The sequence below is a fragment of the Peromyscus californicus genome, unplaced genomic scaffold, assembly GCF_007827085.1.
Source record: "Peromyscus californicus insignis strain IS unplaced genomic scaffold, ASM782708v3 Scaffold_19__1_contigs__length_69161282, whole genome shotgun sequence".
Taxonomy (NCBI): domain Eukaryota; kingdom Metazoa; phylum Chordata; class Mammalia; order Rodentia; family Cricetidae; genus Peromyscus; species Peromyscus californicus.
This window is the reverse complement of record NW_026294491.1, coordinates 10477-82565: the sequence shown is the minus strand read 5'-3', so window position 1 is coordinate 82565 and position 72089 is coordinate 10477. Positions and strand designations below refer to the sequence as shown.

General features: G+C 39.4%; 3 protein-coding genes and 1 pseudogene across 3 annotated transcripts; all 4 read right to left on the bottom strand.

Moving 5' to 3' along the window:
- Positions 1-1854: 1854 nt before the first annotated feature.
- Positions 1855-7576, bottom strand: LOC128114212 (olfactory receptor 2J3-like). The gene has a single exon (XM_052744038.1). It carries the CDS (start codon positions 3496-3498, stop codon positions 2560-2562), a length of 939 nt encoding a protein of 312 aa, XP_052599998.1. The 5' UTR covers positions 3499-7576; the 3' UTR covers positions 1855-2559.
- A 3086-nt stretch (positions 7577-10662) lies between these two features.
- LOC128115093 (uncharacterized) lies at positions 10663-10757 on the bottom strand (annotated as a pseudogene).
- A 12526-nt stretch (positions 10758-23283) lies between these two features.
- Positions 23284-52676, bottom strand: LOC128114211 (zinc finger protein 431-like). Its single transcript, XM_052744037.1, has 5 exons — positions 52595-52676; positions 47825-47888; positions 27638-27764; positions 27379-27439; positions 23284-26298 (listed from the first exon to the last, which is right to left on the bottom strand). The coding sequence occupies exons 3-5, from the start codon at positions 27669-27671 to the stop codon at positions 25002-25004; spliced, it is 1392 nt and encodes a 463-aa protein (XP_052599997.1). The 5' UTR covers positions 27672-27764; positions 47825-47888; positions 52595-52676; the 3' UTR covers positions 23284-25001.
- A 14771-nt stretch (positions 52677-67447) lies between these two features.
- On the bottom strand, positions 67448-67844 carry LOC128113965 (non-histone chromosomal protein HMG-17-like). Its single transcript, XM_052743807.1, has one exon. It carries the CDS (start codon positions 67842-67844, stop codon positions 67572-67574), a length of 273 nt encoding a protein of 90 aa, XP_052599767.1. The 3' UTR covers positions 67448-67571.
- Positions 67845-72089: the final 4245 nt, after the last annotated feature.

Genomic DNA, 72089 nt, shown 5'->3' with positions numbered 1-72089 from the left:
GCCAAAACCTTGTGTCTGATGCTGCCAAGTTCTGCGGCTTGCTAGGGCTGGCACATGGCCCCCTCATTCAATTATGTCGTCAGCAACTTTCTATTTTCTATGGTTTTATTCACTACCTAAGCTTGGCTATCCTGAAACTTGCTCTGTAGTCCAGGCTGTCCTCAAACTTAGAGAGCTGCCAACTTTGCCTTCTGAATACTGAGATTAAAGGAGGGCACCACCATGCCTAGACCTAAGCTGTTCTTTAATTCCTTTTCACAAGTTGGAAGATTGGCTTGATGGGATCTTGTCCAGAGGTCTTCACTCCTTTTATTTCATTTTTTTAACCTGTGTTTCTCCTTGAACAGAGGACTTAGCTCCATTCCACTTCCTGGTTCTCCTTTTCTCCTCAAATTGTAGATTTTGTATTTTCCTTGCTCAGTTTGCTCATTTTCATCATAAATGTTCATAAGAGTCAACACTAGTAAGTACATGATAGAGTCTATACTAGATTGTTTTGAGAGTTCCTTTGGCAATACAATTAATCAAAACTCTTCATTTTAGCCTCAGGCAGACTTTTCAGACAAGGGCAAAGAACAGTCACATTCTTTACCAAAATATTAGAAGAATATCTAGACAACATACTTAAATTCTTCTCCTCTGAAACCTCTTGATCCATGCCCCCACAGTTCAAATCACCCTCAGCACCACTATCTTCCATGCTCCTACTAGTATGATCCATTGAGCAGTATTTAAATCATTCCACTGTTCTCCTAACCCAAAGTCCCAAAAACATGGTCAGGCCTATCACAACAATCCTCCAGTCCCTGGTACCAACTTCTGTCTTAGTTAGGATTTCTATTGCTATGAAGAGACACAAAGACCACAGCAACTCTCATAAAGGAAAACATTTAATTGCAATCGGCTTACAGTTCAGAGGTTTAGTCTATTATGTTCATGGTGGCATGCCAGAAAACATGGTGCTGGAAAAGGAACTGAGAGTTCTTCACCTTGATTTACAGGCAGCATAAGCAACTGAATCCCACACTGTGCATATCTTGAGCATATAAGATCTCAAAGCCCACCCCCACAGTGATCCACTTTCTCCAACAAAGCCACACCTACTCTAAAAAGGCCACAATTCCTAATAATGCCACTTCTTGTAGGCTAAGCATTCAAGTACACGAGTCTATGAGGCCATACCTATTAAAACCGCTACAGATGGTTTCCCAATGAGGCAGTTGCACATTGTGTGGTGGGGTGTTTCCCCTGATACTGCCACACTTTTAGGAGGGAGGCAAAAAATGTCTCTTATCTTTGATGTCTTTATGCTGAAGTATTTATAAAATTCCCAAGCTAAGGTCAAAGTATAAGCAACTGAAAATGCAGAATTAGAAATTTGAGACTATGTGTCGGGAGACAAAGGTCAAACAATAAAGCAAAGTATTTAAAAGACAAAGACAACCAAAATGCCTTCAAAGTTCCAAAAGCAAACAAAACTCAAATGTCTTTAGAAATTCAAAGGAAATCAATAAAACAAGCAGAACAAAATGCCTAGACCAAAATGTTTTCAAAGCAAACAAACTAGATATCTTAAATCAAATACTTTGAAAGCAGACCAAAAGTGGTACCTATAAAAATAGGATACTTAATTACACAGCCAAGAATAAACAAATGGCCGGGCGGTGGTGGCGCACGCCTTTAATCCCAGCACTCGGGAGGCAGAGCCAGGTGGATCTCTGTGAGTTCGAGGCCAGCCTGGACTACCGAGTGAGTTCCAGGAAAGGCGCAAAGCTACACAGAGAAACCCTGTCTCGAAAAACCAAAAAAAAAAAAAAAAAAAAAAAAAAAAAAAAAAAAAAAAAGAATAAACAAATGAACAGTTGACCAAATCAAAAAAGTCTAGAGTCTTGGAAATGAATCTCTAACAAGCTACCTGAGGAAATAATACCAGATGAATTCAATGGGCCCATGCACATATCATAATTTTACTATGTCACTAAGCTCATTAAAGCAAATTATGTGATTTATTTCTTTTGCTTATTTTAATTACTAACATCATTTTGCATTCAAATTAGCAATGGACATTTATATTCAAGATTTGTTGTCACATTTCCTGGAAGTATTTTAGAAGCGACCCTAATTTCTTAGTGTGTGCCCCATGACAAACCAAATATTATACAGGGATTTCCTCTTTTATCTTAGCTTGCAATTTCATCCATAGGAGAGCTATGTCACATCCATCTAAATTACTAAGAATCCCAAAATTTCAAGACAGTAAACACATATTAATAAAGACAGTAGGGAATATGTTCCTGAGTGAAATAGACAAATGAACAAATGAACTGTTTGGAACAGATTTTTTACTGTATTGTTCAAAGTGGAAAGGTATAAGATTCACTGGCTAAGTTCCTGACATAATTTCATATTTTGAAAAAAATGTGTTCTTACTCAAATAATTTAATATCTACATTTTTATGTTTTATGATTTGGTGACCAGAAGAGTTGTAAAAGACCACAAAGTGTCCTTTATGAAGGATCAGACATTCTTATCAAAGACTACACAGTGGAGGGCTTCTCTCATTGCTCCCTCTCATATCCAGTCAGCCTCCTTACTGCCCCTCTGACATCTTTGTTTCTTAGGGTATAGATGAGAGGATTCAGGCTAGGGGTGACAACAGTATAGAAGAGGGCAATGAACTTGGCTTGATCTTGAGAATTTTCTGTTGGAGGCTGAAGGTAAATGCACATGATTGGAATGAAAAAGAGAGACACAACAGTAAGATGGGCTCCACAGGTCCCAAAAACTTTCTGAAGTCGAGTGGTTGACTGCATTCTTAGAACAGTGCATGCGATGGCACCATAGGAGCTCAAAATGAGAATAAGTGGTATAACAACAAAAATGGCACTCATGACCATGAGGGTCAGCTCATTTGCACGGATATCAACACAGGATAACTGCAACAGTGCTGGGACTTCACAGAAGAAGTGGTCCACTTGGCGATGTCCACACAGGGGTACCCAGAAGGTAAAGGAAGAATGAAGTGCTGAGGTGGTAAAGCCACTTACCCAGGATGCTGCAGCCAGCAGGTAGCAGAAACGAGGATTCATGAGGACAGAGTAATGTAAGGGTTTGCACACAGCTACATAGCGGTCATAGGACATCACCACCAACAGAACACACTCTGTGGTACCCAGTGCGAGGACAAAATAGAGTTGTAGCATACACCCAGCATAAGATATCATCTTCTCTGGACCCCAGAGGTTGAACAGCAGCTGAGGGACAGAGCTAGTGGTGTAGCAGAGATCCAGAGCAGAGAGATTTGAAAGGAAGAAGTACATAGGGGTATGCAGGTGGGAATCTAAGTATGACAGGATGATGATGAAGAGATTGCCTGTGAGTGTCATCAAGTAGAATATCAAGATCATCACAAAGAGAGCAACTTCCAGATGAGGCCATTTAGAAAAACCCAGAAGAATGAAGTACCCTTCCCAACTTGCATTGAAATTGTCCACCATTGCTCATTTTCTTGTGTAAAGGTAATTTACACAAGACAAGTCGTTAACTAAATGACTTCAAATTTGTTTCCAGTATACCCAGGTTATTTCCATTTATGTGATGATGAAAAATATAACAATTGCTTTCTCAGTAACTGTACAAATAAAAATTATGGAAGGAACATATCACTTTTAGCAGTAAATTCTAATTATTTATATAAGGTAAAATGTAGTAACCCTAGGTAAATGTAGGACAGAAATAAGCTTATTTAATGATCTGTTTATTTGCACTAAAACCTCTTCACAGCCAAGAAATAAAGTTTAAACAGAAATATGAATAAAGAGGCCCTTAAATACATCAATTCATGAATATTAATGAAATGACAAAACTGGAACACTGAAGAAGTGTTTTGTTTTATCTTCAGTTCTAGGAAAATTTGAGCATGAAGAGTAACAGTTACAGTAAATGATTGATAAAACAAATTATTATCAAACATATATATGTTCATATATATACATATATGTGTGTATTCATATTCTCATGACTATGTCTCATCTATTCATATATGCATTGACTTTTCAAGTACATGAAATATATAATATTAGTATTATTAATTAGCAATTAAACTATTAATGAGTAAATATATTATATTCATATACACAGTGTAAATATATATGAAAAGTACATTCCCAAATACTAGAAGCCAAACTATTTTTTTTTTTTTTTGGTTTTTCGAGACAGGGTTTCTCTGTGTAGTTTTGCGCCTTTCCTGGAACTCGCTTTGGAGACCAGGCTGGCCTCGAACTCACAGAGATCCGCCTGCCTCTGCCTCCCGAGTGCTGGGATTAAAGGCGTGCGCCACCACCGCCCGGCTTAGAAGCCAAACTATTAATAAATTAAATGACATTACTGACATGAAAGTATGCAAAACTAGCTAGTAAGTTTTCAATGGACAATACAATTACATAGTCTGTATCAATCTTTTATAAATTAGTTATTAATTACAAATTGAAAATTAGGAAATTTTATGATACAGAGATCTGTTTGATTTCTCCATAGTCATATGATTCAAGAGAATGTCACCAGCATTTTGAGAAATCAATACTATATGGCTGGAATCGAGATATTTTGAACAGGACATCATGTCACTGAAATGACAACATTCCTTCCCAGAACATGCAATTGAGTTTTAACAATGAAAACATAAGAAACAAGCAATCATGGATAATGTGATAATGATCAAGGTGATGCATGACAGATGATAGATAGATGATAGATAATAAATGATGATAAAAGACAAATGCTTGATAGTTGTTGAGTGGACAGATGGACACATGATAGATGATAGAAAGTTAATAGAGAAAGCAAAGCTTTTTATTAAAAAGTTTGTGCTAAGGTACATTACAGATAAAGGTAAATGATTATTTTCAGTATTTTTATAACTATTCTGTAAGTTTGGAATTGTTCTTCAATAAAAGGCTACTAAAAAGGAGTACAAAATCATTTTATATTCTTTCTGGATGTTTATATTTTTACAGAAAAATAACTTTAGCAAGTATAAATGTCTCATTCATCTTAGTGTAACAACTGAGTAAATGATAATTGAATAAATGCCTAACTTGGAGATGAAAGGTAATTTACACAAGACAAGTCATTAACTAAATGACTTCAAATTTGTTTCCAGTATACCCAGGTTATTTCCATTTATGTGATGATGAAAAATATAACAATTGCTTTCTCAGTAACTGTACAAATAAAAATTATGGAAGGAACATATCACTTTTAGCAGTAAATTCTAATTATTTATGTAAGGTAAAATGTAGTAACCCTAGGTAAATGTAGGACAGAAATAAGCTTATTTAATGATCTGTTTATTTGCACTAAAACCTCTTCACAGCCAAGAAATAAAGTTTAAACAGAAATATGAATAAAGAGGCCCTTAAATACATCAATTCATGAATATTAATGAAATGACAAAACTGGAACACTGAAGAAGTGTGCTCAAATGTTTCCTAGGGACCACAGAAAAATTGTGAACATTAAATTTGGACCTAATAATAAAATGTGGTTTAATATCATAATTCTTAAGAGTATCCATAATGTAAACAGTAACTTCCTACAACTTAGTAACTATTCAGGACAATCACACAATATACCATAAGAGGAATTTTCTTAAAAGTCATAGATACACTCCAAATAATACTAGTAATATACTGAGCCAAGGAGATCTCTTTAGGGAAAGCTCGCTGGCATTTGAATGCTGTTGAAAATTTTCTAAGAGGTCTTTGCAAATTTTTTTAGAATAGGGCATTATTCATCATGAGAAACTGCAGTTATTTGCTCTTAGGCAAATATAATCTTTTTCCTTATACAATTGCCTCTGCAACTTTGTAAACTAACTAATCAAGTAGAAGTTATGAAGTCTCTATATTTCATAGACCATCTTTAGCATTTTCATCAATAGATCCTCTATAGAAGCTATGTGATAAGGGACAAAATTTATTGGACATAAAAAGAAAATATAAGAACTGTGGTTTTATTTTCTTATTATTGGAGTATGGATTTTATCAAAAATAGAGATTTTTGTCAAAAAAATTGATTTCATTACCTGAGGATAAATAATCTTCTCTTGTTGGAACTCAGAATTATTGAAGAAACATGGATGGCTATTCCTCACCCCCAGCACTGGCCAGCATCTTCTCATCCTAAGCCTATGACTCTCATCTCTAATATTAACTAGTTAGTATTCAAGCAGTGCTTAAACCTCACTCACTTTTACTCTGAGTCTGCCCACACTCTACGTGCTATCTTTCCTCCATCCCTCATCTATATGGATGACTGACTGGCTGGCTGGTATTGGTCTCTTTGAAGGCACCAGCATAACCAGTCCTGCCTCTGATTTTACTACATCATGCTAAGAGAGAAGAGCCTCTGTGATTATTGTTTAATAGCTCCATGACTCATAAAATATTTATTTGTAGCCAAAGGAGGAGATCAGAGCATTCAATGTATCAAGGAATTGACCTTATCTAAGATCAAATGAGGTTTGTGGAAATAATGAAGAATCTGATTTGATTTCTTTGAGTGGGCTAGTAGAAGCATGAATGCCAAGGAGTCAACTGATGCTCCATAAGGAATTGTATTGGTTAGTCCTATTCCCAGGAATAGATTTCCCATGACAAAACATCACTGTGGCAAGGAATCTCTAGATGAATCACTGAGAAAATAGACTCTAAGAGGTGTTTATAGAGAAGAAGATGGGTTGTCCCAAGTTATTTGAATTATTTTTCCTCAATTAGAATTTGAAAGATAATTAGTAAAATAATCTTGTTTCAGGGTGGGAGAAGACATTCAATATTTTATTAAAAACAAAGTTATTTTTGCTTCATTCAAATTGAGTTCTTATTTGGGTCTACCTAATGTGTTTAAAATCCAATCTGTAAATCAACAGGTTCACTACATGTTACCTGTTGTTATTATTATTATAGCATATTTTAGCTACAACATACATTTTATAAATCAATTCTGCCTTTTCTTTTTGTGCTTAAAATGTTAACTAAAATGTGTGTTACATCTATTTCCATCCTTTTTAGTGCACTAATATCATAGATAAACTTTTATCACCCTCAGCTATCACTGTATGTGCCAACACCTCACATACACACATAAAAACCACCACCAAGAGCAGCTAGTCATCATTTCCCCTCACCATAATGTATGCACAATTTAACAGCAAATTATTATTTTTATTAAAGATTAAATATTAATAAATATTTTATTGAAAAAGAAATACCATTATATGGATACTTAATAATTTTAAATGTCTCTGATTTACTATGGAGGAATTTAAAAGTGATACTAACTCTGTGACTATCAGAAGAATCCATCCAGTTATCAGAATCTAGGAAAAGTCTGATATCCTGGACCAGAGTGGATTGTACTTGTACCCCACATCTTATAACAGACATACTGCTCACCAAACTTGATAAACAAATTTTAGCTTAGATCAATCTATAGGGCACCAGAACATGTTGTAGAGTTTTTAATATCACCTTTTTGAGAGACATGAACATATAACATGTTTAGTTTCAAGAAGATATTTTTTTTTTTTTTTTTTTTTTTTTTTTTTTTTTTTTTTTTTTTTGGTTTTTCGAGACAGGGTTTCTCTGTGTAGCTTTGCGCCTCTCCTGGAACTCACTTGGTAGCCCAGGCTGGCCTCGAACTCACAGAGATCCGCCTGGCTCTGCCTCCCGAGTGCTGGGATTAAAGGCATGCGCCACCACTGCCCGGCCGAAGAAGATATTTTTAAAGCAACCTTTTATTATTTTCTCTCCAAGACACTTAAGAGGTAAGATACTCTGAAATATGTGACAAACTGTGAGACTATTGTAGATGGATTACTGGGAATTGTGTTCTAGAAAGTGGTATTTAGTTCTTGCTTAATATATTATTTTTATCCATTTTCATTTGCATTGACTTTCAGAAAACTCTACATTCCACAAGTGAGAACTCATAGCATTATATGATACAGTGGTACCACTGAGGATACCAATAATGACATGGTGGTAGGAACTGTTTATTCTTATTTTTGCAAAGATAAATGCTAGTCATGATGCTGAAAATAATAGATTGGATTAAGTAGATCTATTAAAATAATCCCCAAAGTAAAAGAAATGAAAAAATCCAATGCCTTCTACGACATTGTGTCTTGAAACACACGCTTACTATGTCCACATATGGATTTGGTACCATAAGGTCCAATTTACTAGTATTATTTATTTAATTGATCATTTAAGTGTTTTTTGTTTTCTTACCAGGATATAAAAGTTGTAATACCACTGGTCTACAGAGAAACACCTTTTGGATTATGCATGATTCATTAAACGAAAAAAAAATTGGATCTATTCTTATTACAAAAGGAAAATATGGGAAGCAGAAAACTTTCAACCTCCCCCAAGACCCAGTTATACCACTCTTGGGCATATACCCAAGGAATATTCAATCATACCACAAGGACACATGCTCAGCTATGTTTATAACAGCATTATTTGTAATAGCCAGAACCTGGAAACAACCTAGATGCCCTTCAACTGAAGAATGGATAAATAAAATGTACTACATATGTAGTGCACAATGGAGTACTACTCAGCAGAAAAAAACAATGGCATCATGCGGTTTGCAGGCAAATGGATGGAACTAGAAAAAAATTATTCTGAGTGAGGTAACCCAGACTCAGAAAGACAAACATAGTATGTACTCACTCATAAGTGGATACTAGATGCAAAGCAAAGGATAACCAGACTGCAACTCACAACTCCAGGGAGGCTACCTAGTAAAGAGGACCCTAAGAAAGACACAGCGATAACTGAATGACAGAAATGGATGAGATCTACATGAGCAAACTGGGGATGGGGGGCGGGTAATGGAAGGCAAGGGTTGGGGGAAAGACAGCTTAGGGAAGTGGGAGGTCCCAGCTGTATCAGGAACAGAATGAGAGAACAAGGAAAGAGATACGATGATAAATGAAGACCCCATGGGAATAGGAAGAAGCAGAGTGCTAGAGAAGTCCCCAGAAATCCACAAAGATGACTCCACTATAGACTACTGGCAATGATCGAGAGAAGGTGCCTGAGCTGACCTGCTTTGGTGATTGGATGGCTGAACACCCTAACTGTCATGATAGAAACCTCATCCAGTAACTGATGGAAGCAGATACAGAGATCCTTGGCCAAACCCAAGGTGGAGCTCCAGAAGCCCAATCGGTGAGAAAGAGGAGGGATTGTATGAGTGAGAGATATTGAGACCATGATTGGAAAAAGCACAGGGACGAATAGCCAAACTAGTGGAAACACATAAACTGTGAACCAATAGCTGAGGAGCTCCCATGGAACTTGACCAGGCCCTCTAGATAAGTGAGACAGTTGATTGGCTTGAACTGTTTGGGAGGCCCCCAGGCAGTGGGACCAGGACCTGTCCTTGGTGTGTGAGCTGGCTGTTTGGAGCCTGGGGCCTATGCTGAGACACTTTGCTCAGCCTTGGTGTAGGGAGGAGGGGACTGGACCTGCCTCAACTGAATGTACCAGGCTGGGCTGACTCCCCAGGAGAGACCTTGCCTTGGAGGAGGTAAAAATGGAGGGTGGATTTGGGGTGAGGGTTGGAGGGTGGGAGGAGGGAGGATGGGAGAATTTGTGGCTGATATGTGAACTTAAATTAATTATAAAATAAAAATATTTATTTAAAAAAAGAAAACATTTTATGTCTGGCAAAGGAAAGGAAGACACAAAATGCTAGAAACTGTTCACAGCCAAAATTAACAAATTAACAAAATTAACAACTCAGGCCAAAATTGTGCAGCTCAGATATTATTTAGTGCTTCCTTTGATGAAACTTCCAGTTACCTGCTTATTTCTGCTGTGGTCTGTGGTGGTATTGTGTTCCCCGAAATATTGTGTACCCTAATAAACTTATCTGGGGTCAGAGACAGAACAGCCACAATATTAAACATAGAGGATAGGCAGTGGTAGCACACACCTTTAATCCCAGCACTTGGGAGGCAGAGCTAGGCAGAATTCCATGTGTTCAAAGATACAGCCAAGCATGGTGACTCATGCCTTTAATCCCAGAAAGCGAGCCTTTAATCCCAGGGAGTGATGGTAGAAGGCAGAAAGGTATATAAGGCACGAGAACCAGAAACTAGAAGCATTTGGCTGGGTAAGCATTTGGCTGATTAAGCTTTTAGGTTTTGAGCAGCACAGTTCAGTTGAGAGCCATTCAGATATGAGGACACAGAGGCTTCCAGTCTGAGGAAACAACATCAGTTGAGAAGTTGGTCAGGTGAGATTAGCTGTGGCTTGTTCTACTTCTCTGATCTTTCAGTGCTCACCCCAATACCTGGCTTGGGTTACCCTGTTTTTCAGTGTCACACTATGTGCTATGTGGTAATACAGTTTTTATTGTTTTTTTTCTATTCAGTCCATTATTTGTGTTGTTGCAGTTGCAGTGAATATGTCTTAAGTTAATATGTCTTTTACAGCTTCTTTAAGCTAGCATTTGCAAATATGAAGAGTAAGTTATTGTGTGGATATAAAGGGCAATTCTTATAAAGTTCTTTTTGCACAAAAAAATTAATTTATTCTCTTTTATCATATTTTTGATGGTACAGAAAAAGAATTACCTATAATTTTTCCTATAAGGAATGCTTCCTGAATTTGTGTGTCATCCTTGTGCAGAGGCCATGCTAACCTTCCAATTTTAGTATATGTGCTGCTGAAGCTATCACAACAGCAATCAACAATTTTTCATAAATGAAAATTCCTCATGTGATGACATTAATTTGGTAATAGCTTTCAAATGTTAAAATTAGGAGAACTTTAACTTGAATTGAATACACACATAAAAATTATATATATAATCTTTTAATCATCAATCATGGATGGGAGAGGGTATCACAGAGCCACACTACTTCCTGCTGAACTATTGACTCTAGAGATTCCGAAGATGAGAGTCAGTGTCTTCAGTTGCATACCCACTGGTGAATCCAGCACGCTTCAGTGAGTAGTTCCAAACTCACAGTTCCACAGAGGGCTCTGGTTAAACTCAGATTTTAAAACAAAACAAAAGCATGTCAATGTGGCAAAGAGATTTGTAAGGAGAAGAAAGGATTGAAAAATGTGAGAAGGAGATAAGAGTATATGAGATAAGAATTATCAGAATACATTTTATATATGTATGAAATTGTCAAAGAACAATTTTAATTAATAAAATATATTCATTCTAGATGCTTATTCTCAGACAAAAAAATACCATGATAATGGATGTATAAATGGATACTTAAGAGCAAAAACACATGGAAATTAATAAGTATTTACAATATTAAAAAATTATGTGCACTTAAAAATGGGGAGAAATGCTGATAACAAAAGAGGGATAGACTGGAAAAATAAGTCATGGAATAGTTCTAGTGTTATGTGGAAATAATATTAATCTCTGAAGAGTAAAGTTAAATACTCCACTTAAGAAAATTTAACAAGTAGGCAAAAGATAAAGAGAGGTTTGGAAAATATAAGAAAGGCTAGAGAAGCACTGAGTGTGGAGCCCAAAATTAAGTCATGATTAGCTTGGGCAGTGAGATATAGATTTAAAGGTAACATCTACAAACTTCACAATGCTTCAGAAAATAACTGAGATAGCATTTAAATTATGATCTATAATTTATAATTTGTGTCTTTTAGGTTTTTCATAATTTTCACTGGACCTTCTAACTAGTCATTATCTAATGTTAATCTCCAATTAAGTGCATGTGAACATTTTACTCACCTATCTCATAGCCGTCCTGCTGTGAAAAACAATGGAATTCTAATATCCATTGGTACTTTGAATAATTAGTGTCTCATTTTGTGCATTATCAGTCTCTCATATAAAAGATAAATACCCTTTCCTTAGTTTTTTCCACACAATACAGTGACCCACCTTTTAAATATTTCTGAAGAGATTTGCTATGCTGTGTTTTCTGTCAGAGTGGTTTCTTCTTCTCATACTCTGAAAGAATACAGTGAGAAGCAAATACAAGCACAACAGGCCTGCATTCAGTTTATTGAGGAAAATGTCAAAGCTTAATTATTTTAATGTTTACTCTTTAAAAAATGATGTCAGGAGCACTGAAATTCTAAGTGGGTGGATTTAAATGTGATGTTCTCTAGTGCAGCATAATTTTTTAAGCTGCCTCTCTTAGAAACTTACAACATTAATTAAAGAAAAGTGATATTCTTCATCTAAAATATACAATGATTTTGGAGTTCTACATATTTATAAATAGAGTATGAAATTGGGGATCCAAAAGATTGGCAATTCAAATAGAGAAAGGTTCAAAGACTTGATTTTCTTTTTGAGAGAAAAGAGAAAATGAAGACTCTATTAAATGTAGGTTTTAAAAGCTCTTGGAATATGATATATTATTAAATCAAATATTATAGATCAAATGGATATCTCTTGTAGCATGCTCTTGTAGCCCCCAAAGCACTAACAGACATTTTGCTAATTCTTACACAATTTATTCATATTAGGTTTATTTTTGAAATTTTAATCTTAACTGAATACTTGTATTTATTTATGGGGTGCAATGTAAAGTCTTGATACAGGTGTACCCTGTGTAGTGCTTATTTCCAGATAACTAACAAATCCATTATCTCATGCCTTACATTTATCTCTTCTTTAAAGAGTCTTTTAAAAGTTATGCTTTCAGCAGTTTGAAATATAGGTCTGTCTGCCTGGGTCTTTGGCAATGCTCTATCAACTGTCTTCTCTGTACTAACCTTCATGTTGGTCCACCTTTCCTGTAGCCTACAGCCTAAGCCCATGCAAAGGAATATGGAAGCTCACTGGCTGTCTTGCAGCCTCAAGTCAACCATATTTTTTCTCACAATCCAGTCTTATAAAATCCATTTAACTATGGAGACAGGACTGTGACAATTGTCACAGACAAGAGAGCCTGAGTTTGTCCAGATTTGCTTTTAGCAGAAACTCAGAACACATTAGGGCATTACAGCCATCAGGGAATGTACCATGACAATGAATAATAGAGCTCTTTTCCTTGACTAGGACCTTTGGGAGGTACATCCCAATGTAGCAATTAATGTTATTAAGAAAAATTAATATTTCTCTATTTCTAGCTTGTTTTGTCTTTTTCTTTAATTTCTTGAGACTATAATATAGTCACACAATTTCCCCCTTCTGTTTTCTCCCTCCAAACACTTTATAGAATTGTCCTCGTTAGACCAGTGTGGGGTTCATATAGTAAACCTTCCAAAGAGATACTTTCTGTTTGATGTCTTACTGTCAAAATCACAATGGATTTATTACTAAACAGGGTGTAAAATGGGTGTGTTTGTTATGTAATGAAAGAGGCTATTAGATTCTTTTATATTTTTATATTATGATATATACCCATTTATGGGGTATGTTGTAATGTTTTGACATATGTATCTCATATGAAATGAATAAACCAAAGAGATGTATTTGTTGCAATAACTTTTCCTGGGAAAATATAAATAAACATCTATTCATCCTAAATATTTTACCCAAGCCTAGCTTGGTGGTTCAATAAGTTTAATTGGTACTGCTTACCAGAACATGATTTGAGGGGCTTTGCTTTTTGTTTTTGTTTTTTCTTTTTCTTCTTCTAACATACAATACATCCTTACCACAGTCTCCCCTCCCTCCCTTATTCCCAGTTCCCACACACACCTCCCCTCTCCCCCAGATACACTGCTCCTCCATTTCCCTTCAGAAAAGAACAGGCCTCCCAGTGATATCAACTAAACATGGAATAAGAAGATGCAATAAAACTAAGTATAAACTCTCATACCAAGGCTACATGAGGCAACCCAGTAGGAGAAAAAGGGTCTTATAAGCAGGCAAAAGAGTCAGAGTTAGCCCAAATCCTACTGTTAGGGCAAAATCCCAAGCTAAACAACCACAGCATGTATACAGGAGGCCTAATGCAGATCTATGTAAGCTCCCTGATTGCCACTTCAGTCTCTGTGAACACCTATGAGCCTTGCTTAGTTGATTCTGTGGGCCTGTTCTCTTGGTGCTCCCAATTCTACAGTCCTTCCTCTTCCTCTTCTGTGTGGTTCCCTGAGTTATGCTTAATGTTTGACTGTGGGTCAATTGAGGGGCTTTGTACGGGAACATGGATGATCCATACTGCCCACCCAAGCTATTGCCAACTTCTTATATATCAATGGGGAAGGAACAAAGCCTTGTATATCTAAAGAATTGGCTTTGGGGATACACACACACACACACACACACACACACACACAGAGAGAGAGAGAGAGAGAGAGAGAGAGAGAGAGAGAGAGAGAGAGAGAGAGAGATGTGATGGCATGTTAATGGAACCAATTCTGAACATAGCTCCTGCAGGTAATCACAGCTATTAAAATTTCAAGTGTCAACAGGATAATTGCCATGTCATTTTTGAAGGATGGTTTTCCGCAATATTCTGTCCCATCCTCTATCTTTAGATTCTTTCTGTATCCCCTATTCTGTGATGTTCCCTGGGTTTTGAAGGGCATAATGCACATAATCCATTTAGGTCTTACTCTGCACTTTTACCAGCCTCTACAATACAAGTCACTCATTACCAAAAGTAGCTTCCCTGACCAAAATGATAGCAACAATAACCTATAGGCATAAACATAAAAGCTTTAGAAGGTAACTTGACAGAAGATCATGCCAGTTTAGCAAAACAATAGTAGTAGCTTCCCCACATGACCTTTGACCTCCCTAGTAATGGAAACATGAGTTCCGTCTCATAGAATAGTCCTTACATGCAACTGGAAAGCAATTGTTTGAATCCATCCTACTTTTCTCGCCATCGTTATCAGTAGTACATTTTATCTGACATGTTGATCATGAAGGTCTACAGCCAATTCTTGCCCAGAAGCCTGTATAGTACCTTCTGAAACTACAAAAGTTAGACAGTAGGGAGAAAGCTTCCATATCAGCCCCAGCTTGTTTTCTCCATGTATTGCAACCAAAGTATGGTTTGTAGCAATAGAAACCTACCATATAGTTCTTTATTAGACAACCAACAGTAATGACAGTAGCCTACTTTGTTTTCAGGAACTTGGGGGCCTCATTGATTAATTTAAAGGGTGATAGTGATAACTAGGATTTTCATTTATTAACCTTATGACTTGTTTTCCCACCATGAAGGCACCCTCATTCAAACTCTTTATCTTAATGTTCATAGAGGCATGTTTTATTCATATATGTGTTATCTGTACCTTACCCAATCATAAATTTCCTAATAATTTCATTGCAGTTTTTGACTATTGTACCCTATGTGAACTGATTTCCAATCCTGACTCTTAGATATATTCACACATCTTTCAGATGATTTTCTAAACCTGTAAAACACTTAAAAGTTACTACAATGTCACCCTTTTAGTGAAACCTTTTTGCAAAGGGAGATCAGGATCTCTAAAAGCCCACAACCTACCATTCCTAGCAAGTACTAACTGATCTCAAGAGTCAGTAGCCAAAGGGATGATATTAAAGAAAAACATTGCCAAAATACAACATGAAAAGTTCCTATCATTTCTTTTCTCAAAAAATCAGTACTGGGGGACTGGAGTTTAATTCCCAGCAACTACATGGTGGCTTACAACCATCTATGATGAGACCTGGTGCCATCTTCTGGCATGCAGGCAGAACACTGTATACATAATAGATAAAAAATATCTTTAAAAAAAAAATCAGTAGTGGAGATATAGTGTAGATGGGAGACACTACCATAGTTAGCTCTCATAGTTCATGGATATTCTTCACATGCCATCAACATCTTCTCCTCATGGGATATTGCCACAAGCCAACATGCATTTGCTCACCTACAACAGGCTTTGTGGTGTCATCTCAAGCTACCCAGCTTAACCCAAGGCCAAGGGAGGTCATGGATATGTTTGTGTCTGAAGTGATGGCTTCCATGTCTGACAGGCTTTAGACTGCTACTTTGAATGAAGCATCTACCTCTCCAACAGCCATACTTGGCTGCTGAGGGGGGCACAGGCTGGATTAACAATTTCCACATTTGGTATACTTCCTTGCTAGAGACAAATATATATGGATTATTCTGTGGCAAACAGTATTTTCCCTTCTCTGCTCTATAATTTAGACATTCATTGAACTTTTACTCAGGTTTTAAAGCCCTACACTTCAACATGTCATATACAATCAATAAATACATGTTAAACACAAACAAACAAACAAGCAAACAACTGAATAACAAAACAAACAAATAAACAAATGAACAAACAAACAAAGCCATAAGTCTGAGCTACATACTGGAATAAGTGTCTGTGTGGACCCAGACCTACCTTACCTCTCAAACACTGGTGAGAATCAAGCGTTCACATCCTAGGACTGGGCATACTTTAGGCCACCCTCATCCTAGATTTTCTCTGTGGAGCTGAGCAGAGTGAATAAAATTATAACTGTTTTAAAAATGTGTTGGGAATAAAGATTTCAGTGTAAGAATTCAAACAAACTACTTTAATGAGAGCTCTGATTTAAAGTCTGGTCTCCACCACATACTCAGGAAGACACCAATATCCTCATGACTCCTTTCTCTTTCCTCTAAATTAAAGGTACAGTAATCATTCAATATGTTTGGCTCCATCCAAGTAACTATTGGGTATGAAAGAATAATGGAAATTATGGGCATCATTTTGCCTATGTCAAGAATCTTCTGAGAAAAGATAAGTGTAGAACTTTCATACCTCCTGATGGGAAACTGACTGCTGTGGAGTTGCCAGCTGAGCAATTCAGAAACAGAATGTTCCCAATTTTCTAAGAAAGCGCCATATTGATTTCCAAAGTGGTTGTACAAGCTTGCATTCCCACCAGCAGTGGAGGAGAGTTCCCCTAGCTCCACATCCTCTCCAGCATAAGGTGTCTTCAGTGTTTTTGATCTTAGCCATTCTGACAGGCGTAAGGTGGTATCTCAGAGTTGTTTTGATTTGCATTTCCCTGATGATTAGGGATGATGAGCAATTCCTTAAATGTCTTTCAGCCATTTGAGTTTCCTCTGTTGAGAATTCTCTGTTTAGTTCTATAGCCCATTTCTTAATTGGACTGTTGGGCATTTTGATGTCTAATTTCTTGAGTTCCTTATATATTCTGGATATCAGTCCTCTGTCAGATGTGGGGTTGGTGAAGATCTTTTCCCATTCTGTAGGCTGTCGCTTTGCCTTGTTGACCGTATCCTTTGCTCTACAAAAGCTTCTCAGTTTCAAAAGGTCCCATTGATTGATTGTTTCTCTCAGAGTCTGTGCTACTGGTGTTCTATTTAGGAAGTAGTCTCCAATGCCAATGCGTTCAAGACTACTTCCTACTTTCTCTTCTAGCAGGTTCAGAGTAGCTGGATTTATGTTGAGGTCCTTGATCCACTTGGACTTAAGTTTTGTGCACGGTGATAGATATGGATCTATTTGCAGCCTTCTACATGTTGATATCCAGTTTTGCCAGCACCATTTGTTGAAGATGCTTTCTTTTTTCCATTGTGCACTTTTGGCTTCTTTGTCAAAAATTATATGTTCATAGGTGTGCGGATTAATGTCAGGGTCTTCAATTCGATTCCATTGGTCCACATGTCGGTTTCTATGCCAGTACCAAGCTGTTTTTATTACTGTAGCTCTATAGTAGAGCTTGAAGTCAGGGATCGTGATGCCTCCAGAAGTTGTGTTATTGTACAGGATTCCTTTGGCTATCCTGGGTTTTTTGTTTTTCCATATGAATTTGAGTATTATTCTTTCCAGGTCTGTGAAGAATTGTGTTGGTATTTTGATGGGGATTGCATTGAATCTGTAGATTGCTTTTGGTAAGATTGCCATTTTTACTATGTTAGTCCTGCCTATCCATGAGCATGGGAGATCTTTCCATTTTCTGACATCTTCTTCAATTTCTTTTTTCAGGGACTTAAAGTTCTTGTCATATAGGTCCTTCACTTGCTTGGTTAGTGTTACCCCAAGGTATTTTATGTCATTTGTGGCTATAGTAAAGGGTGATGTATCTCTGATTTCCTTCTCCACTTCTTTGTCCATTGTATATAGGAGGGCTACTGATTTTTTTGAGTTGATCTTGTATCCTGCTATGTTGCTGAAGGTGTTTATAAGCTGTATCAGTTCCTTGGTGGAATCTTTGGGGTCGCTCAAGTATACTATCATGTCATCTGCAAATAGGGAAAGCTTGACTTCTTCCTTTCCAATTTGTATTCCCTTAATCTCCTTATGTTGTCTTATTGCTCTGGCTAGAACTTCAAGTACTATATTGAATAAGTATGGGGAGAGTGGACAGCCTTGCCTCGTTCCTGATTTTAGTGGAATCGCTTTGAGTTTCTCTCCATTTAATTTGATGTTGGCTGTTGGCTTGCTGTAAATTGCCTTTATTATGTTTAGGTATGTTCCCTGTATTCCTGATCGCTCTAATACCTTTATCATGAAGGGGTGTTGGATTTTGTCAAATGCCTTTTCTGCATCCAGTGAGATGATCATATGGTTTTTTTCTTTGAGTTTGTTTATATGGTGTATTATATTGACGGACTTTCGTATGTTGAACCACCCTTGCATCCCTGGAATGAATCCTACTTGATCATGGTGGATAATTGTTTTGATGTGTTCTTGGAGTCTGTTTGCCAGTATTTTATTGAGTATTTTTGCATCAATGTTCATGAGGGAGATCGGTCTGTAGTTCTCTTTCTTTGTTGTATCCTTGTTTGGTTTAGGAATTAGGGTAATTGTAGCCTCGTAGAAGGAGTTTGGCAATGTTCCTTCTGTTTCTATTGTGTGGAACAATTTAGAGAGTATTGGTATTAACTCTTCTTTGAAGATCTGGTAGAATTCTGCGCTGAAACCATCTGGTCCTGGGCTTTTTTTGGTTGGGAGACTTTTAATGACTGTTTCTATTTCGTTAGGGGTTATTGGACTAGTTTTCTCCTCATTCTCCTTTCTTCCTTTTTGAGTTTGCTGCAAACTGAGATAGCTCTTAATAGAGATTTTGTAAAAGATCTGGAATACATAAAGTACTGTTTAGCAATAGCACTCACTAAATTGCAAGGCTGAGGGACAGCCATTGACAAAATAGGCTCTTGTTTTCAACTGTCAGAACTTTCAGAATATCAAAGCTGACTATAAATTCTGAACTTTACTATAAAGTCTGACCTATAGAAATGATTTGCATACTTCTTGTCTTGTGAATAGTTTAGCTAAAAAAATCTCTACTAAATGTTAAGAAATCTCTTCTGGATATTTGCTAAGGTAGCCCTATAGAGTTTTCTTATGAACATAAGTTTGTAAGAAGTATAAATAAGTGTATGTTGAATGTGAGTGTAAATGTTGAATGTCTTAATGTTTAATGTAAGTTTGAAAAATGTAAATGTCTATAGTGATTTAAGTTGTAAGAAGTGTAAATACATATAGCAAATAGTCATGCTAGTTGTAAATCTGTTTAGTAAGGTTTATACTAGAATTATGTTGATGTTAATGAACCATAATTTGGAAAAAGCTAAGAAAATCTTTAAGTTTAATGTAATTTATTTGATGCAGTTTCCGTCAAGAGTTTATTGATTTAAAAGGGGCTTGGCAGAGCTAAGGCTTTTACAGACATCTTAAGACCCAGTCCAAAAAAGATATGTCATCTTTATCATCCTCTACTCCTGTAGTGGGAAGTGTGACAGCTATGGAGATTGCTGTGGATGGTTGTAAGCTCAATAGGAACCTGGAACAGAGCTGAGTAATGCTCAGTACTCCTTCCTGCCAGAGGCTCAGAGTCAGGGATGGGCAACTTTCTCTTGATATCTTCCAGCCTAAGACAGAGTGCACTTCATGGGAAGCATATCTCAATGGTGGGTAATGGAAGAAATAATCATGGAGAATGACCCAAGACAGAACTGAATCTATCTGATAGGGCCTGAGGGGCTCTTTAAAAAATTAAGAGGGACCTGTGGGAACCCACAAAAGCTTCCTAGTGAGACCTGAACTTGCTGTACACAAAAGGGCTGCATTAGGGGATGGCTTGAATACATTCATGGTTACTAGGTGTTTGGGATGGTCTGCACTTGGCTGTGCTTGGGGGGAAATCTTTTGCTCCACCCCTTAGCATTCCTTTAAAAGCCATTTAGAAGAGACAGAAGGTCTGGTGGGTTTTGACCCAGCCCCCCCAAGCTATCCTATGTTTCTATTGTCTCTTTCCTCTTTATTTCTATCGACATATTTGTCACTTCTCCCTCTTCAAGAGTACCCTGGGGGAAACAGTGGGAGCTGCTCTCCCTCAGATTTGGAATCAGAAAATTCTATTTCTTCTGGGTCATCAGGGCTGAGGTAAAGATGAACTTAGAGCAGCCATTCACAACTTACTGCTATTAATAATATGTTCATGGGGCAGAATAGAAGGCTCACAAATTAGAAAACTGGCTGCTCATACACAGGGCCTGACTTTGATTACTAGCACCCAAGCACCCACAAGACAGCTCACCACTGTCTGTACCTACAGTTATGGGGATCAGACATTATCTTCTGGTACCTGGTATGCACTTGGTATACTCACTGGCAAAACTTATATACTTAAATTAAATTTAGTTCTTTTTTAAGATAACAGGCACATGAAGAAAACCTTTTTACAATATAGAATCACATACATATCTGTCTCTCATCATTTCTGTATCTGATTCCCTAAGAGGCTAAAAGGATACACCAGATCTCCAGGATCTAGAAACATAAGTAGTTCTGACCAATATGATGTGGATGCTAGGAATAAAACTTGGGTACCCAAGTGGATCAGTACTACTGAGCCAATTCTCCAGGTCCCAAATATGTCATTAGAATGCTAAAGATGAAGATGTCTCACTGCTCCTTCAGTCTCCAATCACTTAAAGGTAAGGAAAGCCCTTTCTAGATATTGGGAAAAGTTCCCTAATTTGAAATAAGTTTTTTTTTGGAATTTCTTGAGACAGATATGTCCACATAGCCATGGTTGCCCTGGAATTCATTATGAGGACCAAGCTGGTCTCAAACTCACAGAGATTGGCTCCAAACAGTCTTTCAATTGCTGGGATTACAGCCAGGCTGGATTCAAGTCCAGCTGAGCTTGTGTTTTTAAATGACCTATCATTGAATCAGAAAATAAATGGATAAAATAAGATTTAAAAAGGGACCATCACTGTTTTGATGAACAGTAATATTTCCTGAAATTCTATGATTTAAATGGACAAATCATTTCATATGTTCTCAATAATTGGGTTATTTTATACATTTTAAATTTCATCCATTTAAAATGTTTGAACTGTGTCTGTGTATACACACATGTGCTATGATGTGTATGTAGCAGGGAAAGGACAACTTACAATTGTCTATTTTCTACTTCCCCTATGTGAGTTCTAGTGATGAAACCTAGGGAGTCATTTGGATGCAAGTGACCTTAATGGCACTTATTCAGGTTTAAAAATTATTTATGTATGTGCTGATGTAGGAGTTTGCATATGCCACTGCCCAAGTGTAGAAATAATAGAAAAACTTGTAGGAGTAATATGGGTTACTCAGAAATAGAACTCAGGTCATCAATTAGTAGCTACAAACTTTAATGAATCAGGGAATTCTCTGGCATTCAATTGTGATTCTGAGAAAGTGTTATAAACAAATGTTTATTCCTCAGAATAAACAAATTAGAAAATGTATGGTCATATAAATATTTTATATGCAAAAAGGATTTATTATTCAAATTGTCCTGATTTTTCTTTAATCTTGCATGAAAATAAGTTTACAATCTGAAAAGAAGACAATAGTTTACTGTTGTAATAGTTCTACTAATCTTATCTGAGCAACAGTGAGATGGCTCAGTGAAAATGGTCTGTGGCTGGAAACCTGATCTTGATTACCATATTATGAGGACAAAAAGTAGAAACCATAAAGCTGTGTTCTATCTCCTCATATCTGCCATGGGTCTACTAACCCATAATTACATTATACATACACCATAAATGTTTGTTACAAAATAAATCTTAGTGCCATTATATTACATCTCTGGATAATTCCCTTAGAAGGTAGTACTTGAAGATGAAATGCCAAGTGGTTAACTAATGGGGACATAGAAAAGCAAGGAAGACCAAATTATGTGTATGTATGTGTATACATGTATGTATGTGTGTGTGTGTGTATATATATATGTGTGTGTGTGTGTGTGTGTGTGTATGTGTGTGTACATATATATGTGTGTATATCTATAAAATATCGAGCTATAATATGAGATAAAGTTGATTGCTGATTATCCTACTTTATTATATATTTTTTTACCAGATAAATGAAAATACTGCTTTGAAGACACACATGAGGCATATAATGTTTCTTATATTCTCTTCTATTAAGCATTTTAATATTAGCATTGTTAAATTGTGTTGACAAAACAGCACATGTTGAGAGTACATCATCTACTCTTGTACTGGTACTCAGGAGGTAGACACATGAAGAGCGTGAGTTCAGATATATCCCTGAATCATTACTGACATCCAAGCCAAGCTGAATAACAAACAACAAAATCTCAAAGGAATTTGTAAAAACATGAAAAACAAAACCAGGAACAACAACCTACTACTATTTCACAGGCATCATTACTTGAAAAGTATGATGAAACAATACCTGATATTTCAATAAACAATGGAACACTTAGATGATGATACCATTCAATACATTGCAGCAGAAAAATACCTATCACTAAGTAAAAGCACAATAGAAGATGAACAAAAACCATAAAAGGAATATAAAGACCACAAAATAAACTAATAATAAACTAAATGGATTTGTGGCACATATAGCACACTTTAGTATCTATCTCAAATGTTTCAAAATAGAAACCACAATGCAATGATATCCAAAATCAGTCTTGTGTGAACATGATAACTTACTTCCTTCAAGGCTACAATGAAAAATAAATGAAACATGATTTATTATCTTGAAGCTAAAAACAACTGTGATGTCCAAATCATTTACATGAATAGGGTTTTTCTATTATATAAGTTTCTACCTATTTTCTGACTTCAAAATGACATAAGTAGACTTTGAAATATTTACATTAGTAGAGACATGGCTGGGCAGTTAAGATATGTTCATTCTTAGGACCAAGGTCCGATTTTTGACAACTCCCAGGATTTCCTGCTACAAGATGACCCAAAGGTTTAAGTTCTCAGGAACAAGCATGCAAACTCCCATACCCACACAACACACACTGACATCACATAATTACAATTAAAACAACTCTTAAACAAACCATTTTTTATTCATGAATGATTTTTTTTTGGAAGCATTCATTCCTGTACACAAGTGGTTGAGGCATCTAATGGCTTACTTACAAAGTTTTTCTTCACCATGAATTGGTTCATGTAACAAAGAGCAACATTTAGGCATGAAGTCTGAGAAATCAATCCTTCTAAGTTGGTGGTTTCATTTGGGAGTATTCAGCAGATGCTGCACTGCTAAAGGAAATATGTCACTGGGGAAAGGCTTTGTGAGTTTATATCCACACACTATTTCCAGTTCCCATTCTGCTTCATGCTGCAGGTTAAGGATGTGAGTTCTTAGCTTCCTGCTTTAGCTGCCATGTCTGACACTTATTGCCATGCCACTTTCATGGTATTCCTGTACCCTTCTGGAACCAAGGGCCAAATTAAACTCATTTATAAGTTATATCACAATGAAAAAGGAGCTAATACAAATTCATAAAAGTTTACACCTGAATCAGTTATTTCATGTAATTGAAGAGAAGTATAGAATCTGAAAGGGTTATGTTATTGTTTAAATTCATAGTGCAAGTGTTAAAGCTCTAGAGGAAAAGGTACTCTGACTATCAGAATCATGCTATATCTACAGCTATGAAAGGAAGGTCTCCTGGATACCTTTAGCTCTGAACAGAAAGATACCCTGACTGTTGGAAGTCAGACTATACCTACAGCTGTGAAGGAAAGATATCCTGGATACCTACTGCTGTGAGGAGAAAGGTATTATTTCATCTAAGTTCCAGGCCAAAATATTACTTCTCTGCTTCATTCAAGTAAAGGAGAAACTGCTGCAGAAATGCAGCAGTCTCTGGTGAAAAGCTGTTACTTCTGCTTTGCTCCTTTAAGGGAATTTTCTAACCGAGGTGTCCATTGTTTCTCTGCTCCAATGTAATACTGAGTTTCTGATCTGCTCCAGTGAAAGGTCTTCACCCAAAACTTATTTAACAGATTTATTTGAGAGGAAGGAATTTAGGAGAGTGACTGCCTCTGCCAGGGTAGTAAAAGGTAGCTGCCAACTGAACAGGCACAGGGCTTGAACAAGCTCAAAGATTGGCTGGATTTCATGCTCAGGGATTGGTTGGTATCAAGCTCAGGGAATGGTTGGTTTTGTGCTTAGTTGGTCAAAGGTAGAGTATGTTTCTTTGGCTCTGGTATCAGGTCCAAAGTGTACTTCTTTCACTGGCCACTTTTAACATTTTGGGTTTGGTTTCAGGGTCAGGGTGTTTCTATCACTGGCTCTTGATTCAGGGACAAAGTGTGTTTCTTTGACTCTAGTTTCAGGGTCAGAGTATGGTTTTGGAACTGATTTCAGGGCCAAAGAGTGTCTTTCACTGGCTCTGTTTTCATGGTCAGTGTGTTTGTGTGGCTGGCTCTTTTACCCTATACATAGCCTTCATAAAAAAACATAAATTTATTTTTTTCCATGAGTTTGCTGGTGCAAACAATATAAAAAAGGACACCATAATTATTGCACAGATTGTTAACACTGTCAAATATTTTTCTACAAAATATGCACTCCTGTGTAACTAATTATAAGTGTGTTGGATAAAGATCTTACCAAATACTTTATAATAAGATGCCCTCAGTATCTTTTTCAGATAGCTGAAGACTACTGTAATATGGAAAGGCTTTAACAGATTGATTGCACATAGAAAGATTTACTCCTATATAAAGTGCAAAACTTTACCACTATAACTATATTTATAGGATTTTTTTGCAGCATGATTTTTTCTCATGATTTTGAAGATTACTCATACATGCAAAGGCTTTACCACACTGTTTACATTCATATGGTTTCTCTCCAGTATGTGTTCGTTTATGCCTTTGAAGATGACTGTGTTGTGCAAAGGCTTTATCACACTGATTACATTCATAGGGTTTCTCTCCAGTATGTGTTCTTTCATGTGTTTGATGAGTACTGAATTGTGCAAAGGCCTTACCACACTGATTACATTTATAGGGTTTCTCTCCAGTATGTGTTCTTTCATGCATTTTAAGAGCACTCATATAGGCAAAGGCTTTAGCACACTGATTACATTCATAGGGTTTCTCTCCAGTATGTGTTCTTTGATGCATTTGAAGACCTTTGTGACATGCAAAGGCTTTATCACATTGATTACATTCATAGGGTTTTTCTCCAGTATGTGTTCTTTGATGCATTTGAAGACTTTTGTGACATGCAAAGGTTTTATCACATTGATTACATTCATAAGGTTTCTCTCCAGTATGTATTCTTTTATGAATCTGAAGAGCACTGACATATGCATAGGCTTTACCACACTGATTACATTCATAGGGTTTCTCTCCAGTATGGACTCTTTTATGTGTCTGAAGATGACCACGAGATGCAAAGGCTTTACCACACTCATTACATTCATAGGGTTTCTCTCCAGTATGTATTCTTTGATGTATTTGAAGATGACTGGGGCATACAAAGGTTTTACCACATGCATTACATTCATAGCTTATCTCTCCAGTATGTGTTCTTTTATGCATTTGAAGATGACTGTGACATTCAAAGGCTTCACCACACTGCTTACATCCATAGGGTTTCACACCAGGATGTTTTTTTTGATGCCTTTGAAGATGACTGTGTCGTGCAAAGGCTTTATCACAGTGATTACATTTATAGGGTTTCTCTCCGGTATGTGTTCTTTTATGCACATTAAGATTACTGACATATGCAAAGGCTTTACCACACTGATTACATTCAAAGGGTTTCTCTCCGGTGTGTGTTCTTTGATGTATTTGAAGAAGATTGAATTGTGCAAAGGCTTTATCACACTGATTACATTCATAGGGTTTCTTTCCAGTATGTGTTCTTTGATGCATTTGAAGACTTTTGTAACATGGAAAGGTTTTATCATATTGATTACATTCATAGGGATTCTCTCTAGTATGTGCTTTTTCATGCATTTGAAGAGTACTGAGATGTTCAAAAGCCTTAATACATTGAGTATATATTGAAAGTTTCTCTCCAGTTTGACTTCTTTCATGCCTGCAAGGATAATGGCACATGTAAAAGCATTTTCACATTCAAAACAGTTTAATCTTTATATCTGTATGGATTAATTTTATAATTTGGTTCAATTGTAAAGAGGAATTAGATCTTAAGGTTTTATCACTGTGTTCACACTCATGTTGTTCCCCTGCATCTTTGAAGATACCTGTGATGGTAAGATCCTTTATTTCATGGCTCACATTTACAGTATCTTTTTTCTATATGAGATATTCACATATTTGAAGAGAACTGGAAAAAATCAGAGCTTTAACACCTTTATTGCATTAATAAATTTTCCTATACTGTGAGTCATACTACATTTGCTAAATGAACTAGGACAAACAGAAGTTTTTACACAGTCCTAGTACTCATAGGAATTATCTGCAGTATGAGTATGATGATGCATTAACAATGAACCTGGAAAACCAATTACTTGTATATTTGAATCAAATTCAACAATTATACACAATGTGGGGATTGCTGCATATCTTCTAATTGTTCTGAGGGAGAGGTATGTCATGTCTTTCCATAGCCCTATGCTCATTTGACTTGTATTCAGAGTGACATATGATATATATAGTAAAGGAAGAATAACCAATAAAAGTTATCCACATTCAATTCACACAGTTTTTTCATAACAACTGCCTTTTGATTCTTGACTCTAACTGCCCCCTCACTAAACAGCACAATCACAACAAGTATATGAGTTACACTAGCTTTACTATGGACTATTTTATTATTAGAAAGCTTTGAAGATACACTAATCATCTATTCACTGTGTATGCCTTTTGTAATATGAATTGTATGAAATAAATGTATCGACAGTTTTATAGCATAGCTTTCATAGTGCTATGATTCATATAGTGATATCAGTTAAGGCATTGTTTTCTTGACTTCTTTCTTAAAAGAATGCCTTGCAAATGAAATTCACCTACCTGAAATTGAGGTATAAGGTTTTGTGAGAATTTAATAATTATCAATGCACTTTAAGCTATGCTTATTTATACAGTTGCTTTTGTATAAAACATTATAATTTCTTCAGAGGCACATTTGTATCAGCTTGGACATGAAAATTACCTTTCATATCTTCTAGAACTTTGACAATGTTCTTCAATATTATGGTCTTCCCAACTGAATCCTAAAATACAGTACCAGAAAAATGTATATTATATCATTGAAAACTGCAAAAATATCAGTTAATATCTTCAGTGAACCTTAAATATGCCTGATTTATTCAGCTCATTCTTGTTCTTTCTCAATAAAATTACAGAAGGGCATCAATAACCAAGGAACAGTTGTCACCTTATTTTAAATCATAGAGAATATTCAGTGTTACCTATAGTAAGAAGGTTCCAATAGGTCTCCAGCATCACATCTTTGTAGAGATTCTTCTGGGAAAGATCCAGCAAAGTCCACTCTTCCCAAGTGAAGTTGATATGCACATCATTATAGGTCACTCCATTCTAAAATATCCCATACATATGTACAAAGTATGATACTGAAATTGTTAATGTATACTTCATTAATAATATAATCATATAATTCTTGTGATCCCCACACTTATTTCCTATAATAGCCATTATAATGTAATCAGCAAATCAATTTAGAAGGAAACTGAATAGGAAGTTCACCTCTGTCATTTCTGTACCCTTTGAATGGGATATCATCTTGCAAGAGAAATACCTAATAGCAAACATAGAGAGACAAGTAAACAGATCAACAGTACAGAGTATACATGAGAGAAGTTTATGAACAATTATTACAAAAAAAGAAAAATAAGATGGTCAAACTAGGTGTATTAGCTCACACATTTAATGCCAGCACTCGGAAGGCAGAGGCAGGTGCCTCTGAGTTGAAAGAAGTAGGGTAGGCAAGGGAGAAGGGAAAGAGATAAATAAAACAAAAGATCTTTTGAAAAAGACACAGACATTTACTACACTTTAATATCACAAAAATACACTCACACAGAGAGACACAAACACACACATAGAAAGGGGAAGAGAGAGAGAGAGAGAGAGAGAGAGAGAGAGAGAGAGAGAGAGAGACTTAAAATGGAATTATTCTGAAACAGAACAAAAATGCTCCTACTAGACACCAGAGGTAAACAAATAAAACTTCTGTGCCCTTTATAAGTTACTTCTTTGGAGTTATTGCTAATTAGGTCCCCCAAATTCCCCAAACATTACATTGTATTGCTATTGCTCTTGGTTATCCCCAAAGACACCATATGTTTGAGTCACAGTGCATGCATGGCAAAGTCGAAGTGGTAAAGAAGCAGAAGCTTTATCCATACTGACTTGTTTTCATAGTGATGGAAGGTGCTATGCAAGCTACTGGGGGAGACAAATAATCAGTCATGTCCAACTACAAACACTTCAAGCTACAATAGTAACTAGCCTGGCAAGAACTGTTTACTGGTGCAATAGTAGTACAAATATCATAGGAGTAAGCAACCACTCCCTGACTATATCCAAGTCCCTCTCCACAAGATGAAAAAAATGCCTGGCACCATTATCAGACTAAGAACTTAAGAATAGAAAGTTCATGGGCCTTAGAGATGAATGCATTACTATTATGCTGCTAAGTGGACACGGAATTAAACCTCCCATTATATCCATAGGTCAATGGGCCTCCCATCCCTCAACTTACATGCTTCTAATTGAAGTAGATTGTAATTGACATGGTGATATATATCTGGCCAAGGTGCAAAGGATAAGTGACTAGGAATGCTCAGTGTTAAAGCAACATATATAGCTCAATCCCCTCCTAAGTCTCAGGGATCATTGTGAACGATGTGGCAGGAAGAGCATAAAAGGCAGAGGTGTGATCTGTTCTCCCAGACCAAATCTCTTAAGGCTTGTCCCTATTGTTTCAACAGATCACCAGCTGAAGCCTCACTTTCTCCTGCCCTCCTGTGGATCTTACAGACCATCCTCTCCAACCCTCCTTCCCCCAAACCTTTGCTACAGCCCAGCCACCAACACCAGCAGGCATTCCCTATGAACACAAGCAGAGCAGACCAATAAATCAGGCAACATGCAGCCATCACACTATGGAAAAACCCCAAGAGGGAACAAAAACCAAAGAATATAACACCCATGCAACTTAACAAACCCAGAAATCAAGACCTGGATGCCTAGACGATAGGATAAAAACATACTCAATAACAGCCAGGGAAATAAGTCTCCACCAGAATCCAGCTATCCTAGCACAGCAGGCCCTGGATATTCCAACATTGCCAAAGAACAAGAAAAAGGCCTTAACACCAACTATATGAAGACAATAGAGGTCCTTAAAGAGGAATTAATAAATCCCTTAAAGAAAGTGAGGAAAACATAAACAAACAATTGGAGGAAATGAATCAAACCTTTAAATAAAGCCAAGAAAAAGGAAACAAACAGTTGAAAGAAATGAATAATACTGTTCAAAACCTGAAAATAGAAACATAAGCAACAAAGAATATTGTTGATTGTTTTTGCTCTTTTGGGAGGCCTACCACCCAGCTCCCAAATAAATCACACATGGAGACTTATTCTTACTTGTAAATGCCTGGCCTTAGCTTGGCTTATTTCTTGTCAGCTTTTCTTAACTTAAATTATCACATCTACCATTTGCCTCTCGGCTATTACCATTCTCTTCTGCATATCTCACTTTCACCTTTATACTCCATGGGTGGCTGTTTGACTGGGTGGCTGGCCCCTGGTGTCCTCCTCCTTCTCTGGCTCCTTGATCTTTTCTTCCTTTTCCCTTTCTCCTTCTATTTATACTCTCTGCCTGCCAGCTCTGCCTTTTCTTTCTCCTGCCTTGCTATTGGCTCTTTAGCTCTTTCTTAAGCCATCAGGTATTTTAGACAGGCACAGTAACACAGCTTCACAGAGTTAAACAAATGCAGTATAAACAAAAAGTAATGCACCTTAAAATAATATTCTCCAACATTTCCCCTTTGTTGTCTAAATAAAAAGAAAGGTTCTAACTTTAACATAGTAAAACTATATACAACAAAATAGTCATCAAGTAAGAACTACAGTTATAATATTCTGTGCATTTGTAGTTGTTAGAATATTCAGAGAAAATAATGCATTATCTATCCTATCTTAGTGAATACAAACTTTCACACCTAATTTACTTTCTATCATGACTAATGAAAACTGTAACTATAACTATCTGGTGTTCAACTCCATCAAAGACCCAAAAGGATGTATTATTATCTAACAACAGAGGTATTTAGCTGCCTGGACAACCACCCAAAGTTTCTCTGCAATTATTGGGGCATCCATCTTCAGCCTACAGGCACAGAATATCTGGCAAACTTTTTAGTGAAACATAATATTTGAAGGACTGTCTGCCTTGTATTGGCAAATATTACAGTCATTTTCTTCTGTGTTCTGCAGAATATCCAGCAGTTTCTTCTGTGAAGCAAGAATTTTGAAGGACTGTCCAGGCCTTAGCCTGGCTTGTTTCTTGTCAGCTTTTTTTTTTTTTTTTTTTTTTGACATAGGGCTTCTCTGTATAGCAGCTCTGGCATTCCTGGAACTTATTCTGTAGCCCAGGTGGCCTTGAACTCACAGAGATCCACATGCCTCTGCCTCCCAAGTGCTGGAATTAAAGGCATGCACCCCATAGCCTGGCTGCCAGCTTTTCTTAAATTAAATTATCCCATCTCTCTCTCTCTCTCTCTCTCTCCTCCTAATAAAGCTCTAGAAGGTACCACTGGGTTCTGTCATGACTGTGACCTTTCTGCCACCAACCAAACCAATGCTGTATACCCTTTCAGTGGTGGCATGATATCAGATAGGAAATTCTGCACACATCGGCGTCTGGGGCCAAGTGTTGTTGGAAACCTATACCAAGGACCTGCCCAGCTGCCGCCACCACCGCCACCACCGCCACCACCACAGTCCTGCAATTGCCTCTGCAGCCACATCCTACCCGCCGTGTCCAGCTGCTTCTGCCACAGCAGCTGCACTGTGTGATTGGTGAGTCCTCTGCCATTCCCCACAGCTGCAGCCTGACCTATATTCTTCGTGATGGACACCCCAGGGGTGGTCCTCGGCTGTGTACCAGGACACATTCTATCTTGACTAAGTATAGAATATGCTGTCCGGCCCCTGGGGGGTCAGCCCTTATTCATAACATGACGGCAGTTTGGGGTAACCTATGCTGATTCATAGATCTTTCTCCTTGCCTTAGGGATGCCTGAGATTAGAGTCTGATCCCGGTTTGTTATTTTAATTTTTTATTTTTCTCTCGGCTGCAGCCATGGGAAAAAGGGGCAGATACCATTAAATCTGGCCACATAACAGCTTCACAGGAACTTCGCCAGCAAATGGGCAAATAAAAAGAGTTACTTTATCCCCCAAGACTTCTGCTAAAGCTCTGAACCCTTCTCCCTCCCCATTTCTGATGTTTTCTTTTTTCACTGCCATGTGCAACCATTTCTGTCTGTCTGACTTCCACCTTCCACTCTCCGGCAGTGGGAGGGCTCAAGTGGGCGGGCTCTGTACTGTTGTATGGGCCCTTCTGCTGACTCTCACTTTAACACTCCTCCCACTCATTCTCAAGCTGCCATGAGAGGCACAGATGGGTCTGGAATCGGCTAAGATCCATGCAAATAAGTTTACAGTAGTCAGGATGGCTCTTAAACCAGAAATCAGCTTATAGCCTCAGGCAAGTCTTCCAAAAGGATCAGTTTATAGTCTGCCTTCTGGCAGATCTTCCAAAAAGCTGTCCCTAAGCCAGCAATCATAAAGGAAATAAAAAATTCAAGACATGGAGTAAAATCCATCTCTTGTTCCCCAGACCTTCCTGACTAAAACTTAAGCATCTGGAGAACAAGGCTCCTGACACCACAGGCAAAAGGGTCAACTGTGGCATTTAAGGTGTACCAGGGAAGAGATCAAAGCCTGAAAACAAAACTGCCAAGTGCTGGCACTCGCTGACTCCTGAAAGCTGTTGGGTCCCTGTTATCAGTGAGGAAAACAGCCACGGGCTAGTGAGTGTCCTGCCAGGCCATCAACAACCTTGTTGAAAGTGCTGCCTAGAAAGACAACAGGTCAGCTGACTGCCCCCAGGCACCAAGATGCATGGGAATATCAAGCTAAGACCTCCAGCAGACCTAGGCTTGGCTACAGGCTTGCAGGGAACCCAGAATGCAGCAGGGAAGCAAATCCATTTCTATCCTTCTGGACACCAAAGCCACTGACTCAGTCCTGGGTGTTTGGGGGTGTCATCTCTCCTCGTTTCCCTATTGTTGGGGTAGGGAGGACAGCCTTACCCACCTCACCAGATTTAATTGCACTTTCAGACTTACTTAATGGGAAAAGATTTCCAGCTAAGATAGGAGCTTCCATGTGCCTCACTCCAGACTCACCCACCTGTGCTTACAGAGTCCTGATCTTTGTCTTGTCCCTAATTCCAAAGAAATAAGTTCTCATGCACCACAAGCTTTTCTCTTCCCAGTTCCCTGTTCTAACTCACTGTTCAGCTAATGGTAAAGGACTACCACAGAACCAGAGTCCAGAGATCATCAAGTAAGAAACTGTAACAGCTAAAAGGTATTTAGACCCCCAGACCCAAAAGCGTCTAGGCTCTACAAAAACAGACTTTAATCTGGGCTCTACAAAAACAGAATTTAATATAAACATCTATTACTGTGAAATGCTTTTAACAATTGATCACCTGTCTCCTGGATGCCAAACTAGTAAAGGAAACAACTGCCTTAAAATAATCTGTCTCTGATAAAGTTTAACATGTTCGAATCTCTCTGTCTCTCCCATTAACACTAACCAATATAAGCAGAGTATTAAACACCACATATGGTCACTAATCTTCTCATGGTTGCTTCTTAACATGTTTCAAAACTTTTCCCAAGCTCCAGAAACCAGCTTAAATCCATCAGGACAGGTTGGACCTACTTCAGGCTTTTCCTGTCTCACCAGCATCCTGTCAGATACAAAAGCAGCCAGAGTGCCAAGGCAAGAAAGGTGCATGGCTCCAGGATGGACAGCCCATCATCCAACAACACCTGTCTACCTTGGAAGACCCCCCTCCCTGTTCCCCTCAAGAGCCAACCAACATCCACCAGTCAGCTGGAATCAGTTTTTGAGAGAAACAACTCCCCTATTCATTCCTATTTACTTGCTTTTTTTTTTTAATAATAAGCAAAAGTCTGCAATGTAAGGATTCTGTATATGTGCAGCTTGGGGTCTTGTCTGGCACCTTATTATGTCATCAGCAGGTGACTGCATCCCAGCCTAAAAGCTGGACATGCACCGCCATGCGTTCTCTCAGTCTCTCTCTCTCCACGCCCCCCTCTGCATCTCTCGGTCTCAGTCTCTCAGTCTCTCTCTCTCTCTCTCTCTCTCTCTCTCTCTCTCTCTCTCTCTCTTTCTCTCTTTCTCTCTCTCTCCTAATAGAGCTCTAAAAGATAACCCTGGGTTCTGTCGTGACTGTGACCTTTCCACCGCCGACCAAACCAGCACTGCCGTAGTATCCAGCACCAACCAAACCAGCGCTGTATAGCCTTTCACCACCCTCTCAAGTCCCGTATACACCCTCAAAGCAGTCTAAATCCAGAATTGTATTTTACTCTTAGTTCTGGGAGTGTTTCCACAATGATGGTCTACGTATATACTTTGCTAAAAGTACATAAATATAAGTGTAAAGGTATATACTTTGATATGAATATCACTACATTATTATTACTTTTTATATTTTGCTTACATTTTATCATAAAGATACAGAGCAGCAACAAAATATACCTCTGGAAATAGTAGCTTAAGAGCCTTTAAGTTAAAAAAAAGTGGCATTAATATATCATATGTATATATACTATAATTGCTCTAAGTATGTAATGACCAATGTACATTATTCAAACAGAGATCTTAGATTTGATGAGCAAAGTGAGAAGCAAATGTGGTACACTTAATGTTACTGCACACCAGAAAGAAATATTGCTGCTTTCAACTAACACACAGAAATTGAACCCATTCTCCTAAAAAATATTTAAGTATCTACACAATGACTGATAGAACAATGTGATTAGAGAGAACAATAATAGTAAAATTATGTTATAAGTAATAATTTTAAAACAGCTTGATTCTAATGACCTTAAGGATATTTGTAGGTACACATGATCACCAGGACATTATACATGAGTACACAAATAGTAAAACTCAGAAGCAATCTACGTGGTTGCATATAGTAGAACTGAATGAAAGTTATGCTGAACTGCATTAAGACCTAGAATGGCAGGCAAACCTATGTATGCCTAATGTATTAAGGATAGACATGCAAGATCATCTAAGTTAGATCCTTAGACACATATGCAAATTAGCCCTCGCAAATAAAAGTAATAAAAAAATATGAAGGATAAGGAGTTGCCTCAGACAATAAAGGCTGTTGCAACCAAGGCTAAAGACTAGTTTGATTCACAAGACCCATATGTTAGAAGAAAACAAATTCCCTCTGGCCTTCACAAAAGCACTGTGGAATCTGTGTGTGCAAACAGTAGAATACTGAAAACATGTGATTAACTTAACAAGACAAGTAGTGCTGTGGGATATCTTCTTGGAAACTGTGAATATGTGTTGCTCTGATTGGTTGATAAATAAAGCTGTTTGGCCAATGGCAAAGAAGAATAAGGTTAGGTAGTAGATTCAAACTGAAGAGACAGAGGAAGAAAGGGAAGTCAGGAGAGACACTGAAAGTCACCACCAGGAGAAGCAAGATGTGAAAGTACCAGTAAGCCACAAAGCCACACTGTAAGACATAGAATAACAGGAATGGGTTGAATTAGGTTATAAGATCTAGTTAATAATGTGTCTGAGCCATAGGTCATACAGTTTGTAATTAATATAAGCCTCTGGGTGATTAATTTATTAAGCAGATGTGGGACTGCAGGGGCTGGGTGGGATCAGAGAAACTTCCAACTACAAAATAGTGTGCTTTTGTACTTTTATTCCCCTAATGAAAGGGCATTTTCTGGGATGCTATAGGCATTACTCCTGGCTAACATTTCCTCCATTAATTTACACTCAATCATTCCTACTAAGTCTATTAACATAAATGGCTCTTCTGAATCTTAGTCTCTAAGACTTCTCAGCCCACTTAAGTTCCAAAATTCAACTTGCCCTCTAGCAACAAAAACCAGTCATATTAATGAACTCCTAGACATTTTCACTTCTCATTATTTCTAATCTTTAATTTTTTTATTTTGCATGTGTATTCATATGAAGGTACACATGTGTATATGGGGTGTAATGTTCATAAGGGTGCAAGAGGACAATTTTGGGTGTTATTTCTCTGGGGTCATCCTGAGATTTGATTTAGGAATAAAGATCAAAGTGTATGATACCTGAAGTAGATCATACCTACATCCAGAGCACCTTTCTCTGTTTATACCTCTGAACAAAATCATCAAGCTTGGTTAAAAGCCAAACTTAAGAAAAGGCAAAAATACTACCTGCATTCATAAGCAAATATTGTAAATCTTGGGAAGAGGATCAAGTTATTTGAAAAGAGTAATGCTAAAAGATAAACTAATTGTGAGGGTTTATTTATTTATTTAGTTTGTATGTTACATTATTTGATTTTATTTTCACCACATAACCTAGGCTAGCTCTTAACTCATGGTCCTTGTCCTGCTTGGCTTTTCCTCAACATGACATAAACTAGGATTATTTTGGAAGAGGAACTTCAATTATAGGGTATTTCCTTGATTAATGATTTATGAAGGGTGGTCCAGACCACTGTGGAGCTGTACTATTCCTGGGCAACTGGTACAGCAGTGTGTAAGAAAGCAAACATAATTTTTAGATGCCTGTTTCTTTCCTAATGAGAGAAAGAGAGACAGTGAAAAATCGGGGGAAGACTTGGATGGGAGGGGAAGATCAAGGAGGAACTGGGGACAAGGGAATTATAATCAATTGCATGAAAAATCTATTTTCAATAGAAAAAGTAAAGAAAAGAATAAAGAAAGACAACTGATGAAGCCAGGAAGAACAAGCCAATAAGCAGTATTCCTACAGGGTCCTTATTTCAGTTCCTGTCTTTAGGCTTCTGCCTTGAGTTCCTGATTAACTTTGCTGCATGATGGACTGTGAACTGAACCTGTAAGCCAAATAAACCCTTTCCTTTCCAAGAATTAAGTGAACTCAGTGATTCTAAAAGCATCCTGTGAAGTGGAGAAGAGGAAACAAAAAGAGGCAGGGGCACAGAAGGGGCGGGAAAAAGGGATGGATTTGGTCAAGATACAATATACTCATGTATGAAATCCTAAACTAAATAAAGGGTGGCTAATGTATGGCCAACAAACCAAAACAGTTAATAACCCTGAATTTCTCAACATGATTTTGGTCAATTGTGAGCCTAGGTAGAAGATAAGCAACTGCAACATGAAACATCACCCTAGCACCTATAAATTAAATGAATGCTTCTTAAACCCAGAACTGTTTGTTTTTTTTTAAAGCTGCACAGGAAAGTACTGGTAAGCTGACAGTGTGCTGATTGTTGAGAAGTGAGCATTATTACAAAATTATTATTCAAAACAGGAGTTGAAAACCATAAACTCATGACAGTAAGAATGTTGACACCAGTTCTTAAAATATTTCATTTTCCTTCATAAGAAACCTTTTTACAGCCTCTAACATTCATTCAAATGTAGCCTAATTCCTTTATCACTAAGGACAGGTCTAACTACTGAAATCAGTGAACTCAATGAAAATATTGTGAAATAGAAGGCAACTTGGTTTACTATGTTTCAAGTGAAAATCAGATGTGACTAAAGAGATAGTAACTTATCTGCCAAGTGGCTTTGCAACATAAATCAGTCTCCAAGACTTTTAAACACTGAGTCATTACTGAATGAGAAGAGCTTTGATGCTTTCAATTGTGCTTGTTTACTTTCAAAAGTCAATTTATTGTGAAAATGTGCGAAAGTCAATGTTTGCTCATGTAGTATTGGTATTTTCATTTTTATTCTTACTCAAAGGGACTCACAGTTAACATTAGTCACTTCAGGAATACAATCCAAACAAGATAAACCACTGGTTTAAATTAAAATAGTGATTCTCAAGAATGAACATTATAGAACACAATTATGTCAATATTTTTAGGAATAGACAATTTACAGTAACAATCTCTGATTACCAGAAGCCTGTAGTAGAGTATTTAAACCACACATGAAAATCAAAAATTGCTCTTAATACACTCTAGTAGGGGCTTGGGATGTAGCTCACCTTGTTGGTAGAGTGTTTGCCCTGTGGTCATGTTACCAACAACATGTGTAACAGCTGTGGTAGTGGTGTACATTTGTAATCCCAGCACTTCTTGAGACAGAGAAGAAGGATCAGAAGTTCAAGAATTCAAATGAGGTGAAGGTCAATCTGGGCTACCTGAGAGCCTATCTCAAAAAACTAAACTAAACAAACAATAGCAATAACGTCAAACAGGGACAAGATCAAACAGATTTCCTATAATGGGGGCAAAAAACTGGGGGATAGGAAGCAAAGGCTCAGCAATTAAGAGTACTGGTTACTTTTCTTGGGGACCTGGGTTTGATTTCCAGCATCCACATAGAAACTCACAACTGTCTTTAATTCCAGTTGCGGGAATCTGACATCCACTTTTGGCCTCCATAGGTACCAGAAATGCAAGTGCTACACAGACATACATATAGGCAGAATACAAGCATAGAGAACTTTAAACAAAAGTTACTACCTTCAAGTATGAAATTTCCTAAGGAAAAAAGTATGGCAGAAGTGGCTACATAATGGTTTGGATTATAAACATAATGAGGCAATAGTATAAAAACAAGCACCAAGATTGCATATGTAGTTTCACTCCGCTGAATTACAGACAAGAGAACCCTTGGATTCTGACTATGCTTAATCTCTTGTCACCTCATTCTCAACCCCAGACCCCTAAATTCACAGCAAACCCCAAGCTTATCCTAAAAGGCAAGCTGGCTAAGCAGGAATTATGCTTTGACAAAGCAAGGCACTGAATGTCCCTATAAGGAACATGATCTGTTCTCAGAGGCCTAGAGGAACATACTCTGGGACTGCAGGAAAACTTTATTCCTTAATTTGTATTTGTTTGGACCTTCCTGGTACATTGTTACTGTTACAGAGAAATAATAATAGTGACATTTAAACACACATGTCTCCATACTTCCATAGGACTGAAAATGTATTTAAATAATCTGAACTCAAAATCCTAACTCCCAACTGAAGAATAGGGAATGTCTATCCCAATGATTGCCTACCTATAAGCAAGAGCTATGTTTGTTAGCAGAATTCACATTTGCTGCAATATACAATCATTAATTTAGACATATATTACGAGAGTAAATAACTGGAAGATAAGTGATATTTTACTGGGCACACACTTGTAATCTCAGCTCTTGGAAGTGAGACCAGCCTGGTCTACATAGATGAATTATGGGAAAGCTACCCAGAAAATCTAGCTCAAATGTGTTGATTAATTCATTAATTCAATTTTTAAAGACAGGGCAAATGCAATTATCTAAAACATTTTTTAGGGTTTGTGACAAAAAGAAAGACACTTCCTTATACTTAAACAGTCTCAATACTACTCACAAGGAAAGCATGAGTCTTTGTTCAAAGAATACATGAAATAAAAAAGCCTTAAAACCTAAGAAATTGGACTGGAAAGATGGCTCAGCAGTTAAGAGTACTGGCTGCTCTTCCAAAGGTCCTGAGTTCAATACCCAGCAACCGCATGGTGGCTCACAACCATCTGTAATGAGATCTGGTGCCCTCTTCTGCCCTTCAGGCAAACATGTAGCCAGAACACTGCATACATTAATAAATAAATAAATCTTGAAAAAAAAAACTAAGAAATTAAGTCATAAAACACCACAATTATCCTACTATGAGAAAACCCACAGACGAAGTAAAAACTAATATAAAAGATTTATTGCCGGGCCTTTAATCCCAGCACTCAGGAGGCAGAGCCAGGCGGATCTCTGTGAGTTCGAGGCCAGCCTGGGCTACCAAGTGAGTTTCAGGAAAGGTGCAAAGCTACACAGAGAAACCCTGTCTCGAAAAAACAAAAAAAAAGATTTATTAAGCAAAGGGCTTGATCTATTTACTGAAATCATATCAAAGAGAAAACATTTTCACATATCAAGCAAGTATTTCTAAGGAAGGCAGTAGTTTAATAATAGAGCAACTGCCTAGCATGAGCCCTGCCTAGGTTTCACTCCAAGATGAAAATTATCCAGAATAATGGGGATCTAAGCAAAAATAACATAATTGTAAAGGAAGTAAGCTTTTTAAAAGGAAAGCTGAGCAATAATGATTATTTAGAACTAATTTGTGTATACATGGGCCCAAAATGACAAAAAGCAAACAGAAATCACACAGATTTGAATAAAAAACAAGATTATTCTTCAACTCTGAAGCAAAATTTATGCAGTGTGAAAAATAAGCAACATTTTCATATTTTACATGTTTAAATCATGAGCTGGACAGTGGCTTGTGTGGGGCTAAGAGCATCAAGACAAGGTCATCCTCAGGTGAGTAGGGAATTCAAAGTCACCTTGGTCTACTAATGACCAGATCACAAAATAAGTAAGTCTGGCCAAAAATTTTTAGCCCACATGTGTTTTTCTACTTTTTCAAAGCACAACTAACATTGACATTTAGTGATCATGTAAAAAAGATCTCAACCAGGTGTGTTGGCACATACTTTAATCTCATGGCTCTGGAGTCAGAGGCAAGAAGACCTCTGAGTTAGCCTGCTCTACTCAACAATGCCAGGCTCACCAAGAATACATATTGAGACTATTTCAAAGAAACTAAAATAAAAGCCAGAATGCTGGTGTAAACCTTAATTCCAGCACTTGGGAGTCAGATGCAGGAGGGGCTGTCTGTGACTTCAAGGATAGCCTGGTCTACATGCAAGTTCCAGGACAGCCAGGACTACATATAAAGAATGTTTCAAAAAACCAAACTGAATCAAAACAAGGTCTACTTTTATTACACCAAAATATTAAAGTCCTTTATTACTTAATCCTAAAGAGTCTTTAAAATTTCAGTGTCTCCAATAGTCACAGCCTTTTATGGTACTGATAAAGATTAAAATGATTCTTCAAAACTAATATTAAATGCAAAAATATTTTATTCATCCTCTCCTAATAGTAGTCAAAGTATTCCAAGTATCATAATTTGCAAATATTTATTTTATGGCTAGCACAAAAGACTAGTTCTATGAGGTCAGAACTTTTCAGAACATGCTGTTACAGCATACAAATAAAAATTAACAAATTGAAGAAAAAAATCCAATCCTGTATAAATTTATTCAACACACATATCCTAAATGTTATTTAAATACTAATACTGTTTCTGAAAGTTTTTTGTAGGTATATATGTGTTTGTGTGTGTGTGTGTGTGCTGATGTGATGTGTGTGTATCTGTGTGTATGTATATGGTGGTATTTTATTTGTACTGAAATGTGATTTTAATTGTATGTTAATAAATAAAGTTGCCTGGGGGTCAGAGCTATTAGAGACATAGCAAGAGCATGGCGGTGGTGGCTCACGTCTTTAATCTTAGCACTCAGGAGACAGAGGCAAGCAGATCTCTGAGTTCGAGGTCAAAATTTACAAGATTAATATATATAGATATATAGATATATATACATTTTAAACGTTGTTAAGATATGAATGGTCATATAGAGTACTAACTAATTCTAGAAAAAAGGCTTCAATTAGCTGCATATATATGTCTTTATGTTCGAGTCTCTTATCAGTTTTTTGCAGGAAATCACGGCCAGGCCTAACATCAACTGAAGTCTCCAGGAAGAAGATGGGGCCCCACAACAACAACAATTCCACATGGACAATAATAATATCACTAAGCTGAGAAACATCATCTACAGATCAGCTTTGAACTACAAGGTGCTCAGAGCAATTTTGAGATGACTAGCTGAGATGATCCAGTCTCAAAGACTACTTGAATAAGGACTTGGGATAAACCCTGAACTTTGGCATTATACACAGACTGGATAATGAAGAATATAGTTACCTTTCCTAGAATTTGACAATTAACCTAAAATTTTTCTTTCAGGATAAAGATAACTTCACCCATACCCAGCAGGAAGCAATTTTAAGAATACCACGCCCACATTCCCAAAGAGGTGGTGTGGGGTGGGTGGTTTTTTGGTCTTTTTAATGGGTTTTGGTTCTGGGATAATTCTCATTGTTTAGGGGGGTTGGTTACAAGTTGTTGTCAAGTGTTAGGAGAAAGGCTAAGCAAAGGAGATTAGATTTAAGGCTCTTGTTTAAAAAAAAGTGAGAAAGAAAGAAAAGAAAAGAAAAGAAAAGAAAAGAAAAGAAAAGAAAAGAAGAAAAGGACAATTACTAGTTTTAAATACTTTACATTGGATTGGATTGTTTTATATTGTATACAAATTATATATATTGAAATTGATATTGTTAGAAAATGCTATATGTATATTTCTAATTGTACTTATACCGTTCATTTAACAATGCAATTTTCTGATCCTTGAATGTTATTATTACCAACTATTAGGATATAAAGAAATGAAAGTTAGTAGTTAGACATTACAATAGAACTTGTAGTCATATTAGATATGTTCTAAAAATTGAGCAGATATATTTTAGACAGGTCATCTTCAAACCCTTCAGAGATATACAGAATATGGCATTTAAAATGTTTTAATAACTTAGAAAATTTTTCTTTTTTGAGACATGTCGGCTCCTGGCAGTACCAATCTACTTCAGAGAAAATATGGGCATTGAAGACACTGCATATGGAGTTAACTTTCATTGTGGCAAAAGTTAGCCACTGGACAACAAAGTATCCTCAAATCAACTGCTGACAAACAGGAGAGACAGGACATGAAACAAAGGACTACTGATTCTTGCCAAGACAAGTGTGGTTATGGCTTTATTAAAGGCATCTTCTGAGGCCAGGACAATATGGCACCATCCCTGAAGTGGCCTTTACAATCTGGGAAAGGTACAGTGTCCTTTTCTTCGAAGGCAGCTGAACAGGCAGTGGGCTGATGGCTTCTGATGTGCAATGGAACAGCAGCTAAAACAGTTATTCTTAAAGAGTAACTAAGCTCACACCTCTCAATGGTAGACTGGCATTTAATAGAGGGATGTGGAGAAGAATGGGATGCTGAGATGAAGCCATATATATACAGCCAAGAAGAATGGACAGCTGAATTAAAAAACCATCAACAATTTCCAGAATTTAAAATCCTGAATCATGACATGACACTAGTGGAATTCAGGTGTTTCTGGTACATGGACTGCTCTCATCCAATGTGAGGTTGAACTGTTGACCTTGTGTACATCCTACTTCACAAATGAGTCTGTCAGATATGCTAAGCCTATAGGCTGAAGATGATGCCCCAGGACTGCGGAGAAACCTCAGGTGACTGTCCAGGCAGCTGGCTGTTTCTGTCAACTCACAAATTTTTTGGAAATTGCTTGCATACACTTCCTGTTTTTATTTTTGTTAGGTAATATTTCCTTCTTGGGTCTCTGAGGGAGTTGAAGATTAGTTATAGTTGAAGGTTAGTTAGTTATAGTTGAAGACTAGTTAGGATAGAAAGTGAATTAGGTACATTTTGGACTTACCAAAATAGGATAGATAATGGAATTATTTTCTCTGAATTTGTCAAATACAAATGGATTAGACATTGTTTAGGTATTTATTACTTGTATATAATGTATATAGTTAATGTACTTTTGTATATAGTTTTTCTTTTGTTAGTTATAACCTTTTTCTTTTTATTAAATAGAAAAGGGGAAATATGGTGGTATTTTATTTGTACTGAAATGTGATTTTAATTGTATGTTAATAAATAAAGTTGCCGGGGGGGGGTCAGAGCTATTAGAGCCATAGCAAGAGTGTGGTGGTGGTGGCGCACGCCTTTAATCCCAGCACTTGGTACACAGAGCTAGGTAGATCTCTGTGTGTTCAAGGATACAGCCAGCATTGGAGACACATGCCTTTAATCTCAATACCAACCATAGAAGACCTGGAAGTCTCTACAGACAGGCAGTGACGAGGCAGTCATGTGTTTGGGTTTACAACCAATGAGAAGGCAGAACAGAAAGACTATATAAAGACATACACACAGGAAGTAGGTCCTTTTCGGAGAGCTCTCTTGGCTGAAGCAGGCTCTCAGTTCTGACCTCTTGGCTTTTCTTCTCTGAATCGGCTCTGTGTTTCTCATTTAATAAGACAGTTGGTTACATCTACATATGTATGTGTGGTGTGTGTGGTTTATGTGATGTGTGTCTATTTGTGTTTGTGTGTGTCTTTATGTTTGTGCACACATTTGTGTGTATGTGTGTATTTGTGTTTGTGTGTCTTTGTGATTGAGTAGTGCCTGTGTATTTGTGTGTGCAGTGTTTGTGTGTGTGTTTATGTTTATGTTGTGTGTGCATTTGTATATGTGTGTGAGAAAGAGAGGTGTGTGTGTGATATATCTCTGTGATGTGTGAGTACACATACATGCTAGATCTCATATGCAGTGGCCAATGGACAACTTTCATGACTGGTTGCTCTCTACCATGAGTTCCCAGGAACAAGCTTATTGCCCCTGTATAGCAATGTCCTTTGATCTGATGAGTCATCTCAAGATCTCACAAATACATGTAAATAAACTTTTAAAAATAATTGCTGGCACCTAAAGTCAGTACAATCATACTGTCATGTGTGATTGCTTTTCAAACATACAAGAACTAACTTAGATTTACTATTGAACCATCTTAGGTCAACTTCATGAGTGGGAAGATTTTAGTGCTTAAAATAATTTTATCTAAAGCAACAGTGGCTACAATTACCAAAATCCACTGGTCTATGCAGTTGCTAACACCAGTTTGAAACTTCTCTAGTGCTAAACATTAGCTAGATACCTTTAACATAGGACAAAGTTGGCAATTTACCATGCATACAAATTAAAATACCATCCATTAATATAGGCAGGTGACAGGGAAGTCCTTAAACTTTAAAAAATACAGAATACATGTACTAGCAAAGAACCCCTCTACTGTGAGATTCCATGTGATGCCAAGTAGAGAGTTCCTCCTTCTGTGAAACTCTCTAGAGCTACAAATTACAAATACCAACATTAAATCATTTTTATTCAAAATTCCATTTCCTAGGATCCATATCCTAATAGCTATGATTCACAGTAACTCAAATGATGTTGAGTAAGGTGGAGTAAACTCTTCTTGCATTCCTGACAAGCAGCCAAATTTGGTTACCATTACTCCACACTTGGAATATTTGTTTTTAAATCCCCCATATCATCCCCCCAATTATGTGAATGGCACAATGGTTGTGACCAAATGCCCTCATGCTCTGTAGACTCTGTTATATAGCTCTCATTGGCTGAACCACTTTCATTTCTAACTCTACAAGAAGCAGTAAACCTAGCTCTTCTGATCTAACATGTCATATAACCCCAGCACTCAGAAGCTAGGAAGAAAGTTGCCATGAATCAGTGGCCTCCTGGCCTAGATAACAAAACAACAACAAAACAATTCCATTCATGATAGTAAGGGCAGGCCTAAGAATTTCAAGTCCTTTGCAGCAAGAAAAATCACATTTGAGGTACCACTTTTTGTTCCAACTTTCTTCCCTTTTGCTGTGATTAAATTCTTTAACCAAAAGGAACTGTGGTAATGGACAGATTTATTTGATTGATGTCCCTAGGTCACAGTCCATCTTTGCCGGAGCTTAGGATACAAACTCAAGCTAATAAATGAAGGCAAAACATGAGGGAACATTTCTTCCTAGCTTATTCTCTTGGTCATGCTAAGCTACCTCTCTTATCCAGCCCAGACCAACTTGCTTAGAGATATTGCCAACTTAATCGAAGAGACTTCAAACATCAATCATAATCAACACAATCCCTTTGAGATATAGCAATCAGATATTCTGATCTAGGCACATTCTCAACTGATGTTCCCTCAGATGACTCTAGGCCATGACATGTTGACAGCTGAAGCTAATAAGGAAAAAGAGACAATAATATACAAGAAGATTTTAAAGATCCAAAGCCATATCCAATCACTTAAGCAGCTAAAACCCAAACATAAAGATAGCAACAACTGGAAAACACAGATATGCTATGAAATGGGCAGAGGCAAGTCTCTAAGATCAAGAGAGAGGGCAGATCTCTGTGAGTTCGAGGCCAGCCTGGGTTACAGAGTGAGTTCCAGGAAAGCTGCAAAGCTACACAGAGAAACCCTGTCTTGAAAAACCAAAAAAAAAAAAAGAAAGAAAAAAAAAGAAAGAAAGAAAGAAAGAAAAAGAAAATGGGTTGTGTGAGGAGGGTGCTCCACCAAATTTGGAGAGATTCGTTTGAAGCCTTCTGAGGTTTCAACTTTGTAGAAAATAGTTTTGGCTACTAAAAGGATTTAATTCTCTTACAGTAAAGAAAAGGATGTCAGTTAGGATCACTTAGACAACATTTTGTTTCCAATAATTGAAGATTGCCTGTAAGTCTGCATTCGAGTGAGGAAATGAAAACTTTTTAAAACAAAATGCAAGAAAACAGATTTTTAAAGAATCAGTGTTCACCTAAAGCAACTTGGTTTGCTCTAATTGCTTTATAAGTCACAAGCACTTTTGAAAACAAATGTATTGCTATTTTTTGCATGTGACTGTGCATGAGAGAGTGTTTGCAGGATCTGGAATAGTAGATAGTTATGAGCCTCTCAACTCGAGTGTTGGTATCTGAACTCAGGTCATCACCAAAAAGAATATGTGCTGAGCCACCTGCCAAGACATTTTATCCAATAAACCAAAAGTCTTTCACAGATTGATAACAATAAGAACAACAAAACCTCAATAAATAAAGAAGCAAAGAAGTAATCCTTGGGAACATGCTGCATCAAAATTAAGATGTTGTTTATGGTAAATTTGCAGCATAAAATGAATACAATCCAACAACAGTGCCCAACAATTTATAAGAGGAAAGCTGATTACAAAGCTACATTCACAGTGGAGGCACTCAGAATGATGAATGGGATTATGTAAAATAGTACACATATTGACATAATATGACTTCTATACTTATCACAAAACTACAACAATCAAGAATGTGTACAATATTGATAAAAGAATAAAGGGGATAGAGAGAAGAAGCCAAGAACAAAGGAAGGAAAATATAGTCAACTATTAATCAAAAGACCAAAGGAAACTTAGCCAGGAAAAGTGTGATCTTGCCCAATGTTACCCAGCTACCCATGATTCTATGTGTACAGAAATTAAATAAACACAGACTTCACAGCTTTCACAAAATTAACTCAAAGTGACCCTTAAAATGTTATTTCTGATCCACCAGCTACTGACATTTCTTCCAAAGACAGAGGCAAACAGAGGTGATCTCTTGCTATGGCTCTGCAGCCCCTTATGCCTCCTTGTGTTTTCAGGTAAACCCAGCCCCACTGCTGCCCAATCCCAAAACAACATAGAAGAATAATTTAAAATCTGCTTCCTGTCACACGGATTATGGCACAAGATGTGGATTCTGCCCTACCCACCCACACAACATCATGCACACCTGAGAAACCTCTGCAGCTCAGAAACTCCTGTTTTCCCCTGAAACTAAACTTCACTGAATCACACCATTGTGGCTGGTGGTAGCAGAAAATTAGAAACATTCTAATCATCTATTGCTAAAAGGCAATCCACATCACCATCACCATCTTTCTACCAGTTTCTAAACTGTTTGTAACACTTTCTAAGACAAACCTGAAAGAGGAATGCAATATTCAGAACTTCTAGAAACAAGACCACAGTTTTCCAATCTGTCTTCCCACTGCACACCAAAAGCATGCCTGTGTGCGCACACTGGACAATGATATCACAAGCATCACATCCTACAATGCCAGGACTGAAGAGTCTCCCCCTCCCCAGGAAATTCATACACAGTGAGGCTCAGAGAACTAGGATGACTGCCCAGGTCACCACATGGATGAACAGAACCACAGTCTGGCTCATAGTCCATCCAAATCTCAGTAGAAAGAACAGCTCAGCAGATCTGCTCTGAACACCCTACACTCACCATGGTATAGCTTGTGGTCTTCATTACAATGCACTACAGCAGAATCTCAGGAGAATCCTGGAAAGAACCTGCAAGCTACCTGCCACTAGTACTCCTCATTGCCAAGCCTTCCCAGAGTCCCTCATTGGCTAGGGCTACCCAGCTGGGCCTCAGAATATTAGCAGCTCCCCTACTGGGTGATCAGAGATCAAATGACTCAGACAGAATAGTCCTTCCAGCTCTGCCCTCCTAGCCCAGTAGAATGGGGCCTAGTCTAGAAAGTTTGTATTTTAGTAGGTATTCTTCTACTCTCGTAGACCACATCCTGTTCCTGGTCCAAAGCACAGGGTCCTTTGTGTGCACATTCCATTACACACTCAATGTGCAGTACAGCAAACCCATTGCCTTGTAGCTGAGAGTCTGGCAGCCAAACACAGGTCACATTCACACAGTAACTTACCGTGTGACTGATATTAAAGAAAAACAGGCCACTTATTAGACAACAATGAGGGGTGATGGCAGACCTTGGAGACAGGAAAGAGAAAATGGATATGATGGAATTATAATCTCAAATAATTATTTTGAAGAGTTGAAACAGGCTTTATGGCCATGTGCTCCAGAGACTAGGGATTTGTTTTTTTGTTTGTTTGGTTTTGGTTTTTTTGTTTTTTGGTTCTTTTTTTGAGACAGAGTTTCTCTGTGTAGCTTTGTGCCTTTTCTGGAACTCCCTCTGTAGTCCAGGCTGGCCTCAAACTCACAGAGATCCACCTGCCTCTGCCTCCTCTGAGTGCTGGGATTAAAGGCGTGCACAGCTGCAGCCGCCACCACCACCACCAGGTGAGACTTGGGATTTGTATTAGCCCACATCAAAGATATCTCAAAACCTTTTATCTTAGGGTATACATCTAAAAGCAGAAAAATAACAGTGTTGTTAGGCAGGGCCACAACATTTTACCCAGAACTATTTTGGTTGAACTACTGTAACCATAGCAATTTGGTTTCATAATAATCAGATTTCATAATAATTCTTGATTGCCCTGGTCTGTGGACCCCAAGAAACGGCTAATCAGGACATTTATGGAGCATCTAAAATTGATCACCTAATTCCACTTTGCTAATCTCAACTACTGATGAAGTAGCAAAGCTCTCAACCACAGTCCTGCTTCTCCTTTTCTGCAGTGTGACTCTACCAGCTTCAAAGTTTGTCTATGAACTCAATTCTTGCACAGGTCCCTCTTCATTTATAAGTCCCTATAAGTCTCTAAAAGCCAGAGAGACTGGAGATCTCTCATCAACTGGTCTATTTTTCCTTCTCACTGCTGAGTCAAGGCCCAGACTGGAAGGACTTATGACACTATCTACCCAGCACTGGGCAGCAGAGGCAGGATTAGGTATTCAAAGCAATTCTCAATTACATAGCATGAAGGAAGCCTCAATTACATAGCATGAGGAAGTGATATTACAAGCTCATAGTCTCCCATGCCAGGATGGCAGAGCCTCCCCCTCCCGAGGGAATCCACACTCAACATACCTCAGAGGCCAAGGGTCACCACAGGGACCAACAGAACCTCAGTCTGGCTCATGGTTCATCCCAGTCCAAGCAGCTCTGACAGCTTAGTCAACCTGCCTTTCCTGGTCTGGGGACAGTGGCCCCCACACTCACCATGGCATGGCTTGTGGTCTTCCTTAAAGCTCCCTACAGCAGATCAAGGGGAGAATCCTGGAAAGAGTCTACAAACTATCTCCTACTGGTATTCCTGATTGCTAAGCCTTCCCAGAGCCCCTCATTAGCTAGGACCACCCAGCTTGGGCTTCAGGACATTGGCAGTTACTCTACTGGGTGAGCAGAGATCAAATGACTCAGAGAACAAAAACCCTCCCAGGTTTGTCCTGCCACACTATGATCAGACAGGACCCTAATCTGGGAATTTTGTTGTTTAGTAAAATCTTTCATTCTCCCAGAGCATTTCCTGTTCCTCTTCAAAGGCTCAGCATTCTATGTGTGCACATGCTATTACACATTCAATGTCCATTGTAGCCAACCCTTTACTTCACAACTGGTAGGTCCTGCAACCAAACACAGGTCACATCCAAACAGTAACTGTTGTTAAACAAAAGGAGGCCATGGATTAGAAAACAAAGAAGGGTTTATGGGAGGGGTTGGAGGCAGGAAAGAGATAGTGGAAATAATGTAATTATAATCCCAAATAATTCTGTTATGACCATGTGCTCCAAGGCTAGAGATTTGTATTAGGGCACACCAAATACTACTCGCATCATTTCTCTTGGAGTATGCATCTTAAACCTGAAAAACACAGTCATGTTAGGCAGGGCCACACCATTTTATCCAGTGCTTCTATTTAAGTTGAACTGGTGTAACCACAGTATTTTGGTTTCATGAAAATTCAGTTCTTTGTCCAGATTCTTGATTGCCTGGTCTGTGGACCCAAGAAATGGTCAGTCAGGACATTTATTGATCACCTAAAATTGATTACCTCACTACTCATTTCTAATGTCAACTACTGTCACAGCAGAAAAGCTTTCACCCTCTTTCTAACCCAACCCTTTCTGTGCTGTGACTACACCTGCTTTACAGTTGGTCAGTGAACTCATTCTTACACAGGTCCCACTTCATTTGTAAATTCACAATAAAATCTATCGAAGTTCACTGGTCTATTTTTCCTTCCCACAGACCAGTCAAGGCCTAGCCTAGAAGGTGTTGAGGACTGTCTTTCCAGTACTGGGCAGCACAGGCAGGATTCGGTGTTCAAAGCATTCCTCAGTCAGACAGTGTGAGGCAAGCCTGAGATACAGAAGGCATTGATCTAAACCAGTGGTTCTCAAACTTCCTAATGCTGTGACCTTTTATTTTTTTTTATTTTATTTATTTATTTATTTATTTATTTTGGTTTTTCAAGACAGGGTTTGTCTGTGTAGCTTTGTGCCTTTCCAGGAACTCACTCTGTAGCCCAGGCTGGTCTTGAACTCACAACGATCCACCTGGCTCTGCCTCCCGAGTGCTAGGATTAAAGGCATGAGCCACTGCCACCCAGCTTCTGTGACCTTTTAATATAGTTCCTCATGATGTGGTGACCCACCACCACTATAAAATTATTTTTACTGCTGCTTCATAACTATATTTTTGCTGCTGTTACGAATTATAATATAAATATCTGCTCTTTCCAATAGTCTTAGGCCAGTACTGTGATAGGGTCATTTGATCCCCTAAAGGGAGCCGTAACCACCAAGGTTGAGAAGCACTGCTTTACACTGACATAAATAAATATATAAATAAACAGCCCTTAAGAAAAAAAATGGAATGAAATTCTTAAACTGGGAAACATTGAAAAACAGAAAAAAATAGCAGTAATGCATTTAAAGAAAACAAATTTAAAAATGATACCAATAATTAATGTTTTAAAATGATAAAAATAATTGGAAGAACACTTAGCTATACTGACTTTGAAATGGAGTAGGCATTTCCCTGGTAGAGAGAATGCCATTAATAAGAAACTGCATGACTTTATGTAAAATATTAGCCATTGAGTGCTGTGCGATAACACATGGAGTTACAGCCAACGGCCTGTGTCTCGAACCTCTCAGCTGTCTTAACCGTGTCAACCAGGATTGCACATATCTGCATAGGAGAATTTGCTAATTGGAAACTGAATGCTTAGTAGTTAAAGCTATTCTCCCTAGATTGTACACCCACCAATTCTGTCTGTCTTCATTCACATAGAAGGAATTAATACATGCAGGGAAAATACACAGAAAGTCACTCACCATGCCCCATCAGTTCTTTGTAATGGAGACCTCTGCAGCTCAATGTCTTCAACTTCAGTCTGTGATCTAGCTTTTGTCTAGTCTGTTTCCCCCTGCAGTGTACACAGTACACTGTTCCTCCTCTTCTGGTCTGAAGGGAAGAAGCCATGCTCCACACACAAATCCTTTCCCTATTCTGCAAATGGATAGTCCACTATATGACTCAAACTGGCAAATTTAGAACTCTCTGGTGCTGTAGACATGTAATCCAAGATTTAGGGTGGTTAGTCAGGAGGATAACAAAGGCAATGCCCTTTGGGGCTACAGACAGGGTTCAAGTTCACCTCAGTCAACATAGAAGACCTTGACTCAAAACTGCTTTTCAAAAAGACTGGAGATGCTGTTGTTCTGGAACTAATATACCTTTATGGCACACCAGGACTTAATGTTGGTTTTGACTCTGTAATGGTCCCTTGAGCAGCATTTAGATGCCAGTTTTTTAATGGTTTTTTTTTTTTTTTTTTTGCTGGTTGTAAATCAGGGTTACCTCCTTTTCTTTCTTTTTTTTGGTTTGTTTTTTGTTTTGTTTTGTTTTGTTTTGTTTTGTTTTGTTTTGTTTTGTTTTGAGACAGGGTTTCTCTGTGTACCTTTGCACCTTTCCTGGAACTCACTCTGTAGCCCAGGCTGGCCTCAAACTCACAGAGATCCGCCTGGCTCTGCCTCCCAAGTGCTGGGATTAAAGGTGTGTGCCACCACCGCCCGGCTGGGTTACCTCCTTTGTAATGGGAGTGTAGCTGGTTAATCTACACTGGGGAACAAACATTTACATCTTATCATACTCATCTCTAACAGGCATAGTTAGCATACTACTTACCTTTGTGGTATTTGTGATGCAGCCCTCCCTTACCTAAATTCTACTTTGTGACTTAATGTCTCCTAAGAACTGGTATAAGAACTCCTTATACCATCAATTCTGCTTTTTCTACATCACAGTTTAGCAGTGGAGTGCTACTCTACACAGGAAATACTGTCTACAACTTCCACAGAATTAACGCCAGATGGATTCTAAATCAAAATGTTAAATGTTCAAAGTGCAGAACTTCTGGAAGATACTAGAGGAACCAGGGCTCTCTCAGTTTGGCCAATCTGTGTGCCATAGCCACAACGCAAGCGCTAAGGGTGCTGCCTTTTCACAGTGATGTCAACAAGGATATTTCAAAGCACAGTCTTCTGCACAGATGCAGCCTGTAGAGTGAAGTTACTCAGATGCTGCCAGCTGGCCCTGGGAATTGCAAAGACCATGCAGAACCATGCAGAACCACTTTGGACCATGCAGGAGTAGGCAGGAACATGTGAAACTCTGTATCTGGCCACTGATTCCCACCCATTCAGGGAGGTTCCCACCACACTGGCTCCCATGGCTCAACTAGCAGCTCCTCCCAGTCTGGGGATAGCAGCCCCTGCTCACCATGCCGTGGTTTTCCAGCTCGCCCATGCTCTCTGCAAAGCTCCCTGCAGCAGCTGTCCCAGCAATGTACACAAAACCGCTGGCGCCGGCTTCTGAACCCGGCAGCCGGAAGGACCCTGCACAACTTCTGACTGGCAGGTCGCCTGGAGTGTCTGATTGGCTAGTGAGGTCTGAGTGACAAGAGCACCTCCCATAGGGTTACACTGTGCTTAAAGACACACACACACACACACACACACACACACACACACACACACAATGGTTCCTGATCCTGCCTTCCACCCCAGACAAAGACCTTTTCTAGGTTAACAGAGATAAGCATTTCAATAGCCCTTGCCCCTGGCTCCTAAAGCAGATCCTGCTATCTTCCTGCTCTCCAGAGGCACTTCCTTTTCTCCTCCTGGACACAATGTGGCTAGATAGCTTGTACAACTCACTATACTATATAGGATGGAGTGATTCCTTATCAAACAGGTTGAAGGGTACCTAGAATATTAACAACTAAAAAGAGATTTAAGGGCACAAAAGGATATGTTTGTTATGTGACTTCACACTGAGGTCAGGTGAACTGAAGGTACTTTTTACCAGGTTGTCACAGGGACTTCAGACAACCAGGAAAGAAAAGCAGGAACTTGATCACAAGTCTTTCTCCTATCAGAAAGCTGGATGGTGGCTATTGTACCATTCAGAGACCCCCCCAAAGATCACCAAGAGAACAAATCTGATGAAAACCAAAGAGTCTTTTTTATTGTTTTGAGTTAACCTGGGTGTCTCTGTCCATCTGACACAGCAGCAGAACAGGAAAGACCATGAGTAGCCATCAAGCAGGGTTTTTATAATGGTTCGGGTAGAGGATCTGGGGGAATTCCAATTCTATATAGTTACTAGGTCAGGATTGGTGCCTACTTCAAGTTAGAGATGCTTGGTTTGAACTGATTGGAGAGTTGCAGCTGCAAGGAAATTGCCATATCTTCTAGCAATCTATGTTATTGTATCCCACAGGACATATCTGCTGCTTTGTTTATTATGCCAGTTATGTTATATCATATCCTTTAGGTTATGGCAGAAAATGTCTGGTGTGCAGCTCCTAATTGTGTGGGTCTAGAGGCAATGGGGCAGCACATCCTCTGGTGGTTTGTTTATTTTGTTTTGTTTCGTTTTTTAGAACAATTAGTCTGCAACTCTGGCGTCCGCTCAAAGGCTCCATTGTTTTAAGAGTTTTATTCCTGAAATTCAGAGCACACTGTTGGCAAATGAATAATAATAAGGAATAATCTTCATGGAAAATAATAATAAGAAATAATCTTCATAATTGAGCTAGGAAGAACGTTTTTAGGAGCACCATTTTTAGCCAGCACGTTTTCCTCAGTGGGAAGATGGAAAGGGAAAAAAAAACCCACAGCCGGATGGTGGTGGCACATGCCTTTAATCCCAGCACTCTGGAGGCAGAGGCAGGCAAATCTCTGGGCTAGAGAGTGAGTTCCAGGAAAGGCACAAAGCTACACAGCGAAACCCTCTCTCGAAAAACAAAAAAACAAAAAAAAAAAAAAAAAACCAAAACAACAACAAAAACAAAAAAACAGCTGCATTATTCAAGGTCCTCTACACGAACAGGACTGGTAGAATGAATCTCTCCATGTATATAGAAAGTAAATTTATTTGAATATCTTACAAGCTGTGGTATAGGTAGTCCAACAATGGCTGCCTACCAATGGAAATTTGAACAGTCCAGTAGTTGTTTAGTTCATGAGGCTGGATATTTCAGCTGGTCTTCATTATACACTCAAATTCCAAGGAATTGGGCTCTAATGTTAGTAAAGGGATGAACTTGGTAGCCAGAGCTAGGGCATGCAGGCAAAGAGAGAGAGAGAGAGTCCTTTTTCAATAGCCTTTATATATGTAGGCTACCATGAGAAGGTTTGATCCAGATTAAAGGTGGATCTTACTCTTTGATTTGTGTGTGTGTGTGTGTGTGTGTGTGTGTGTGTGTGTGTGTGTGTGTGTCTGTGTGTGTGTTTGAAGCAGGGTTTATCTGTGTAGACCTGGAACTCATTCTGTAGACCAAGCTGGCCTCAAACTCAGAAATTCCAGTTGTTTCTGCCTCCTGAGTGCTGGAGTTAGCCCATATCACGGGGACCCCCGAAAGACCATCATGGAAATCAAATCCCATATGTAAAAGCAAAGAGCTTTATTTTCAAGCTCCAAGCTTGGTCTCTCTGTTTTTCCGATGTAGCAGTGAGAGCAGAGAGCCCTGATCTCAGGTGGGGTAGAGTTTTTATCATAGCAGAGGTTGGAGTGAGGGGATTTCCAGAGTTCAGGACCCTGGTTGTCTGACATTTGTCTAGGGGTATCTGTAAAACAGAAATAGATGTGTGCTAGACTCAGGGACATCTGGCCATCTTATCTAATCTTATCTAATGGTTGGAATGTTTGGGCAGTATGGATAATTGGCTGAACTTGTTGTATTGGATAAACAATTAGGGAGCTCATTCCCACCTGAGTCTTATTCTCTCTAAGAGAGGAGAATTCTACTTTTCCTTTTTTTTCCCCCTTTTTTTCTTTTGATTTTTCAAGACAAGGTTTTGTGGGGCGTTTACCCACCAACCCTACAGCTCCCCATGGTTTTCTTGAGTGTGAGCAGCAGGAAATATTAGATAGAAGGATTTAGATTTTGGAGACAAACAAATAGAAAATAAAGGATAGCCTCAAGAGGGCCTGGAACCTATTCCAATGAGCCCTGAGTGTCTCTGCCTCAGGTTATTTATAGAGACGCCAAGGGGTGGTGTAGCTAGAGTTTTCCTTCCTGGCCCACAGCCAGGACAAATCTCTCTCACCTGCCAGTCCCACAGCCACTCAAACCCGACCAAGTAAACACAAAGACTTATATTGCTTACAAACTGTATGGCCATGGCAGGCTTCTTGCTAACTGTTCTTACAGCTTAAATTAATCCATTTCCATAAATCTATACCTTGCCACGTGGCTCATAGCTTACCGGCATCTTCACATGCTGTTTCTCATCGTGGCGGCTGGCAGTGTCTCTCTGACTCAGCCTTCCACTTCCCAGCTTTATTCTCCTCCTTGTCCCGCCTATACTTCCTGCCTGGCCACTGGCCAATCAGTGATTTATTTATTGACCAATCAGCAACACATTTGACATACAGACCATCCCACAGCAGGGTGGAGTGATTTTTTTTATATATTAAGAAAGGAGGTCTTGTGGGAGCCCGTTCTCAGATTCCTCGTGGCTTTACTCAGCAGATCTGCATAGAGAGGATGATTAGGATCATGGGCCTGAGTGCATCTGACAGACTCATTTGTGAAGTAGGATGTACACAAGGTCAACAGTTCAACCTCACATTGGGTGAGAGCAGTCCATGTACCAGAAACACTTGAATTCAACTAGTGTCATGTCATGATTCAGGATTTTAAATTCTGGAAATTGTTGATTTTTTTTTAATTCAGCTGTCCATTCTTCTTGGCTGTGTATATATGGCTTCATCTCAGCATCCTGTTCTTCTCCACATCCCTCTATTAAATGCCAGTCTACCATTGAGAGGTGTGAGCTTACTCTTCAAGAATAACTGTTTCAGCTGCTGTTCCATTGCACATCAGAAGCCATCAGCCCACTGCCTGTTCAGCTGCCTTCAAAGAAAAGGGCACTGTACCTTTTCCAGATTGCAAAGGCCACTTCAGGGATGGTGCCACATTGTCCTGGCCTCAGAAGATGCCTTTTGATAAAGCCATAACCACACTTGTTTTGGCAAGAATCAGTAGTCCTTTGTTTCGTGTCCTTGTAGCTTGAGTTTTCCTGACTGGCCCACAGTCAGGACAAATCTCTGACACCCGCCAGTCCCACAGCCACTCAGACCCAACCAAGTAAACACAGAGACTTATATTGGTTACAAACTATATGGCCGTGGCAGGTTTCTTGCTAACTGTTCTTACAGCTTAAATTAATCCATTTCCATTAATCTATACCTTGCCACATGGCTCATGGCTTACCGGCATCTTTACATGCTGTTTTTCATCATGGCGGCTTGCAGTGTCTCTCTGACTCAGCCTTCCACTTTCCAGCTCTATTCTCCTCCTTGTCCCACCTATACTTCCTGCCTGGCCACGGGCCAATCAGTGATTTATTTATTGACCAATCAGCAACACATTTGACATACAGACCATCCCACAGCATGTCCTGTCTGTCCATTTTGTCCTGTTGATTCGAGGATACTTTGTTGTCCAGTGGATAACTTTTGCCACAATGAAAATTAACTCCATATGCAGTTTCTTCAATGCCCATATTTTCTCTGAAGTAGATTGGTACTGCCAGAAGCCAACATGTCTCAAAAAAGAAAAATTTTCTAAGTTATTAAAACATTTTAAATGCCATATTCTGTATATCTCTGAAAGGTTTGAAGATGACCTGTCTATCTAAAATATATCTGCTCAATCTTGAAAACATACCCAATATGACTACAACTTCTATTGCAATGTCTAACTACTTTCATTTCTTTATATCCTAATAGTTGGTAATAATAACATTCAAGGATCAGCAAATTGCATTACATTGTTAAATGAATGGTATAAGTACAATTAGAAATATACATATAGCATTTTCTAACAATATCAATTTCAATATATATAATTTGTATACAATATAAAACAATACAATCCAATGTAAAGTATTTAAAACTAGTAATTGTCTTTTTCTTCTTTTCTTTTCTTTTCTTTTCTTTTCTTTTCTTTCTTTCTCACTTTTTTTTAAACAAGAGCCTTAAATCTAATCTCCTTTGCTTAGCCTTTTTCCTAACACTTGACAACAACTTGTAACCAACCCCCCTAAACAATGAAAATTATCCCAGAACCAAAACCCATTAAAAAGACCAAAAAACCACCCACCCCACACCACCTCTTTGGGAATGTGGGCGTGGTATTCTTAAAATTGCTTCCTGCTGGGTATGGGCAAAGTTATCTTTATGCTGATAGAAAAATTCTAGGTTAATTGTCAAATTCTAGGAAAGGTAACTATATTCTTCATTATCCAGTCTGTGTATAATGCCAAAGATCAGGGTTTATCTCAAGTCCTTATTCAAGTAGTCTTTGAGACTGGATCATCTCACCTAGCCCTCTCAAACTTGCTCTGAGCACTTTGTAGTTCAAAGCTGATCTGTAGATGATGTTTCTCAGGTTAGTGATATTATTATTGTCCATGTGGAATTGTTGTTGTTGTGGGGCCCCATCTTCTTCCTGGAGACTTCAGTTGATGTTAGGCCTGGCCGTGATTTCCTGCAGAAAACTGATAAGAGACTCAAACACAAAGACATATATATGTAGCTAATTGAAGCCTTTATTCTTTCTAAAATTAGTTAATACTCTATATGACCATTCATATTGAAAGACCCTGCTTACACCCCGCTTATAGCAGGCTTTTACTCAGCCTAAGGAACGCCATTCTGCAAGGCATGTACCAGGAAAACAGGAAGTTCATGACTGTGGCTGGCCACCCGGCCTTGGGAAAGAGAGCTATGGTCGGCCACCCAGCCTTGGGAGAAAAACCGTTGAGTCAAAATAAGACATCTGTGGTTAGCTACTCGACCTTGGGGAATAAACAGTTGGGTTGGGAAAACACCCACAAGGCCAAGTCAGCCACACACATCAAATTTCCGAGAATTTTAAAAGTTCACCCTGACCTCAATTGAATCAACCAATGGGAACCCTGTAACTATGCTTCTCGCTTCTGTAACCGCGCTTCTGCCCCTGGGATCCTATAAAAAGTCCCCCTTACCCGAGGAAGGCTCTGTGTATCTGAATAAACCCTCTTGCTGTTTGCATCTGATCCGTGGTTTCGGCGTGTTCCTTGGGGTTGGGGTCTCTCCTGAGGGAAGATCTCCTCCGGGGGTCTTTCAATATCTTAACAAGGTTTAAAATGTATCTATATCTATATCTATATATATATATTAATCTTGTAAATTTTGATATAAAATTTATACTTTAAAAAAAGTTTAAAGAATCAGAATAGAATCAAAGAGTTGAGATTAGTAATAGAATAGTCCCTTAACTAATTTGGCTTTTCTCCTGTCCCACAGCAGAAGATGGCTCTTTTCTACTGGCATGATACAGGGAGTTTGCATTTTTCTTTTAACAATATGCTTGAGTTTAAAGAAGGAGAGAGCCATTCTCCAACTCCAAAGCCAGCTTTAAATTTTAACTGAACTGGGACTATTAGAAGACCAATAGTGTTAGATCTTTAGAGAAGTGCAGAAACAAACATTTAGGAAGACATAAAATTTTTTAGATGATATACCAATAGGCCATTTTACTCTTGTTTCCTGGGATAGATGATTTGTCCTTTTTCCTCAGTTGTCTCATTTGTCCAGTGTTCTTCAGATTCCTTAACCTTCATTCTCCTAAAAGACAAAAACAAAAACTTTTCCCCAAGACTAATTTTGGGGATTTTCCTTTTTTAAAAAAATTTAGTTTCCTGTAATTTGTTACTCCACCAGAGTAATAGCCAATTCTTTTGTATTTAAGTGAGATCTACTTATTTTACATTCCTCAGTGCTCAGTTATCAAGGAGGCTTTAAGCCCCAAATCCTGCCGACTACGCCAATTGTACAGAGCACATAACCCAGTTACGGGGGAGGAATAATCACTCTTATTCAGAATTGGTATAACACTCATTTATTCACACAATAAGATTACAAGCAATATTTATCTCATCTCCCAAATGGAAGCGGGAGTACCTCTCCGGGTATACAGGTCCGGACTCACCAAGTCTGTTCCTCTGGATCTTGGGTCACCCTTCCTCTGGTCAGCCATGTCTGCACTGGGGACAGGATCTCACGTATCTGGCAGAGGAGAGTCGTCTCATGCGAGGGCCTGACGAGCTCTTTTGGTTGGGTCTGAGGCTTCATCTTTTATATTCTTTTCTGGCTAGGTTTCTAGTCTTATCCCTACTTCCACACATAGCTTATAGCTTCTCACTACTCCATTTATGGTTTACTTACATCATTCTATTGCTTATCACTTCTGATCAGGGTTGTTCACCCTAGGTCTTACATGTTCCTTACAAGTATATACCAAAATTCCAAGGAAGGAGGCTCTAATGTTAGTAAAGGGATGAACTTGGTAGCCAGAGCTAGGGCAAGCAGGCAAAGAGAGAGAGCTTCCTCTTTCAATAGCCTTTATATATGTAGGCTACCATGAGAAGGTTTGATCCAGATTAAAGGTGGATCTTACTCTTTGATTTGTGTGTGTGTGTGTGTGTGTGTGTGTGTGTGTGTGTGTGTGTATGTGTGTATGTGTTTGAAGCAGGGTTTATCTGTGCAGACCTGGAACTCATTCTGTAGACCAAGCTGGCCTCAAACTCAGAAATTTCAGTTGTTTCTGCCTCCCGAGTACTGGAGTTAGCCCATATCACAGGGACCCCCGAAAGACCATCATGAAAACCAATCCCATATGTAAAAGCAAAGAGCCTTTATTTTCAAGCTCCAAGCTTGGTCTCTCTGTCGGTCTGATGTAGATTTATAGAAATGGATTAATTTAAGCTGTAAGAACAGTTAGCAAGAAGCTTGCCACGGCCATACAGTTTGTAAGCAATATAAGTCTTTGTGTTTACTTGGTCGGGTTTGAGTGCTGTGGGACTGGCAGGTGAGAGAGATTTGTCCTGGCTGTGGGCCAGGCAGGAAAACTCAAGATAGAAGGGGCTTGAGTAAAAATTGCTTCTAACTCCTGTCCTGGTGCTGACATTCTGAGATATAAGATTTGAAATTGGGATACTTAGGTTGGAGCATGAAGTCCCATGTTTGGGAGACTGAGTGAGGCAGAAGGATTCTTTGAGGCCAGAAATTTAGGGTCAACTTTGGCAATATGGTAAGACCCGGTGTAGCTGAAAGTTTTCCTATGCTTCGTTCAGGAAAAGCATTGTTTTGGAAATAACTCCCATACTTTCCTTGTCTCCTGCAGGTAAGAAATCTTTTTCATTTCTTCTGTCTTAGCTGTTTGATGACTATTCTTGGTAGTCAAACTGACTGTAATTAACTAAAACCCAAAGAGTTGGTTACACCTGTGAAGGATCTTTCTTAAAGGTTTTGATGTTAAAGACTCATCTTTAATCTGGATCATTTGAGGTGATCAGATCCATCTTTAGCTGCTTGGTGCACACCTTTAATCACAACACTCAGGAAGCAGAGGCAGTCATATTTTCTGCGTTTGAGGCCAGTATGGTCTGCAAAATGAGTTCCAGGGCTATACAGATCAACCCTGTCTGGAAAACACCAACCAACCAACCAACCAAACAAACAAACAAACAAACAATCAAACAAAGAATAAGATCCACCTTTAATCTGGATTGCACCTTCAGGTAGCAGCTGGCATATATAAAGAATATTGAAGAAGGAAGCTCTCTCTTTTTGCCTGCTTGCCCTAGCTCTGATTATCAAGTTCATTCCTTTACTAGCATTAGAGCCTACTTCTTTGGAATTCTGGTGTATACTGAAGATTAGCTGAGACATCCAGTCTCATGGACTTAACAACTACTAGATTCTTCACATTTCCATTGGTAGGCAGCCATTGTTGGACTACCTGTACCACAGCTTGTGAGACATTATAAAAAATCCACTTTCTACATATATGGAGAGACTCATTCTACCAGTCTTGTTCATATAGAGAACCTTAAATAATGCAGCTGGTTTTTGTTTTTGTTTTTGTTTTTAACCTGCCCACTGAAGAAGACATGTTGGCTAACAGTAGCGATCATAAAGACATTTTCCTAGCTCCATTATTCTCTAAGTATTCAACTTTTTGGAAGCCTACTCTTTTTATTATTATTCATTTGCCAAGAGTTTGCTCTGAATTTCAGGAATAAAACTCCTAAAGCAATGGAGCCATCATCCAGCCTTCTGATTGGAGAAAGACCTATTATCTTGTTTGAGATCTGGTTCCTGCTTTTCTTTCCTGGTTGTATGAAGACCCTGTGACAACCAGTTAAAAAGTACCTGCAGTTCATTTGATCTCAATGTGAAACCACAGAACAATTATTTCCTTTTGTGTCCTTAAATCTCTTTTTAATTGTTAATATTCTGGGTACCCTTCCACCTGTGGGACAGGGAATCACAGTGTGTATAGTGGGCTGTGCAAGCTAGCTAGTTAGCTACATTGTGCCCAGGAGGAAAAAGGGGACGTGCCTATGGAGTGCAGGAAGATGGCAGGGCCTGCTGCTATTGGAGCAAGGGGCAAGTACTATTGAAATGCGTATCTCTGTTGATCTAGCAAAGGTCTTTGTGGTGGAAGTCAGAGTCAGGAACCATTGTGCTGTGTCTTTAAGTACACTGTAACTCAATGGGAGGTGCTCTTGTCACTCAGGCCTCACTAGCCAATCAGGCCCTGTAGGTGACCCGCCAGTCAGAAGTGGTGCAGGGCTCTTCCAGGCGCTGGGCTTCAGACTTGGCTTTGAAGAGGAGCTGGCACAGGTGGTTTTCTGTGCTGTTCTACCATTGCTGCTGCAAGGAGCTGAGCATAGAGCTTGGACAAGTTGGGAAACCACGACATGGTAAGTGAGGGGCTGATGGCCCCAAATGGGTAGGAGCAGATGGGGATGTGCAGGAGCCAGTGTGGTGGGTCCTCCCCAAATCTGGGTGGGAACTTGCAGCCAGATTCCCTGTCCTGTGAGATCACATGCAGTCTTTGCAACTCCCTGAACCCAGGGACAGGCCTCTGAGTAACTTTGCTGTGTGAGCTGAATCTGTTCAGAGCATTGGGAGCAGGGAGCTGTGTGTAGAAACATCTTTGTAGTGAACTTAAACATGCTTTTGGTGCATCCATGGAAAGCAGGTTTCGAAACTTGGAGAGTCCTAGTTTCTCCAGTATCTTCTAGAGTTCAACAATTTGCATTTAACCTTTATGTGTAAGATACATTTATAGTTAATTTTGTGGAAGTTGTAAAGGGCATCTCAGGTGTTGGGGTAGCACTCCACTAATATATGCCATGACGTAGAAGAGTAGAATTGGTGATATAAAGGATTTACCAATGCTTAGGAGATAAAGTCTCACAAAGTAGAATTCAGGTGAGGGAGGACTGCCTCTAAAACATTCAAAAGATAAGTATATGCTAACCAGCCCTGTTAGAGATTAGGATGTTAGGATACACATTTGTTCACCAGGATTGTCCAAACATTTGGCTCCAAACCATACAAAGAAGCCACCCCTGATTAAAAACTAGCCACTAGACCTATCCCCATATCAAAGAACAGGCTGCTAAAGGAGGCATTATAGGGTCACAACCAACCTGGTGTGCCATAAAGTTCCAGTTTTCTTTTTGAGAAAAACATAATTCTGTCAGATGGGTATTATGAAACCAGGTGACAACTATTTGATAAGTAAAAGACTGTTGTGTTAAGGACTTGGCCTGTTCAAGCAAGGCTTTCAGTTAAGCCCTGTGTTTGTCTGCAGGATTTCCCAGCTATGAGGCAATGGATTGGCTGCACTGGACATAGAGTTTATAATGGAATGTTCACACAAAGGACCCTGTGCTTTGGATGAGGAACAGGATGTGCTCTAGGAGAGTGGAAGAATGTCTACTAAAATACAAATGTTCCAGACTAGAGCCTTTTCTGTTGGGCTGGAAGGACAGAGTTGGAAGGACTGTGCTGTCTGAGTCATTTGATCTCTGATCACCAAGTAGGGGAGCTGCTAATATTCTGAGGTCTAGCTGGGTGGCCCTAACCAATGAGGGATTCTGAGGAGGCTTGGCAATCAGGAGTACTAGTGGCAAGTTGCTTGTGAGTTCTTTCCAGGATTCTCCTCTGCTTCTGGTGTAGGCAGTTGTAAAGACCACAAACCATGCCATGGTGAGTGTAGGGTGTTCAGAGCAGGTCTGCTGAGCTGTCATTTCTGCTGGGATTTGGTGAACCATGAGCCAGACTGTGGTTCTGTTGGTTCATGTGGTTACCTGTCCTCTGAGCCTCCCTGTGTATGAATTTCCTGGGGAAGGGGAGACTCTGAAGCCCTGACATGGGAGGATATGATGCTTGTAGTGTCACTATCCAGTGTGCACACACAGGCACTGCTTTTGGTGTGCAGTGGGAAGACAGATTGGAAAACTGAAGGTCTGGTTTCTACAAGTTCTGAATATTGCATTCCACTTTCAGGTTTGTCTTATAAATGTTACAAATAGTTTGGAAAGTGGTAGAAAGATGTGATGTGTCTCACTTTTCAGCAATACATGATTAGAAGGCTTTTAAATTTCTGCTACTACCAGCCACAATGGTGTGATTCAGTAAAGTTTAGTTCTAGGGGACAAAAGGAGTTTCTGATCTGCAGAGATTTCTCAGGTGTGCATGGTGTTGGTCAGGTGATAGGGCAGAATACACATCTTGTGCCATAAACCATGTGGCAGAAAGTACCAAATTCCCCCCAAGTGCCTGCCTTGAGGAGATTTCTATCAGGGTCCAGAACAGATGCTACAAGCAGCTAAGGATACTAATCTGAGGGATGTTCAATGAATCTAAGCACACTGAGCTCATTAGTCCATTCACTTTACTCTTCTAAGTCAATTCTACTATTGCTGTGGGTGGGAAACCAGTATATATACATGAACAGTCATTCTTTTACAATGCATTGTGAGATTTGAAGTTTTCAGGGTCACTGAGAAAGGTGATAGGGATCCACACATAAAACAATAATTGTCAGTTTCCAATTACAACCCAAAAGGGGAGTGACTAAAGGGGAGTTCTCTGGTAAGGTCAACTAAAGGCTAAGATCAATCAGGGAATTTATTTGCTCAAAGTATAATCTAGAAATGGCTAGGTAGAATGTTAGGGGTCAATAAGTCACAAGAAAGTAAACTGTCTTTGGTACCACTTCCCCCCAACACACACCCACTTTCTCGTCCTGGCTGCAACTGCTTTCTGATAGGGAGGGGGAGTACGCCAGGTTGCTAGACAACCTAAGTCAGAGCATGCAGCATTCCGTTAGTAAAAGCTCAGAGTAATTTTAGAGGAGAAAATCTAGGAATAGCACCTGGCTGAGGAGGAGTTAAAACTTAATTTGCACAAGAAAGAAGCTTGGCACCTATCACCTGCCTGGCCTGTAGGCAGTCTCCTTGGGTTGGGGGAAGTAACTGCTTTAAATCAGTAACTAGCAAATGGCTAAAACATCATCCCAGGAATGTGAGCAGTAAATCTCTTAAGTTAGGGTCTTGTCTTAATAACCCGTGGTGAAGGTAAAGAGTTGAGAATTTAATTGCTAGTGGTTATTTTCTCTTATCTGTAAGTGAGATGAGCTAATGTTTGTCTATGTGCTGTTTTGTTCTTTTTTTTTCCAAGCCAAACTGTATCCAGCTTTATTAAAGATACTTTCCATAAACAATCATGGTTTTTCAGGCAGGACATGGGCAGATAGTCATTAACAGTATACAGGAACTTCCAAACTCCCTTATTGTATAGACTACCAAAATCAGAAAGCCACTATAAAACCCCATGAGTCGTCATTTGATGCTTTGAAAAGGGGGAGAGCTTAGAGTGAGGGCTGACAGTTCACACTGAGGATGTTGTTTAACAACTTTTGACAAGCCGACCCTGACTTTCAGGAAGCCAGACGAACACGGCAGAATTATCAATCTGAAGATCCACAATCTTTTATAAAAGGAACCGCTGCTCTTTTGAGGACACAATTGCTGTGGGATGGTCTGTATGTCAAATGTGTTGCTGATTGGTCAATGAATAAATCACTGATTGGCAGTGGCCAGGCAGGAAGTATAGGCGGGACTAACAGAGAGGAGAACTGAGAGAACAGGAAGCTGGGTGGGAGAGACACTGCCAGCCGCCATCAGGACAAGGAAGATGTAAAGTACCGGTAAGCCACGAGCCATGTGGCAAGGTATAGATTAATGGAAATGGATTAATTTAAGCTATAAGAACAGTTAGCAAGAAGCCTGCCACGGCCATACAGTTTGTAACCAATATAAGTCTCTGTGTTTACTTGGTCGGGTCTGAATGGCTGTGGGACTGGCGGGTGTCAGAGATTTGTCCTGACTGTGGGCCAGGCAGGAAAACTCTAGCTACAAATGGCGTCCAACGTGGTGGCAAGAGTTTCCACCTAAAAACTGAGAAAAAAGATTCTAAAACGGAGCTAAAAACAGTTCCTAATTGTCTCTCTCAAATGAGCGGCAGCTGCCGGTTTGAGCTGCCGGTTTGAGCTACTGGTGGTTCCTAGCGTGTGCGCTCGACCTGCCACCATATGGCGGGAATGAGGCCTCTGCAAGTGGCACATTAAGCTGCGTGGTGGATTTAGCCTTTGCTAGCACAAAACAAAAAAAGAGGTTTTGGGGCTACACGCTGCTTGGATAAAAGCATAGACCCACGATAGCTCCCAGAGCTGGCGGAAAACGTACTACCGCCATGCTGGGAAGCTGAGGTGGGTGGAGCCAGCAGCCACAGCTGCTGCAGTTTAAGGCAATAGATTCACAATAAGACAGATTCAGATGTAATAGTTTACAATGTGTGTAAAATATACGTAGGCTTGAAAGAGATTAAAAAGGTGATATATACAGTTACAGAAACAAATACGTAGTTTTAAAAAATAAAGTCTTTAAAGAGACAGTAAAATTAATATAAAAAATAAGCCCCATAAAGATGGATATCACACAGAGAATCTGGATTGTGTTGTCTTTGGGATTCTTAACTACAGAGAGATATTTGATTGTAAAGGAAGCTGAGTTAAACCAATATGCATATTTTAAAGGTACCTTGACTTCAAAATTTGGATATAAGGATATGTTACTTTGGAAAGGAGACTCTGCTTTTGTTTCCACAGAAAGCCAGAGGCTATGGATTTGTTCCAGATTAAGACACATCAGGTTTGACCAGCCAAGACCACCTGAAAGGTCTCCGATGACACCATAGCCCAGATGATCCAACATCCAGAACCGTTTCAAGGCAACTGGCTCAGATGATACAGCCTCATGGACTACTCCATAATCCTAAAATATTCTTTGTGTCCCCATAAGATACAGCGCCCCCCTCCAGCAGGAAGTAGTAAGAGAAGCTACGCCCAAATTCCCAAATATACCAAGCTGACTTTGGAGATGTGTAAAGGTTAAAACCTTCCTTTTTAAGAAAAGAAAAGGGGAAGTGCTGTGGGATGGTCTGTATGTCAAATGTGTTGCTGATTGGTCAATGAATAAATCACTGATTGGCAGTGGCCAGGCAGGAAGTATAGGCGGGACTAACAGAGAGGAGAATTGAGAGAACAGGAAGCTGGGTGGGAGAGACACTGCCAGCCGCCATCAGGACAAGGAAGATGTAAAGTACCGGTAAGTCACAAGCCATGTGGCAAGGTATAGATTAATGGAAATGGATTAATTTAAGCTATAAGAACAGTTAGCAAGAAGCCTGCCACGGCCATACAGTTTGTAACCAATATAAGTCTCTGTGTTTACTTGGTCGGATCTGAATGGCTGTGGGACTGGCGGGTGTCAGAGATTTGTCCTGACTGTGGGCCAGGCAGGAAAACTCTAGCTACACACAATGATACCACTGCAAAGTCCAGATTGCCTGATAGACTGGCAAAACCAATTTTGGGGGTCAGGTTCCAACAGGTGTCTGGTTTGAAGGGAGTTAAGTCTATGTTGATGGTACAGGGGAGGAAGACACAGAAATGAATTTAGAGTTTCACACACTAGGCATTTTGTGCCATGGTGGCCACATATGTCAACACCAGGACGTCTCTCCTGAGAGCCAAGAGGAGTCTTTCAAAATTAGCAGGGAAAGATGTTTTCCAACATCAACCATCACCAATCCAGCTTGGGAGATGACACATGTTCCTTCCCCACCCCAAAACAATGAAGTATTCTGTGTGCTAACAACATAGCTTCAAAAAAAAAAAAGTAAAACAAAATTCTGCATTTTTATAAAACTTGATAAAAAATAGTATTTCAAACTGTACAGTCACCAGAAGTACACAGTTATCAAAAATGCACACATTTCACTTGGCATCTTCAGCACCTTCAGCTTTTTGTGCCTGGTCTGTTTTGGCGTCTCTGTTTTCTGCAGGATTATTCACATCCTTCCTGGCATCAGCCTTCCCCTTCTTCCCCTTGGGGACCTTCTCTCCCTTCTTTGCAGGGGCCTTTTTAGGCTTGGGCTCTGACTTTGGAGGAGCAGGTTTAGCAGATAACCTTGCAGATCTTCTCTGTGGCTCATCCTTCACCTTGGCTTTATCTCCTTTAGTATCCCCTTCAGTCTTTCTTTTGGGCATGGCAGATGTCGGCACTGGACGCAGGGATGTAGCGTTGCGCAGGTTTGGTCGTCCGGGTGTCGTTCTCGCTGCTTCTTCACACTGCTCCGCAGTTTTGTTCTTGGAAAAAGGTTTCTTTGCAGAAATACTTTTGTCTGGAGAATGGCTCTGGCCAGATTTATGTTAATGAAAAGGTAAACATGACTGGGGACAGCCATCCAATTACCCCAAATGTATAAGGAGAGTTGTGCCAAATTAGTGATCAATCATACTGTTATAAATTCTTGAAGGAAAAGTGGAATAGGGAAACTCCAATAGAACACAAGAAATTCATTGCAGGATACAGCTAATATATTCAAAGCTAATATCACCAAGTCTCCTTAAGTCTTGGTTTTCCTCTGGAAAAGTCCATAACTTTTTCTAGGTAATAGCTTTGTCAATATTAGCTGAACTCCTTCATATTTCTACTGTTGGCAGCAAGAAAGCAGATTTTAGGATATTCAATGAAGTTTTGGGATTGGGTTAGGGCTAGGGCTGGGGCTGGGGCTGGGGCTGGGGCTGGGGCTGGGGCTAGGGCTAGGGCTAGAGGGTTAGGGTTGGGTTAGGGTTAGAGGTTGGGAGGGAGGAGGGAGGAGATGGGATATTTATGTAGAGTGAGTAGAAAATTTCTTAATAAAAAATTAAAATAAAATTATGCCCTTCAAAAAAAAACAAAAACAAAACAAAAACAAAAATAAATATTCCACTATTATCCTATCTACAAAATCCCACCCCTGGGTATGCATCTACACAATCCCACTCCCATGACCTGTACACACATGACCTACCCAAGCAGCCTTAGGGGGTTAGGGTTAGGGTCAGGGTGTGGGGTCAGGGTCAGGGTTAGGATCAGAGTTAGAGGATAAGGGTCAGGGTGATGATCAGGGTCAGGGTCGGGGTGGTCAGGGTTAGGGTTGGGTTTAGGAGCTAGGGGTTAGGGGTTAGGAGTTAGGGTTAGGTTTAGGCCTCCATTCCGTTCCTTTCCATTTCCGTTCCATTTCATTCTGTTCTGTTCTATTCCACTGTTTGTGTCAGGGTCAGGGACTAGGGTCAGGGTTAAAGTTGGGGTCAGAAGAGTTAGGGTCAGGGTCAGGGTTAGAAGGGTTAGGGTCATGTTCTGGGTTGGAAGAGTTAGGGTTAGGTTCGGGTATAGGGTCAGGGTCAGAGTCAGGGTCAGGGTCGGGTGTAGCGTGAATCCTAAAGGGTCTTATTAATAAAAATCAAACCTGATGCCAGGTATTGGGTGAATTGAACTCACAGAGATCTAGGTGGATCTAGGCCTCTGGAATGCTAGGATTAAAGGTGTGTGCTACCACTGCCTAACCTCTATGTTTAATATTGTGGCTGTTCTGTTCTCTGACCCCAGATAAGTTTATTAGAGTGCACAATATTTTGAGGAATACAATATCACCACAGTCGGTTCAGGGTTAGGGTCAGGTTCAGGGTGAAGGTGAGGGTCAGGGTCAGGGTGAGGGTTCAGGGTTAGAGGGTTGCTGAGGATCAGGATTAGAGGATCAGGGTGAGGATCAGGGTTAGAGGGTTGGTGAGGATCAGAATTAGAGGGTCAGGGTGAAGGTTCAGGTTTAGAAGGTCAGGGTGAGGGTTGAGGGTTTAGAGGGTCAGGGTGAGGATCAGGGTCAGGGTGAGGGTTCAGGGTTAGAGGATAAGGGTGAGAGTCAGGGTGAGGGTCAGAGGGTCAGGGTGAGGGTTAGAGGGTCAGGGGTCAGGGTCAGAGGGTGAGGGGTCATGGACAAGGTCAGATGTCAGGGGTCAAGGTTGGGGTCAGGGATCGGGGTTTAGGGTCAGGGTTTAGGGTTAGGGTTTAGGGTTGGGGTTAGGGGTTAGTGCTGTGGGATGGTCTGTATGTCAAATGTGTTGCTCTGATTGGGAAATAAATAAATCACTGATTGGCCAGTGGCTAGGCAGGAAGTATAGGTGGAAATTGGAAGGTAGATTCAGAGACACTGCCAGCTGCCACGATGACAAGCAGCATGTGAAGATGCAAGTAAGCCATGAGCCACGTGGCAAGGTATAGATTTCTGGAATTGGATTATTTTAAGCTGTAAGAACAGTTAGCAAGAAGCCTGCCACGGCCATATAGTTTGTAACCAACGTAAGTCTCCTTTTTTACTTGGTCCGGTCTGAGCAACTGTAGGACTGGCAGGTGAGAGAGATTTGTCCTGACTGTGGGCCAGGCAGGAAAACTCTACTACAGGTTAGGGTTAGGGGTTAGGGTTAGGGTCAGGGTTAAGGTCAGGGTCAGGGTCAGGGTTATGGTCAGGGTCAGGATCAGGGGTTAGGTCCAAGGGTCAAAGATCAAAAGGTCAAGCGTCAAAAGTTAAAGATCAAGGGTCAAAGATCAAAAGGTCAAGGGTCAAAGGTCAAGAGATCAAGGGTCAAAGGTAAAGAGATCAAGGGGCAAAGGTCAAAGGTCAAAAGATCAAGGGCCAAAAGGTCAAAAGTTAAAGATCAGGGGTCAAAAGGTCAAAGATCAAAAGGGTCAAGGGTCAAAGGTCAAGAGGTCAAGGGTCAAAGGTCAAGAGATCAAGGAGCAAAGATCAAAGGTCAAAAGATCAAGGGTCAAAGGTCAAAAGTTAAAGATCAAGGGTCAAAAGGTCAAAGATCAAAAGGTTAAGGGTTAGGGTTAGGGTTAGGGTTAGGGTTAGGGTTAGGGTTAGGGTTAGGGTTAGGGTTAGGGTTAGGGTTAGGGTTAGGGTTAGGGTTAGGGTTAGGGTTAGGGTTAGGGTTAGGGTTAGGGTTAGGGTTAGGGTTAGGGTTAGGGTTAGGGTTAGGGTTAGGGTTAGGGTTAGGGTTAGGGTTAGGGTTAGGGTTAGGGTTAGGGTTAGGGTTAGGGTTAGGGGTTAGGGTTAGGGTTAGGGTTAGGGTTAGGGTTAGGGTTAGGGTTAGGGTTAGGGTTAGGGTTAGGGTTAGGGTTAGGGTTAGGGTTAGGGTTAGGGTTAGGGTTAGGGTTAGGGTTAGGGTTAGGGTTAGGGTTAGGGTTAGGGTTAGGGTTAGGGTTAGGGTTAGGGTTAGGGTTAGGGTTAGGGTTAGGGTTAGGGTTAGGGTTAGGGTTAGGGTTAGGGTTAGGGTTAGGGTTAGGGTTAGGGTTAGGGTTAGGGTTAGGGTTAGGGTTAGGGTTAGGGTTAGGGTTAGGGTTAGGGTTAGGGTTAGGGTTAGGGTTAGGGTTAGGGTTAGGGTTAGGGTTAGGGTTAGGGTTAGGGTTAGGGTTAGGGTTAGGGTTAGGGTTAGGGTTAGGGTTAGGGTTAGGGTTAGGGTTAGGGTTAGGGTTAGGGTTAGGGTTAGGGTTAGGGTTAGGGTTAGGGTTAGGGTTAGGGTTAGGGTTAGGGTTAGGGTTAGGGTTAGGGTTAGGGTTAGGGTTAGGGTTAGGGTTAGGGTTAGGGTTAGGGTTAGGGTTAGGGTTAGGGTTAGGGTTAGGGTTAGGGTTAGGGTTAGGGTTAGGGTTAGGGTTAGGGTTAGGGTTAGGGTTAGGGTTAGGGTTAGGGTTAGGGTTAGGGTTAGGGTTAGGGTTAGGGTTAGGGTTAGGGTTAGGGTTAGGGTTAGGGTTAGGGTTAGGGTTAGGGTTAGGGTTAGGGTTAGGGTTAGGGTTAGGGTTAGGGTTAGGGTTAGGGTTAGGGTTAGGGTTAGGGTTAGGGTTAGGGTTAGGGTTAGGGTTAGGGTTAGGGTTAGGGTTAGGGTTAGGGTTAGGGTTAGGGTTAGGGTTAGGGTTAGGGTTAGGGTTAGGGTTAGGGTTAGGGTTAGGGTTAGGGTTAGGGTTAGGGTTAGGGTTAGGGTTAGGGTTAGGGTTAGGGTTAGGGTTAGGGTTAGGGTTAGGGTTAGGGTTAGGGTTAGGGTTAGGGTTAGGGTTAGGGTTAGGGTTAGGGTTAGGGTTAGGGTTAGGGTTAGGGTTAGGGTTAGGGTTAGGGTTAGGGTTAGGGTTAGGGTTAGGGTTAGGGTTAGGGTTAGGGTTAGGGTTAGGGTTAGGGTTAGGGTTAGGGTTAGGGTTAGGGTTAGGGTTAGGGTTAGGGTTAGGGTTAGGGTTAGGGTTAGGGTTAGGGTTAGGGTTAGGGTTAGGGTTAGGGTTAGGGTTAGGGTTAGGGTTAGGGTTAGGGTTAGGGTTAGGGTTAGGGTTAGGGTTAGGGTTAGGGTTAGGGTTAGGGTTAGGGTTAGGGTTAGGGTTAGGGTTAGGGTTAGGGTTAGGGTTAGGGTTAGGGTTAGGGTTAGGGTTAG

Coding starts and splice junctions, on each gene's coding strand:
- LOC128114212 (XM_052744038.1), bottom strand. CDS start 3,498: ATGGTGGACAATTTCAATGCAAGTTGGGAAGGGTACTTCATTCTTCTG.
- LOC128113965 (XM_052743807.1), bottom strand. CDS start 67,844: ATGCCCAAAAGAAAGACTGAAGGGGATACTAAAGGAGATAAAGCCAAG.
- LOC128114211 (XM_052744037.1), bottom strand. CDS start 27,671: ATGCTGGAGACCTATTGGAACCTTCTTACTATAG. Junction 27,440..27,637: donor TTGGAACCTTCTTACTATAG/GTAACACTGAAT, acceptor ACTGTATTTTAG/GATTCAGTTGGGAAGACCAT. Junction 26,299..27,378: donor AGTTCTAGAAGATATGAAAG/GTAATTTTCATG, acceptor TTATCCTTGCAG/GCATGAAAGAAGTCAAACTG.